Source organism: Panicum virgatum, chromosome 3N (assembly GCF_016808335.1).
Source record: "Panicum virgatum strain AP13 chromosome 3N, P.virgatum_v5, whole genome shotgun sequence".
NCBI classification, from domain to species: Eukaryota; Viridiplantae; Streptophyta; class Magnoliopsida; order Poales; family Poaceae; genus Panicum; species Panicum virgatum.
Window position 1 is genome coordinate 2,527,263 of NC_053147.1, and position 65,301 is coordinate 2,592,563.

At 47.9% G+C, this 65,301-nt stretch overlaps 8 protein-coding genes and 2 pseudogenes across 16 annotated transcripts; 3 read left to right on the plus strand and 7 right to left on the minus strand.

Moving 5' to 3' along the window:
- Nucleotides 1–1,238: 1,238 nt before the first annotated feature.
- On the minus strand, nucleotides 1,239–4,117 carry LOC120666947 (cell surface glycoprotein 1-like). The gene is made up of 2 exons (XM_039946942.1): nucleotides 3,836–4,117; nucleotides 1,239–2,731 (listed from the first exon to the last, which is right to left on the minus strand). Exons 1-2 carry the CDS (start codon nucleotides 3,945–3,947, stop codon nucleotides 1,239–1,241), a joined length of 1,605 nt encoding a protein of 534 aa, XP_039802876.1. The 5' UTR covers nucleotides 3,948–4,117.
- Nucleotides 4,118–4,171: 54 nt separating this feature from the next.
- On the plus strand, nucleotides 4,172–5,712 carry LOC120663669 (citrate-binding protein-like). Its single transcript, XM_039942554.1, has 2 exons — nucleotides 4,172–5,129; nucleotides 5,248–5,712. The coding sequence occupies exons 1-2, from the start codon at nucleotides 4,854–4,856 to the stop codon at nucleotides 5,632–5,634; spliced, it is 663 nt and encodes a 220-aa protein (XP_039798488.1). The 5' UTR covers nucleotides 4,172–4,853; the 3' UTR covers nucleotides 5,635–5,712.
- LOC120663668 (exocyst complex component EXO70B1-like) lies at nucleotides 5,671–8,333 on the minus strand. The gene has a single exon (XM_039942553.1). It carries the CDS (start codon nucleotides 7,981–7,983, stop codon nucleotides 5,971–5,973), a length of 2,013 nt encoding a protein of 670 aa, XP_039798487.1. The 5' UTR covers nucleotides 7,984–8,333; the 3' UTR covers nucleotides 5,671–5,970.
- A 1,141-nt stretch (nucleotides 8,334–9,474) lies between these two features.
- LOC120663671 (probable mediator of RNA polymerase II transcription subunit 26c) lies at nucleotides 9,475–12,442 on the minus strand. Of its 2 annotated transcripts, none has more exons than XM_039942556.1 (9): nucleotides 11,800–12,442; nucleotides 11,618–11,686; nucleotides 11,415–11,497; nucleotides 11,254–11,300; nucleotides 11,076–11,128; nucleotides 10,759–10,798; nucleotides 10,510–10,652; nucleotides 10,048–10,144; nucleotides 9,475–9,819 (listed from the first exon to the last, which is right to left on the minus strand). In XM_039942556.1, exons 1-9 carry the CDS (start codon nucleotides 12,154–12,156, stop codon nucleotides 9,701–9,703), a joined length of 1,008 nt encoding a protein of 335 aa, XP_039798490.1. In that variant the 5' UTR covers nucleotides 12,157–12,442; the 3' UTR covers nucleotides 9,475–9,700. The 2 variants fall into 2 exon arrangements, with proteins under 2 accessions (XP_039798490.1, XP_039798489.1); XM_039942555.1 differs by having other exon boundaries at nucleotides 11,227–11,300; nucleotides 11,800–12,439.
- Nucleotides 12,443–13,818: 1,376 nt separating this feature from the next.
- Nucleotides 13,819–19,178, plus strand: LOC120663672. 8 transcript variants are annotated; one of them, XM_039942563.1, is made up of 5 exons: nucleotides 13,819–14,783; nucleotides 16,888–17,097; nucleotides 17,335–17,560; nucleotides 17,642–17,766; nucleotides 17,939–19,178. In XM_039942563.1, exons 3-5 carry the CDS (start codon nucleotides 17,346–17,348, stop codon nucleotides 18,655–18,657), a joined length of 1,059 nt encoding a protein of 352 aa, XP_039798497.1. In that variant the 5' UTR covers nucleotides 13,819–14,783; nucleotides 16,888–17,097; nucleotides 17,335–17,345; the 3' UTR covers nucleotides 18,658–19,178. The 8 variants fall into 8 exon arrangements, with proteins under 8 accessions (XP_039798497.1, XP_039798494.1, XP_039798495.1 ...); XM_039942564.1 differs by lacking the exon at nucleotides 13,819–14,783 and adding an exon at nucleotides 15,287–16,503; XM_039942560.1 differs by lacking the exon at nucleotides 16,888–17,097 and having other exon boundaries at nucleotides 13,829–14,783.
- Nucleotides 19,179–20,286: 1,108 nt separating this feature from the next.
- On the minus strand, nucleotides 20,287–24,904 carry LOC120663674 (V-type proton ATPase subunit C-like). Its single transcript, XM_039942565.1, has 11 exons — nucleotides 24,684–24,904; nucleotides 24,520–24,588; nucleotides 24,274–24,401; nucleotides 24,067–24,166; nucleotides 23,757–23,824; nucleotides 23,398–23,539; nucleotides 23,028–23,144; nucleotides 22,814–22,939; nucleotides 20,945–21,028; nucleotides 20,783–20,862; nucleotides 20,287–20,696 (listed from the first exon to the last, which is right to left on the minus strand). Exons 1-11 carry the CDS (start codon nucleotides 24,804–24,806, stop codon nucleotides 20,600–20,602), a joined length of 1,134 nt encoding a protein of 377 aa, XP_039798499.1. The 5' UTR covers nucleotides 24,807–24,904; the 3' UTR covers nucleotides 20,287–20,599.
- Nucleotides 24,905–25,303: 399 nt separating this feature from the next.
- Nucleotides 25,304–25,874, minus strand: LOC120666953 (annotated as a pseudogene).
- Nucleotides 25,875–26,854: 980 nt separating this feature from the next.
- LOC120666954 (citrate-binding protein-like) lies at nucleotides 26,855–27,717 on the plus strand. Its single transcript, XM_039946946.1, has 2 exons — nucleotides 26,855–27,187; nucleotides 27,316–27,717. Exons 1-2 carry the CDS (start codon nucleotides 26,855–26,857, stop codon nucleotides 27,715–27,717), a joined length of 735 nt encoding a protein of 244 aa, XP_039802880.1.
- A 35-nt stretch (nucleotides 27,718–27,752) lies between these two features.
- Nucleotides 27,753–44,411, minus strand: LOC120666956 (annotated as a pseudogene).
- On the minus strand, nucleotides 42,731–43,926 carry LOC120663714 (BTB/POZ domain-containing protein At3g50780-like). Its single transcript, XM_039942608.1, has 2 exons — nucleotides 43,400–43,926; nucleotides 42,731–43,289 (listed from the first exon to the last, which is right to left on the minus strand). The coding sequence occupies exons 1-2, from the start codon at nucleotides 43,466–43,468 to the stop codon at nucleotides 42,957–42,959; spliced, it is 402 nt and encodes a 133-aa protein (XP_039798542.1). The 5' UTR covers nucleotides 43,469–43,926; the 3' UTR covers nucleotides 42,731–42,956.
- Nucleotides 44,412–65,301: the final 20,890 nt, after the last annotated feature.

A 65,301-nucleotide genomic window follows, 5' to 3' on the forward strand; every position in this document is an offset into this window, starting at 1 on the left:
TCGCCGCTGCTAATCAAGCCAGTAAATTGGCAAAGGAGTGCTTCTCTATTAGAGTAACTCTTATCAATGTTCATACACGATGTTTACGTGACTTATTCTTTTTCGAAATGCCATAGAATTGTGAAATTCATTCTTTTTTGAAAGACAATAATCAAGTTTATGGCTCCTTGTTTCATTAGTCGTATAACTCCATTAAGCAAGGATGAATGATACAGAGTTATGAAGAAAGTTATAAACGAGGACAAAGAATAAATAGGGGAAGATTATAAAAGGAGGAGGAAACGAAATGGCAATTCCAATTCCACGATCGGGCATTAGTTTCCAAACCACCAATCGATGGCGCGATTTGCGTCTTGTATGGGACCCACATATATATTTTATCTGCAGTGAAACGATATGCCTTATTTCCCGAAGTCTTTATTTTTTTTTCTGAATACTACGTTGTAAGCTTACTTAGTGGTAAATTTCTTTTTTACCTTGGGGCATAGGCACTAGGAAAACTAATGTAGCTTCGCCCCAGGTGTAGTTTTTATTTTTCTGAATGCTACGCTGTAAGCTTACTTAGTGGTAAATTTCTTTTTTTACCTTGGTGCATACTAATGTAACTTCGCCCCACGGAGGCAGCTGGGCGTCCCTGGGCACCTGATTTTTATTTTCCCCCGCCATCCTGCTGCTCGGTCACGTAACTACGAGTGGGAATCGCGGAGCCGGAGCGCAGATCGCGCGTGGCATATGGCGGCGGTTAACGCAGGTGATGTTGGGAAGCTGCAAAACCTGCAGGACAAGTCGGCTTTCTTCCAGGTTCAGAAACAGGCAGCTCAAGTTCTTGAGTTCTTTCGGGAGCTGAGATGGGCTCAGGGCTCTGCTTCAACCTCATGCTCCAACACACAAATGACAAATTGCAGCGATCAGTGAAGGGTCCCCTTCGCCTGCATACGATTGTGGATGTAATTACCAGCAACACACAAAGTCGAGGAACAAAGAAACGTGGCAGACATCAACAGATGCTTAGAGCATCTCCAAGAACTGTTGTATTTTGTGTGAGTTGGCTAAAAAAAAGAAAAAGAAAACAAAAAAACTCATATCCAATAGAAACTCTATCTACCTCGTCTTCTATCCTCATTTTCTATCCAGAGGGTGCCGCTGGACATCTTTGCCTAGTGCTGAGCGCTAGCCGTCCCTTTTTGGATTTTGATGAAGCTGTTGGATTGCATCCCTTTTTCGCTAACTATTTTGTTTTACATAATAGTTATATCAGAATAGCCATCTATAGATACAAGAGCTCTTGGAGATGCTCTTACAATTTGAAAATTAGCTACACTAGCTATATCAATCACACGAAAATTCCGTTGCATCCTACCATACCAGGCGTCAATGACTGAAGGGACACCCAAGCTACTCCACACAACACCCGCCCCGGCTCCCCCGCGCTGCTGCGGCCGCCGCCGCCTCGCCGTGGCCACAGCGAGCGCGAGCAGGATCAGCGCGGGGGCGACCACCATGCCCAGCCGGAGCCCGCGGCGCCTCCCTCGCCGCGGCCACCGCCCTCCTCTCCTGCCGCGCCTCCTCCTGCCGTCGCCGCCAGCACCTCCCGGCTCGTCGTCCCCGTCAGAACTGCCATCCTCGCTGCCAGATTCGCTGTCTGGAGGAGACACCGGCGGTGGGCTCGGTTCTTTTGGTGGCTCGACCGCCGGCGGCTCTTGCACCGGTTCCTGCACTGGTTCTTCGGCCGGCGTCTCTTCCACCGCGGGTTCCTCGGCAGGCGGCTCTTGAACCGGTTCTTCGGCCGGCAGCTCTTGCACGGGTTCTTCCGCAGGCAGCTCAGCCTGTGGCGGCGGCTCTTCCACCTGTTCTTCCGCGGGCGGCTCCTGCGCTGGTTCTTCGGCCGGTGGCTTTGGCTCCTCGGGTTCCTGCACGACGGCCGGCTCGGGCTTAGACTCCACGTCGCACGGGATGTCCACCGGCGGGTTCGGCACGTCGGCCGGCGGCTCGGGCTCGCGGTGCGGCGGCCCGAGCACCTCGATCGGCGTCTCCACCAGCGGCTCCGGCTCCGCCGGCTCGAACACGATGTCGCACTCGATGTCGACCACCCGCGGCTTGCCCTCGACCTCGACCGCCGTCTCCACGGGCACGTCGCGGTCCTCCTCCACCTCCACCGGCGCCTCCACCGGGACGTCCCGATCCTCCTCCACCTCCACGGACGTCTCCACCGGCACAGGAGTCTCCACCGCCACGTCCATGACCACGGGCACGTCGCGCGGCGGCGGCTCAGGCTCAGGCTCGTCCTCCTCCGACTCGACGTCGACCCAATCCTCATGCTCCAGCTCGAGGCTCGACGCCTCGTCGCCGAGCTCCAGCTCCATCTCGACGCCGACGTCGTCGCTCTCGCTTCCCGCGTGGGACCCGGACGACGACTCGCACTCGCCGCCGGAGCTCTCGACGTCGAGCCGCGCCTCCTCGTCCCCGCCGTCGTCCGGCGTGCCGGGCCGCATCTTGGGCATGATGACGACGAGCAGCCCGTCGTCCTCCTCGAAGCCGACGGAGATCCGGCCCACGTCCACGCCGGGCGGCACGTCGAACGCGCGGCGGAACCCGCCGACCACCTGCCGGTGTGCCACCCGCACCCTCCCCGCCTCCGCCTCCACCGCGAACGCATCTTTCCTCGCGCATGTGACGGCGACCTCCGCTCCGTCCGCGCCGACGCGGACCTCGACCTCATCCTTCGCGTAGCCTGCACGCGCGCGCAACAGCCGCCGTTCACCATTTCTAGCGCACGCCAAGTGAAACGGGTAGTAGAGAGAGTCTATGTTGCCCGGATACGCGGATACGGATACCAGTACGCGATACGGGGATACTCCGATACGTCATTTTTTCAAAAACAAGGATACGAGGATACGCCAATATATATAAAAAATAAAAACAAATAAAAGTTTTAGGAACTAGAATGTGAGAAAATAGAAGTTCCAGGGACTATAATGCATCATAAACTCATATATTCATATGTTCTATAATTATTAGAAAAGGAAAGTGGCAAATGAAAAAAGAACCAATCTTATCTTTTCTGTTCGTCTGTTCCACGAATGGATGTCGGTCGTCTTCTTCCCCAACCTCCGGCACTCTCTCTCTCTTTCTCTGTGTAGCGGCCAACTCCGGCGGCCGCGGCTCCTCTCCCTCTCCGGAGGCCGCGGCTCATCCTCTCCCTCCCAAGCGACCGCGGGCCGTCCAGAGGAGCGCTCCGGTGGCCGTGGCGGCCCGCCAGCGGCGAGCTCCAGCAGCGCAGCACCACTCTAAATAGTGTTTTAACAGATGTGCGGGGCTCTGTCTGGACAAGCCGCGCAGCTGCTGGAGCAGTAGGAGGCACGGACGGGTGGGCGGGCGGAGGTGACGACAAGGGAGCGACAAGCGATGGGGAAGGAGCAGGAGGAGGCACGGGTGGGTGGCCGGGCGGCAGTGACGGCAAGTGAGCGATGAGCAGCAGGGAAGGAGCAGAAGGAGGCGTGGGCGGGTGGCCGAGCGGCGGTGACAGCAAGGGAGCTGTGCGAGGCTGCTGCGGGCCTGCGGCTGTGCGAGTGGGGATGAGAGGTGGCACAGCTGAACGGAGGACCTTTATACGAAGCGATTGAGTGGTGTTGTTAGGATTTGAAGGTATCGGACAGGTATCCAAAGGTATCATACGAATATCTGATTTATTTTTATTATTTGAAAATACCTAAATAGTTTGATACTTACGGAATACGTATCCGGGAGTATCCGTGGAGTACAAGTATCCGATACGGTATTCGATACCGGTACGTGAGTTTTGCGAAATATCTGTGTATCATAGGAGAGAGTATACCAGGGAGGTGGGCAAGGACGAGGAAGGCGGCACCGGTCTCGGAGGTGGCGAAGGCGAAGTCCTCTCCGGGCACGGGCGGGCAGGCGACTTGCACGGCGAGGTCGAGGTCCATGTCCGCGGCGCCCGCCTGGCATGTAGCGGCAGCAGGAACGATGATCTGCCATGCGTGCGGGTGTATTCTTGTGGCTTAAACCTCTCGTATCGCGTCTGGACCAAAAATGTGAGCGCGTCTTGAGCCTGGATTTGGGCTGGGCGGCGGGGTGCCTTTGGTAGCACGGATGCGGCGGATGCATTTCTCTCCGGGGTGGGTTTGGAAGAGATGCTCCGGCCGCCGGTGGAAAGGAGATGGGAGAATTGGTCGAATTGATTTTAGTTCCAAAAAATATTTGGTACTTATCATGTTGAATTTTCGGACACGGACATTAAATACAGTCGAAAAAATAACTAATTACATAGTTTAACTAATTAGAACAAAACGAATCTTCTAAAACTAATTAATCCATAATTAGACATTACTTACCAAATAACAACGAAATGTACTCAGTGTCCAAATTCAAACTTTTTCACCAACTAAACACCGAAATATAAGGATTGTTCGAAATTAAATTCCGTTTGGCACGACTTGTACTTCCTCGTTTGTCACGGCTTGGCTGCAAATCAGCAAATCTTTGCAGGCGGCAGGTGAACAGACAAAATGAACCGGCGCACGTCATTGCAGGCTACTCTGAATATTCAGAAACTGCCACGGTAAAACAGAGAACCGAGACATTTCAAATTTTCAATGCATCGCCGCGTTGGAATCATCTGAAATGGCCTATGCTATTAGGCAAAGATATTGTCATTTGCTTGTTAACTACTGTATTAGTCAAATCAGAAGAGCAATCATGCATAACTGAAAACTACCAGTAGCTCCCAAGCCGGCCACACATTGGAATTATCAGAAGAGCCTCTTCGGACTAACTAGCAGAGCATTGGCACCCAAACACTGAACACCCAAACAAGCCATTGGCACGAGCAAATGGCCAGCTGCTTCTTGCCACGGCTTTTGCTGGCGTTCATTGTGTTGGCCTCGTCGCGCCGCTGCCGGAGCTCCGCCACTGCTGCCGACCCGACCCTCGGCTTCGCCGCCCTCGAGCTCACCGAGGACCGGTTCAAGCTGCACAAGCCGTACGACCTGCCGCCGGAGCAGCGGTACGAGTTCCGCGACGGCGTGCGGCGGATGTGGGTGTTCTGCGACGACAAGCCCTTGAGCCCCGGGAGCCCCACCAAGCCGCGCTCCGAGATCCTCCTAAATGTAAGCCACCAAGATCATCAACGCTAATTACATCGTGATTTACTACTCCTAAACCTGTTCGATGATCTGCCGTGAGCTGCTAATCATTTACCCTTTTTTTTCTCTCTCTTTCGTGCAGGCGAGGTACGCAGCCGGGGTGTGGCAGTTCGAGGGCTACGGCTTCGTGCCGGCGGGCACGTCGGGGGTGTCGGTGATGCAGGTGTTCGGCGCGTCGGGGCGCAACACGACGCTGATGCTGCACGTCTACGGCGGCCGGCTCATGTACTACCACGACGAGGCGCGGGTCGTCGACGGCGACATCTACGACCGGTGGTTCCGGCTGAACGTCGTCCACGACGTCGACGCCGGGATGCTCACGGTGTTCATCGACGGCGAGGAGAGGCTCGCCGTCGCGGGCCACGGCGGGTACCGGCACTACTTCAAGTTCGGGGTGTACACTCAGACGGACCCCTCGCGCTACATGGAGTCGCGGTGGAGGGATGTCAAGGTATACACCAAGATTTGAAAGAGATCTAAATAACCAATGGAAGAGCAAGTTTGAATCATGTCATGAGGCAATTAGTACATGTTGGATCATCGGATACACATTACACAGAAGGAAGGATAATACTATAATCTAGCTGCCCTGACTCCTGAGAAATGCAACAAGTACAATTACTGCTTAGTACATACATCACCTGTTGATCAAATTAACATTTTTAACCAATAAGATCGGAGACCAAAAGATCAAGATCAAAACAAGAAAAAAAAAGCAATACATTGCTCAAATCGAGAGAATTGATTAGCGCGCGCCATGGATGGTGTCAAGCTATAGCAGTATTAGTGTACGTATTATATATCGTCATGTCCTCCTCCTGACCATGGAGGTGGCGTTGCCGTCGAAGAGCTCGTCGATGATGGTCTCGACGTCCTCGGCGCTGAGCTTGACGTACTTCTCCGTCTGCCTGCCGGCGCTGAAGTGCTGCGAGAAGCGGCCGAGGAAGGAGCGGTAGGCCGGCACGACGACGGCGGCGATGGAGACGCGCAGCTCCGACTGCAGCTGCTCGTCGCTGACGACCCAGGCGCCCTGCGTCCGGTGGATCTCGTCCATGGCGGCGTTGAACTGCTTGAACCGCTCCTTGAGCACCGGCTTCTGCACGTGCCCCTTCACGGTGAGCACGCCGTCGTCGCGGAGCAGCCCCAGCACGCGGCTCCACGTCTCCCGCTGGTAGTTCTTGTGGTACTGCCGCAGGTTCGTCGACTGCTTCCGCGCCCACGCCTCGCCGAGCATCGCGTTGATCTCCGACGAGCCGCGGATCTTCTGCAGCATGTACCGCCCGTTGTTCATCAGGAAGATGTTGCTCAGCGACGGGTCCTTGTACAGCCGCGACTTGGCCTCCAGGTTGCTGTGCAGCAGCTCCATCACCTCCATCAGCTGCGCCGAGAACGGGTTGTCCTCGCCGCCGCCGCCGCGCCGGTGCTCCCGGAACACCTGCTCCAGCGTGCTGTTGTACTCGCACGCGTACTTGAGGTAGTTCATCACGTACCGGGTCAGCGGGTGCACGGCGCCGCCCGGGACCGGCTGCTTCCCGGCGTCGGCGCGGATCGAGCCCTCCAGCTCGTGGAAGATGGCGGCGGCGGACTCGCTGAGGCGGGACCGCATGGAGGCGATCTCGGCCTTGAGCTCCGCCAGGGCCGAGCTGCTGCGCTCGGCGGCAGGCTCGTCGGCGGAGAGGAAGGCCTCGATGACCGGGGACGCGTCGCGGACGGCCTCGTACATGTCGAGCACCTTGAAGAGCTTCTCGGCGGCGCGCTTGGTCATGGCCACGGCCTCCGCGAAGCTGAGCATGTGCAGCATCACGCAGCGCGCGAGGTCGGCGAAGATGCCGCGCCCCGCGGCGGCGTGGCGCCCGGAGAAGACGCGGGTGCAGAGGTCGTGCTCCGTGGAGAGGCCGACGTTGATGGCGTGCCGGAACGCCTTGGTCCACGTCACGATCTCCGCCTCCAGCGCCTCCCACGCCATCTTCACCACGTCGTCGATGTTGGACTTCTCGTACCCGAGCCCCTGCAGCGCCGCGTCGAACGCGTTCCGCCGCGCCACCAGGAACATCTGCGTGCACTCCGTGGAGTACCCGGCGGCGACCATGGCGTCGGCCATGGCCCGGAGCCGATCCACCGTCTCCGGTGGGTAAGGCGGCGCGGCCTCCTTCCCGGCGCCCGCGCTGGCGTGGTCCGACGGCGGCAGCGGGAGGACGCACCGGTCGGACTCGTGCGCGCCCTGCTCGTTCCCCGCGCACGGGTCGCCGCCGAGCAGCGCGTGGAACTCGTCCTCGAGGAACGCCATGGCCCGGTGGAGCACGCCGGTGACCCGGTGCACGGCGGCGGTGTGCTTGCCGCCGCCCTCCGGGCTCTTGCCGAGCGCGGACGCGAGCGCCGCGATGCGCGTGATGGCGGCGAGCAGCGGCGACGGCTCGCCGCTGGCCTCCACCGCCCACTTGTCCTCGGCCCCCTCCGACCGCGCGATCAGCAGCTCGACGGCGGACGCGAACTTGTCCAGCGTCGCCTCGGTGACGGTCACCGGCGCGTCCCCGTCGTGCCCCGCGATGAACGCGTCAATCTCCACCGACAAGGCGGCAAGATCCGGGTCGCCCCCGCCGCCGTTTCCTCCTGGCGCGCCATCGCCTTCCTCCTGCTCGTCCTCCTCCTTGATGGCCTGCTCCCTCTCCCTGGCGCCGCCGTGGTGCAGGTCCCTCTTGTCGCGGACGGCGCCGAGGGAGAAGTTGCGGTCGACCTCCCGGGACCTGCCGCCGTCGTCACGGGTGGTGGCCTGCGAGAAGCTGCTGGACTTGTAGGGCGCCTGGCTCCGGCTGTCCATCTCCGGTGGGTGGCCGGCCGGGGGGAGGGGCGGGGAATGGGCAGCGGCGAGATCACTGGGTGTTTGTTCGCACGGATGGCTGAGGCGGCATGCAGCAGAGCGATCGAGAGGGAGGCGGTGAGCGAGGTGGTGGCAAGAGAGAGAAAGCCGCCGGGCTGGGCGGGAGTTGAGGCGCGCCACGCTTGAAAGGGGCCTCTCTGTCTTACCCCGTTTTAGCTGGCCGGCAACGAGAGGTGCAGAGGTATCCGTGCTCCATCAGCATGTGCTGAGTTTTTTTTTTCTCGACTACTTGTCGTAGTAGATGTAGATATGAATGATCCAAATCCTTAGAACGAATTTAGGCCAACCAGATTTATTTAGGTGAAATTCGAGGGAACTGCTGCTAATGGTCGGCCGATTGAAAAAAAAATCATATGAGATCTAGGAGTTCCTAGAGCAATCCATCACCATCTCTTGATGATGGGACAGAGCATAGAGGTGTAGCTGTTGTTGTCGATTATCACGTGGGGCTTGTGTAAGTTTTTTTCTTTTCGCAAGTTTTACCTTAGCTCCTAGGTCCTTGCTACGAGGAACTTGCCACTTTTTTTTCCACCTTTGCACAGGTGATACCTCCTAACTTCTAATTACTTCACAAGAAAAGTTAGCATTGACCGTAGCAGAACTTTTGCCCGAAAACAGCAAAATGGTTCAAGCCCTGTTTAGATCCCAAAACACAAAATTTTTGTACTAAATGTAGTCGAAAAATAAATCACATTATACCAATGGATTGTAAATCACGAGACGAATCTAATGAGCCTAATTAGGACGTGATTAGACACTAAATCACTACAGTAAACATGCTCTAATGATGAATTAGTTAGGCTCATTAGATTCGTCTCGTAGTTTACAGACGAGATCTGTAATTAGTTATATGATTAGTCTACATTTAATACTTCAAATGTTGAAGATTCTCTTCCAAAAATGCAAAATGACCTAAACAAGCCCTCAGTCCAAGAAGACGGTGCACGGAAGCAACAAAGATCCTTGTTCTTTTTCCTTTTTCTGACAGATGAATCTAGCATAGCAACGGCGGCCAGCAAGGTGGTGCTGCAGAACTGAACCAATCATCTGATCTGAAAGTGGCGAGGAAATGGCTCCCACTTGCCCACGACGGGGACAGTACAGCACACACGAATGTCGCCTCGCCTCTAGTCTCCCCAAACCCACGGGAGATGTGCTCCAAAGCTGATTTGACCAAGAACTTCAGCTCTTGCCACTGGAGCCATCTCCTTGCCAATCATTTGGGGGTGTACAAGATAGAAAGCACGACTCCTTGATCATTGTATGCTCATGTTATTTATTTATTTATTTATTTATTTATATTTATTTTGCTTGGATAAAAGAAAAGCCAATCAACGTGCACGATTGAATTCAGCTACACGACCATGCACCCATTCTGCATTGCACGAACTTGTGCTTAGCCGGCCGTCCCATGGGGGAAAAAACAAACACTTCACGGACGGCACAAGAACGACATTTTGATTTCCTTCAGTCTTATGAGAAGCAAAAAGCGTAGCGTCATGTTGCTCGACAGTATCACAGACGTAGAGTGATTGGATCGCAAGGGTACAAATAAAACAGAAAAAAAAAAGAACTCCCCTTCAAATTTCGCTTTCGACTAGCATAGAATACAAATTTGTGAGTCCGCTGTATGTAGGATGGTCGTTGCACATGAAGATCACCGGTGCCTTGCCGGGAGTCCGCCTCCGCCACCGCTCTTGCGGAGGACGTTGTTCCTGTTCTTCGGCTTTGGTATGTCGTGGATATCCATCACTTGAATGGTCCTCTGCTTTTTCGCTGAGAAAAGATGAGAAACAACGAGTGCAGAACAATGTTAAAAGCATAGGCATAAATATCACTTCTTTTGCTACTCAATATCATAGTGTTACTCTGACAGTATAACATGGCATTTTTCGTAGTACTAAATGACAAATCAGACTAAGGATTACATATATTGAATACTATTTAAGTCCCTAAGCCTATAAATCAACGGTAAACATGCTAAGTATGTTGCTGAAGTATTACCATTTTGCGCTTCCTGGTAATTTTCCTGAAGCCTCTTCCTGGCTGAATCTAGCTTCTCAGAGTCCAAAAGAGTATCCTTTTGCTCCCTAATTGTCCTCTGCAGAGAGTATTTATGAACATCACATGAAAGTCTAGGCACTTCTTTTGTCAAACATAGCTCAGAAAAGATAAAGTTTCATCATGATTAACATCTTTTTCACTACTTTGTGTGACACTATCAATGTGCAGTGACAATGAGTGGTGGATGGTGAGGCATAATTAGTCAAAAGATGATAACTCCACGCTGATATTGCATGGCCTTATTTCCTTTTCCTTTTTTTAGGGGGCTTCCAATTGACCATTTTTTTTTTCTAGCCAACTTGTTCTACTCTAAATAGAAGCAAGTGCATAGCTCCTATGGTAAGAGCTAATGAAAAATTCAGATATAAGAAAATAGAGAGGAATGCATGGTGAAAGATGTACAGCTGGAACTGATGATGAAGTAGTAGAATAGTTGTTGTTGCTGTTCTGCTTGGTGTTATGATATGCAGGTGCAGGGCTTGTTCTCCGTTTCTCCATTGACTCCACCACATTGTGATTGCTAAATCTCTCTGAGCTCAAACCATCTAAGTTCCAAAAATAGGGTCCATTAAATTAAACGAGTTGGTCACACAAAATATGAGATCTGTTTAAACCCCTTAGGGAATTGATATTGGTCATATGGGAACTCACTCTGTCTCTGTGGGCTGGGGGAATACTTGAAGTCTGAAGCCTGCAATTGCACAGTATCCACAAACAAAATTCATACCACAAGCTGCATAGACAGAATTTTAAAAGTATATAGGAGCATATTGATATGAACCAATTTATGTTTCTGTTAGCCTTTTTAGCTGTTACTAAGACTTGAGAGCTAAGTATGGTCAACTATGCATTAGATTCCCTGTTTGTTTGGTATATTAAGAAGAGAATTGAGCTAGGAACATTTTAGCACAATATCGAGCACTGGTCAAACTTCTCAGACAACATTGGATTATGAAAGAACAAGTTACCTGACTGTTCTGATGATACTTGGGTTGGACTTTATCAGGCGAGTCACCATCGCCTGCCACCATGGATCAAAGATATCAAAATTACCACCAAACACAAATTGAATCCAAAAACTTTGGAGCTAAACATAATGCATGGTATGCACGGCCATACTTATGATCGAGCCACCACCATCACCACCTGAGTTGTGCAGCCGTACCCAGTCATCAACTATCTCTTTCCATTTCCTTCAGGTTCAGGTTCAAAAAAAGGGCACCAGCACAAAACAATCAAACCAATGTCAGAAAGTACTTCCTGGTCCAATAGGACATAGACCTATCAGCAGTCAGCTTGTTCTTCACCTGACGAGCAGCTTCACCAGCTGCCGCACTTCACCAGATGGATGCTTGCGTAGGCCATTGACATGCCGGCCGATGTCCGTCTCCTGCAGAAAACAGAATAGCAAACCTTCCAATCCTTGAGCTTCTGCCTCAAAAAGCATCCATCCAAACTATTCCTTCCTTTCGCAAGTCCAACAAAAGGGAAGCTAAAAAGTAAGTTTGACCTGGAGAGCCTTGTAGGTGATATCCATGTCTGCCAGGCTCTGCAGCAGGCTCACCGTCTCGTCCTCCGACTGTGACGCGACCACAAAACAGAGGTACAGATTGCAACGAAGCAGTGAGCCCTTTTCTCCTTTTGTCAGCAAAATTGTATTGTCAAATCGGTAAAAACGGGATCATTGAGGACCTGGTCGGGGTCCTCCAGGAAGTCCCTGATCGCCAGGATCTTGCTCTCCACGCCGGCGTCAGCCTCGTCGTCGTCGAAGCCGTCCGCGTCGACCTCCTCGTCCGGCGAGGCCGGGAACGCCGACGCAACGGCAGCAGTCTCAGCCGCCTTCGTCGGCTGCACCTGCGCCGGCGGGCCATCGCAGTTGCGGCATCGGCCACCAGCGTAGAGCCGCTCGACGATGCTGTCGCGGCGCGCGCGCAGCTCGTCCGGGCTGTCCCGCGCCGCCACGGCGAGCGCGGCGTCCACGAGGTCCCACACGTCGCCGCCGCCCCCGAACGCGGCCAGCGCACGGCGGAGGCGCCCGTCGGAGCCCATACCGGCGGCGGTTACGGGGATCGGATCCTCGACGGCAGCAACAAGATCCGGTAACGCGACCGACGGAATCCTCAGGGCCAAACGTTAGGCCGCCGAACCCCTCGGCGCCTTCGCCTTCGGCGGGGGCGCAGCCATGCCGGAACGGAGGATCGGAGGGGGTGAGGCAGCGATCCGGAGTGGGAGGGCGAGGCCGCGGCTGGGGAATCGGACGGGACGGCCGGGTGGATCCGATAAGCGAGCTTCCGGACCCATTAACGGTGCGGTGGTGATGGTGGGTGAATGTTGGTTGGCACGGTGCGAGATAGGGGCCGAAAATTCCCAGGGTACATTCCCTTGTTCCCGCGGACAGATGCCGGTCGGTTTTCTGTTTTTCGTGTTGAATTTTTAGCATTTCTGCTTAAAATTTGGCGAAACAATGTCAAATTGCCACATATAGAATTACAGAAGATAGATAGAAGAGCTTATATGATGCATCTTTTGAGGAAAGTGCACCCACTACTCCTAACATATACTGTAGTAGAAAGCAGAAAAATTCCCCGTAAATGAAAGGAAAAAAATGTTATCACACAAAGTTCACCGTTTTAAAAAATGCAAAAGTCTTCCATTTACTTAAACATGCAATTTAGATTGGTGAAGGGAAAATCATTTAAGACCCAACCACTGCCCACGCAATGATTTAGTTGATTCAAGTCCGCATTCATTTTATAAAGAGATGGTGGGATATCTTTTCGCCGCTCTTTGCAATAAAGATTTTATATAGTTGTGAATTCGCATTATAGTATATTTTTCATACAAATATGACAATTTTGGCTTGTTTACACCTAAGAAGAGAAACAATCCTCATGTGAATCCTTAGTTGGAGTTTCAGACTTAGTCGTCATCTTTTGAGTCCACATGAATCCTCCTTTCCTTTATTTTTCCCCTATTTCTTGCTAGAGGGGCACCCGTCCTGTTTGGTGCACTTGATGGGCTGGTTTGGAGTTACCGTAGCTACAGTACCCGATAGTATGTTGCCCGTCGGTTGTTAATCATATATAATAGCAAATCGCTACAGTATCAGCCGCTATATAGTACTTGCTTTCTCACAAAATCAGCTGAAAGTCTGGAACAGTAGTCCAGCCCAGCCATTCAGTTCAACCGAACAGGCTGACCATCATTCAGTTACTGAAACCAGCTGGTTGATGGACTCTGACATCCTCAGATCCACTGTATCGATTCATTAGCGTTAATAGTGAATAGGTATGTGGACAAACAGCTGATTACGACAAGCTTGCTGATTTAGCAGGTCTTGGTGAAGACCATGACGTCCCTCCACCTGGCTCCGTGCGGTGCGACGAACGCGTTTGCGTGTACACCCCCGAACTTGAAGTAGTGCGTAGGAGCAAGAGAAGTAGCATAGACACTTGAAGGTTGCTGCGAGTAGTATAGACACTCAAGGGTTGCCACGAGGAGTAGCATATACACTCGATGTAATGACATTGATGTCTACTTCCGCTATTAATTATTTTCCATAGAAAAGGTTTCCCATTTTATTTTAGGCAAAATAACACAAAACTTCCACTATTAATTATCTTTATATTCCCACAACATAAAAAAAGAACACCCGGCGATCCATTATCATCCATTATATCCACCTATTGTCATCCTCCACCTCGCTAGCAGCGCTCACACCGCTAACCCGCTCTAGTCCACCAGATCCACCTCCGCCGCCGTCCTCCCCTTCACTAGCTGGTGGCGCCTGCACCCCGTCGGCATCCCGCATCTCGCTGGCAGCGCTCGCACCCTTAACCAGTCCTAGTCCACCAGATCCACCCCCTTGGCGGCGCCCCCACCCCCATCCTCCACCTTGTTGGCGGCGCCCACACGTCCTCCGGCATCTCGCACCTCAGCGGCGGCGCTCGGACCCCTAACCCTGCCTAGTCCACCAGATCTACCCCCACCGCACCCCCGCTGCCATCCTCCGCTTCACTAGCTGGCGGCGCTCGCACCCAGCCGCCATCCTCCACCTCACTGGCAGCGTCCTGCACCCGTCAGCATCCCACGCCTTGTTGGTGGCGCTCGAACACTCGCCGGCATCCCGCACGGCCGCACCTCGTTTGCAGTGCCTCACCTCGTCGGAATCCTGCGCCTCGGTGGCGGAGCCCGCACCCCCATCAGCATCCCGTGCCTCAGTGGCAGCCACCCACACCCCCGCCGACATCCCAGGCCTCGGTGGCGGACCCGCACCTCACCGCCATCCTCCGCCTTGCTGGCGGCGCCTTCGACACGAGTGAAAATTGTCTTCTCCCCTCTACTCCCCTCTCTTCCCTCTCCTACTCAATCTAGATCTGAGGAGACCACACCGCAAACCTCATCATCTTCTTCATCTCCGGCAAGCGCCCTTACCCCCACCCTCCTATCCATCTTCGGGGATGTACGTCACCGAAGCTACCTCGGCCGCTCACCACCACGCGAACCTGGATCTTGAGAGGATGTCACCGTGATGCTCCCACCCTAACACCGCCCACCCGTTGTCCTACTACCGTTCGGCTAGCGGTGTCATCGTCGTCTTGCCTCACTGCTCGCCGCCCGCCTTCACCGTCGGGCCGGCCGCCATTCCGGAGCTGCCACTAGAGCTGGCAACACAAGTAACCCCAAACCCCAAGTAGTCCTTAATTATTTTATTCTATTTGTTACTTCATTTGAAATATTTTCGAGTAATTTATGAGTTTGACAGTCTGCTCTTTCCCTAAACAAGGGCTCTGGCGATCAGCTAAAATGAATGCCCTCTTGATTTAGAGTTAGGATTGTTATTTGCTCATTTGTTCATATATGTCAAGTGCATAGAAGATACATATTGTGGCGTGAATGTACGAGGCTGCTGCTAGCGTGCCACTCTCGAGAGGTTCCAGACTTGGGGCATATAGTGGCATATATATTTGGCTTGGACCAAGGCAGCGCGCCCACACACACGCACCACACCCCACACATGCACACACGCAACATAACACCACACGCACGCACACAACACAATACAGCACCACACACACACCACACGCGCGTGGCACGCACGCACGCAACACACAACACCACACGCACGCACGCACACAACACCACACGCACGCACGCGCGCACGCACACACACACACCACACGCGTGCGGCACACACACGCAACACACAACACCACACGCACGCACGCACACAACACCAGACACAAACACACAAACACACACCACGCGCGCGACACGCACGCACACACACAACATAAGGCAAGACACGCTGCGAGATCCAATAATTCTTGTGACCTCGGCTTCTTAGCATGTCTTCTCCGATGAGATGTTCGGGTTAGGGTTTAGGGCTCGGTTAGGCTTTTAGGGTTGGGAGTTGGAAGGAATTTATGGCTGCCGGATTTAAAGGGATGGCTGGGGGTGGCGGCCGAACCAGCGGGCGGTGGTGTGTTGTGGGTACTGGGTAGTTCAGTGAGGCGGCACGCACCATGGTGGTGGAGGAAGGTGGTTGGGTAGGGTAGTAGCCTAGTAGGTAGCCGAGGAGGCTGACTGAAGTGTTTACAGGAGGAAGGCAGGCTACCAGGTGTCGGCGACGGGTGCAGTGGTATGGCAAGGGGCGGCGAGGCATCACCAGCCGTTGGAGTTTTGGAGAGGTGGGTGCAAGTGGGGGAAGGGGCAGTATAATGGGGCCTACAACGCTGAGGAAGGCACTAGAGACCAGGCGGGTGGTGGTGGGAAGGTTCGACGGGAGGTTCGATAGCTTGAGCGGAAGATGAGATGTTGTGGTCGATAGATCACGTGAGGAAGTGGGAAGGTTCGACGGGAGGTTCGATAGCTTGCGCGGAAGATGAGATGTTGTGGTCAATAGATCACGCGAGGAAGAGATTACGGGCGGTCGAGTGGAATTGCGTGTATGGGCTAGGGCTCTCCGTGTACTCCTAACACGAGGGGCCTTTTCCTTCGGTTGTTTCCCCCAAACATTTTGTTACTGTATGTGTGGGCAGGCCAATACTCTTTGAGCAATCAATTGATGATGTGTTTGTCAGCCAATCATCCAGTATTTTTTTTCTTTTACACCAAATCAGCACTAGTCACTTTCCACTAGTCAGCCAACAATACTTTTATCTCACAACAAATCAGCACCAGCCACCAGCCATATCCAGCCGAATAGAGTGTATATTAGCAAATATGAGAAGTTGGCCAAACAATTTGATATTTTAGTTTGGGGTTTGTCTAAAGGATGATAACTTGATAATAAATAATATTTTTGCAATTTTATGTAGGGCAGTGTGTGTCTCAGACACTTCAAGGGATCTAGTATGCTTTCTATTATCTCCAATGATTTGTATTAAATACATGGTATGACAACAAAAATGAATATACAATTACTAGGCTCATCTGCTTTTTAGTGCTTTGAACTATGAATTATCACTTTGTCTAGAAAAACCACGGCTACACCTAGTTCTATTTCCTTAATTCTAGCTCTATGATATGTTTGTCGGGGAAAACCCATGATTTGAACTATTGAAAATATATCACAAACCACATCAAGCATGCTATCTTCTCTCGCTTATTTATGTTGACTTCGCTTAATTATCTTTTAAATGGATTTCTAGAGAGAAGTAGCAATCATCATTTTCTTATTATGATTTATCACTATGACTTCGCTTAATTATCTTTTAAATGGATTTCAAGAGAGAAGTAGCAATCATCATTTTCTTATTATGATTTATCACTATGTAGATACTGTATGGACAAGGTTGAGCTTCCTAGACCTATGATCGTGTGCTGCTTGGGTTACAAACTAGGAGATGTTGACATCTCAAAACCCATGCGTCGTTCAGCTCGCAAAGCAATGAAAAAGCATAGAATAACTGACACTGAAAATTACGCAGAAGGTGTTGTAGAAACTTCAGATTTCAACAATCTGAAGTTTGTAGGACCAATTTGGAGGTATGTTAATTACTCTTTTACTTCTAATAAGAATCAAACAGTGGTACTCCTTTGTATAAAATATGCATGATGCACTACAGGAATCAGTATTTTTGTCATGTGTTATATTTTTGCTGTGTGTGCACATGACAAAGAGGTTATTTGTCGTGTGTCCGATAGAAAGCACATGGCAAACTACTGAGCACACGGCAAATAGTCGGATTCCGGTAGTGATGTTTTCTGTTTCTTTGTCAACAGTGGAGCCTTTTATGAACAGTGAAGTATTCAAGGTAAACAAATTTAAGATAGAAGCATACTTGTCAAGCAAAGCATGTCACAAAGTGGAGAAATTTTCAAGATCGTCATTGCCACAAGTCGTTGTAGTAGAGAAGGCTCCTCGGTTGGAAGTCTGGCCAAAGATATGGAAGCCTTCAGGACCTACAAGTGCTTGTATTGGATTGTATTTCTTCCCACCTAGTTTGAGGTGTGTTTGCCATTATTTCATTGTTACCTTTTCTTATGCTTGATGTGATTACGAAGTACTAATATTTTCAATGCACTCAAGGTCAAATGAAATATCAAACGAATTGGTGAAGGAAATAATCGAGAGCGATGGTGCCCTGAAAGCTACTGTTGGTATCGTTGATCTATTGATATTCCCCTCTATTCTATTGCCAGAACAAAATCAATGTAAGTATTCTGTTGTAAAATTCCTTTTTTCTTCTGATATCCTGCACACACACACACACACACAGTTGTTATGTAATCTGTCTACTTTAAAAGCTCTCCTAGTGCACGAGTACATCGCAGTATTTTGCTCACTATATTTGCCTGTTGCTGATGAAATTCTCTTATTCTTCAGTGTACCAGGGCAAACACTACCTCTGGGGGGTGTTCAAGAAAAGGAAAGGCATTTCTGACGAAGGTGTTATAGCTGCAGAACAAGATGGTTCAGCGTGTGCCGCAGAGGAAGGGCAACTACAAGAACAGCATCTTTCGAGCCAGCAAGAAGTTGAAGTGCAACCTGAGTCCCCAGGCCAAGAAACTTCTGCTGTGAAGCTTGTTGGGAATGAACCGCTGATGGAGTACAACCCTGAGGCAGAAAAGGAGGCTGTGACAATTTCCATGACAGGAGGTGTTACCTGGCCTGGCAGCAGTTTGCCCCATGAAAAGCCGGACACTCCAACAGCGGGATCAAACACCTCTGTAGCGCATCCTGAAGAAGTGAACATGCAGCAAGAAGAAGGCTTCACCTCTTCACACAAGCTGAATGCCTCAACCATTGCCGACCCATCTGTTGAGGAGGATGGCCGTGGACAATCCAGCTCTGTCACTGTCTCAGAACCTCCCAGCATAAAACTGTTTGGGGTGACCATTGCCCGGACGCCGAGAGCTCAGCAGCAGCTGATCCTAGAGATGCCTAGTGAGGCCTCGATGGTATTGTCAGTGCCAGAAGAGTTGGTGACCGCAAATTCTAACACAGGAAACAGTGCTGGAGTAGGAGCTGGACTGAACCCTGGCACGGATCGCCTGCATCTGCCCGAGCGTCCTGAAGCCTTCGGTCTGAGGCCCCGGTGGTGAGCCTGGGCCGCCTCAGCCAGATGTGGTTGCTTCTGACGCCGGCCTGGAGCTGTTCCCCGTCCAGCAGGAGCAGATGGGATTGGCCGCGCCTGGGAACGAAGCCAGCGACATGGATGTGGATCTCGAACTGAGCCTTGCCGTGCCGCCGTCGTGCGTTTTGCAGCTGCAGCTGTGAAGCTTTGCTCCGGAAGGTTTGGACGTTGGTGCGAATCGCATTGTAGTGTGTTTGTCGTCCATGGATGACAGATGATGACTGCTTTAGTTACAGCCGGTGTCTTTTAAACTTCAATTGAGTTGGTGATGTCGTCTGCGAGAAGATTTGCATTGCGTCTGAGACTGAGTTCCTTCGTAGAGACGTCGAGCATGACGGATGAAGATGTTCTGTGGATTGTGGTTGATGTTTTGATTTGTTTTTTTGCTTTTTGGCAATGCAAACCAGAACTGAAGTTATTTATGTTTTGACGAGACTGCATCAAGTGAAATGGAACGCTGTTTGTGCCCTGTCCAAGATGGACAGGATCTATTAGTAGCTTCAAGATGTGAAAAAATTCCAACGAATTCGAACAAAACTGCCAGGTCGATTACAGGTTGCGTAGGCGTACAGAAACATAGAGGCAGAACACGGCGGCGGTAGCAGCCGCTACGCACAGCAGTAGCACGCCGGCGACGATCCCTATTCCGGCCGCCTTCACCACACGGCGGCGACCTCCTCGGCGCGGCCTGTGGCGGCTCGTGACGCGCGCTCCGGGGTCTCTCATCACCACTTTGCTCCCGAGCAGCACGGAGTTGGTGACCCCCTGCACGTTGTTGTTCACGTAGATGTTGACGCAGCGCCCGCCGCCGCAGCTGCAGCAACGGTGCCCTCCGCCCGACGCCGCCGGCGCGCGGTGCGCCACGGACATGGTCGCCCCCGTGCTGGTGCAGCCCTCAGCGGCCAGGCGGCCACCCCAGCTCGGGGAGGCGCCGGCGTCCCCAGCTCCAATGCCCATCCTCAAGGAAGCAAGCAGCGAAGAGAAACGGCAAGCCCAACCACGGCGTGTCACCGGCCAGCATCTCGACGACACTGCACCCTGCTTCTCTTATAGGACCGGACGGCCGGAGAGCGTTGCTTTGTGCGTAATGCTATGGGGCGAAGTAAAGCATATACAACAGAATCCATGGCCAGAATTAGCGTGCCTTGAAGCTGGACTGCAGGCAAGGGATCTAGCGTTAGGCACTGGCGCACGGCAACATCTTCCAGCATCCATTCATAAACGGAGCAGAACTCCATATGGGCTGTCAAGAAGAGCTAGCTCCGTATTATTCATGGCCCCTCTTTTTCAAAAGAATGCAAATTCCTTATTTATAGTATCTGGAATTCTTAATTCCTTTTAAATTACAAAGATTATTCCCCTTGTGCATTTGCACTTTGCTCGATTGGCAATTTGGCATACATTTTATTGGTGCTTTTGGATTTTAACCGTCTTGGGTTTGAATGATTGATTCGGGAATTCTTGAAATTCCCTTCGCGTTCAAAATCATTCTTGAAATTCTTGGAAAGGGCAAATGGGCAACCAAACAAGGATAAGCATGAACGGGAACTTTGGGAAGAAATCTGCCAGGAGAGCCTCAATGGCTAAAAGCCAAATCTCAGTGATCACCGATCTGAATTTATTTGACACGGCTTTATTACAGTAAATCCAGTAGCCCAATGTTACAAAAACAAGTATCCACAGAAGCTTTACAAGGTGATGGATCTCTTCTTCAGCCACAACATATTTAAGTTTTCTCAAAAGCTACATTATTGATCGGCAGATCTCTCCAACATAAATTACAGGACCAGAGAAGAGCGACAAATCAAGAAAGAATTGGCGTATCACAAGTAATATACATGAACCATTCGTTTGTTTCGATTACTCAAGGTAATATCTGCTTCAAAATATTGGCAGGCCACATACTGGGCTTAGACAAAGTTTATGGTGAAGGAGACGTAAGGATGGACCTCTGATTCACCTCCCAGACCAGCAATGCTTACATCATCTTCAGATTTCCAGTAAATACTGCAATTCAAATGTTGCATTAGTAAAAAACAATAGCAAGATGTCACTTAGCAATGCAATGACCACAACTAAAAACACTGAATTACCTATGGACATTGCCACAAAGCTCCTCTAAGATGCTCCTTACTTTCTTCTCATTCTTTGTAGATGGTGCAAGAACAGCAGACTGATGCAAAGAGATAAGATTAGACAAGACAGAAAATATAGAGTTGACCATCAAAAAGAGTAATGACAGCAGAGCAAATTACCAGGAATGATGGTGGCAGACCATATCTAAGAATGCTCTCTACAAATACACACACCGCACAGAAGTGCATCCAGGAACTGAATACCTGCACAGAAATAAGTACAATTGAGCAAACAAGATACTCTTCTCTATCTCCATTCAAGTGGCTGCCTTTTACATTGGATCCCCAAGCTTATCACAACCTTTTAGGGGGTTTGCTCATCAAAACAGACAAGAAAAGAAAAGGCAAAATAGACACTTTGGTCCTTCAACTTTGCTCCAAGGATCAATTTGGTCCCTCAATTTTCAAAAAGACTAATTTGGTCCCTCAACTTTTGGTTTTAGGTCAAATTTGTCCCTGTACTAATGTAATGCTCCATAATACCATGAGACTAATGCTAAAAAGTCATCATTACTCTTGGCTATTTCCTCTCCTTCACAATTTGCATATTTAGCAGTGGTGTAACAACATGTGCATGATATTCTCATGTGATCTAGACTAATTAAATACGAAAGAGCATTTCAACAAATACGAGAGACATCAAATCAGCTGACAAAATAATAGATCTATTGTGACCTATTATTGATTAATTACAACTATACAATAATGGAAATTGAGTATGAGAAGGAGCTAAGGGTAAAAATGACTTTTCACATCTATCTCATGATATTATGGAGCATCATATCAATAAAGGGACAAGTTTGGCCTAAAAACAAAAGTTGAGGGACCAAATTGGTCTTTTTGAAAGTTGAGGGGCCAACTTGATCCTTGGAGCAAAGTTGAAGGATCAAAGTGGCTATTTTGCCAAAAGAAAACAAGGGACAGTCATCATTTAACCGGGCTTGGAATCTACAGGCGGATTTGTTGCTGGGCAAGCAAGATAAGCACACAAAACAAACTAAAATAAATATAGCAAATTGTTTAACCACAACAACAAAACAATCCCAATACTTCCGTCATGTTTACTGAAGCAACCAGGGCCAGCCCTGGGGCAGGGCAGGCAGGGCGGCAACCCCAGGCCCCAAATCCCAGGAGCCCCCTAGCCAGATGTGCATGTACCAACGAGGCCTGCTAAAAACCACTGCCCACCACCCAGCGTGAATTGCCCAGCCCAATTTATGTGATTGAAGCCATCTCATTAACCAATCAGCCACATCGTCCACCCATTCCCCTCCCCTTCCCTCATCTCGAAACGCATGCCATGCCTGATCCGCAGCGTCATGCAGCCACTTTCATATTGATTTCTTCTCTTCAGGCCCAGCCTAATGCCACTATCCAGGAGGTGCTCTCCTCTGATGGAACCCAAGGGCCTCAACATGACCAGGCTGCATCTGAGTTTCAGAGATGTGGAGATGCTATGCTATGCCCCAAGCCTAACCTAGAAGGCGAAGCCAGTGTTTTTGAAACAAGATACATGGTTAGTGTTGAAATGGAAATAATCAATATTACTGAATGCTTGTGCCATATTCCGTGCAACATAATAATGAAAAAACACACAAATTAATAGCTCTAATTAACAAAGGTGATGCATCGCAATCTGACAATAACTTGTGCCCAATGAGTTACCACCATATGAATTCCTCCCTAAATAACAAAGTTGTGGCAGTGAGATTTTAACAACAGCAATCAAAAGAATTCCAGCATGCATCAAAGTCAGGACTCACAACTGATATCCTTATTTAAAACTTAAATAGAAGTAACCTGTCGATTATAATGCAAATGAAGAAAATAATAACATAAATCATTAACATAATGGCTTTCCATATTAAACATGGACTAAAATTCCAATTCACTTCTGATACTCAAGCGAAAACATAACTAGTTGCATTTTTAAGGAAAGAAATACTGTTATTCATAAGACCACTGGAATATGTCGGAAAAGATAAGTACCTCGCTGTAGCTGGCATAACACCATTGCAGAAGAGAGGTCCTCATAGCTTCCTGATCTTGCAGCAGCTTCTCCATCTCCTGCTTCCGACTTTCTTGGGCTTCAGGACTGTACTCAAAATCACGGACCTGGAATGATATGACATGAACGACAGAAGACGATGGGTTGCCGGAAGCCAGATTAATGTAAAACATAAGACGTTCAAGGAAATCTTACCTGGAAACCCTTCTCGCGAGCATGGACCTTAAAGTTGTCAACAACCTTAGCAAAAAGTGTTACAGTGTAGAGTGCATACTCATTGTCTTCATAGAGCTTCTTAGATGACCTTGGCACCTATAAAATTATCGGTTAGCTCAAAATGAAAGAGCTGCTAAATGTTAAATTTGAATATAAGGAATGAAATAAGGGATACAAATTTAAACAGCTTGACAGCTTTTTAAAGAAAGTCAGATCCTCCTAATGGCAGATTAAAACACATTCAATTGCTCTTATAATTGAAAGTCAGAACAAAAATGTAACAATTTGGGAGTTTCTAAAACAGGCTGAAAAACACCTTAAATGAAGCGCGGACAAAAGTTAACATTACCACAAATGTGTCCAGTGACTCGTAGCTTGCCAACCAGTCTTTCTGGGAGTACTTTGGAACAATAGCAAGAAGTGTTACAAGATGTTCTGAGGTGATCATATCCTCTGGTTTTACCAGATTTGAAAGATCACGAACTGCTAAGCTGTCAGTCACACAAGAAAAGTCAAATTAATCAATGCATATTAAGCAACACATAATCTCATTCTGCTTTCCTATTTGCTTTACTTTAAACAACAAAGGAATTGAATGATGTCCTTTTTATAAGGAAATTGAATGATGGTTGGATCACAATGAAATAAAATAAGCATCAGGCATTTCCTCTAAATATCTAGTCACAAAAGTATGGCAGCTCAGTTTACCTTCCACTTTGCTTTCTGTTGATTGCACTAAGCTGGCTCCTTACATTGTTATATTCCGCTGCTCGAACCTGGAAAATAAAATTTATCAGTCAATTGTAAACCGAGCTCCTTTGAATTTTAAATATTTTAGTATGCAAAACTACGCAAGTCAGCAGCGTATCCAATAGCATGCTAAATAAATGCAGTACCCACAAGTCTCGCCGATTAATGATTGTATGTGATGTTGGTGAATCTTCATTGAACATTCTGACCCGGCATCAGATTTAACCATTTAAAAACAGATGTGCAGACTTGTGGGGGAGAAACAAACCTTCATGTCATCCTCAATCTTGGCGACCTGCGTCTGGATGCTGCCGACGATCTCCTTGAGCGGCGACATTGTGGGGTACTTGCCCTCATCCCACACGAACCTGCACGCGCAACCCAAACAAGCTTTTGAGCTACATGTTGAACAAAACATCCATCCGATTGGCGGGCTGGGCAGTATAGCAGCCTAGCAGGTAGCAGCAGAGCAGACCTGGTGAGGTAGGTGTCAACGGGGACGCCATCGACGGTGAGGGCCCCGCTCTCGACCCCTCCGGCACGCTCGAGGTCCTCGATCTGCCTCCGGATCTTGTGCGACACGCCCTCGACGAACACGTTGGACTGCGGAGGGGGAGGTGAGGCAAGACAGAGTCACATCGAATCGAAGCCTAGACTCCCCTATTGCTCGGCGAAGCAGCGGCAGAGATGGGGATGGGATCGAAGGGGCAGGGGTACCCACCTTGACAAGGTCGTCGCTGAGGGCGAGGAGGGAGTCGAGGGTGCCGACGCGGAGATCCGGGACGTTGAACTGCGCGGGGCGGGGGTAGAAGGTCAGGCAAGGCGAGCTTTCCAGACGATTCCGGCGAGGGGTTGAGAGAGAGAGAGAGGGGAGAGGTGGGTTACCCGGTATAGCGGGGTGTCGAAGGAGTGGCGGGAGACGCTGTCCTGCAGGCGTGACCAGAGCGAGCTCGCGGTGGCGCCGGGGGACTGCACGGGCAGGGAGACGATCCAGTAACGGGTTGCCATCGCCGCCACCGCCGTCGAGCAGGTCGCGAGTGTGTGGGGGCGCCTTGATCTGATCTGTCCGGGATCTCGTCTCGGTGAGGAGGGAAGGGGGGGATCAATCGGAGCGCCCCGCCGGGAGGAAGGAAACGTCGACGAGCCGGGCCGGGCTGGGCTCGGCCGGGTCTTTGACAACCGTGTCTGAACGAAGACGACTGACACATCCATCATTTGGTCCATTCCGGCCTGCCGGGCCATAAACACGTGGGTTGGGCTTCAAATTTCTCTTGGGCCTCTGCTTCGTCTTGATCCGGTGGGCTTTCGTTGACAGTGGACTGGACCCAAGATTTAGAGTGATGGTCCTCTAGGCTGGGCTGGGATAGGCTGGGCCGGGCCTTTTGCAGGTTCCAAGCCTTCGCACAATCCACACACAATGACAACAATTGCAGCTATGACATGTTTTATTTACCAAGGTCATCATTTATGGGTTGACTAGTTAATCAAGGCTAGGATCTAGTTAATTAAGGCTTGGCGTAGACGGTGACGTTCCTCCAGCGTGACTCGACGCACGGGGACACGTCGTGGTGCTGCACGTACACCCCGAACTTGAAGTAGTGCGACGCGCTCGGCGCCACGGCGACGGCCAGCCTCGGTGTGCTGCCGCCGTCGACGTACACGGCCACCGTCGACGCGCCGACGTCGTGCACCACGTTGAGCCGGAACCACCGGTCGTAGATGCCGTCCTCCACGGCCTCCCCGCTGTAGTACCGCAGCGTGCCGTCGCAGACGTGCAGCATCAGCGTGGTGGCGCGCGCGCCGGCGTCCTCGTTGTGGATCTGACTTCGGTCCGGGGGTTGGTGGTGGTGGCGTTGTTGAAGGGCTTGTCGCCGGCGTACACCCAGAAGGTGCGCACGCCGGTGCAGGCGTCGTAGCGGGTAGCTGCTCCACCGGCACGTCGTAGGGGCTCTGCACGGCGAAGTCGCTCTCCGGGAGCTCCACCTTCGCGAACCCGGCGGTGAGGTCGTCGCAGCTGCCGGTGGCCACGGCGACCGCCACCAGGCACAGGACTACCAGTACTCGTATTATCCCCATGGTGCCTGCCGGCGAGGGGAAAGGGACGGCCGCTGGAGCAGAGGGAGTACCGAGGAAGAGGAAGCGATGGAGAATGGGAGTAAGGTTGTTTTGATTCGATGGATCGGTGGTCCTGATCAGATCAGTGCGTGAGCTAGGTCATGTCATTTTGCTTTTACTGCCTTTGGAACCTCCTGCTGTTTCGTTTTGAAGCCGCCCGGCTGTTTGGTTACTGAATAATACTCTTATTGATGATGTACGCACGCATGTCTTTGTGTTGTCAGCAGGGTGTGTAATAATGCGGCGCCGGCTAAAGAAAGGGACATCAACGGTTGAGTTCCACAGGGACAATGGCACCGGCTGAAAATGATCTCAAGTACTGTCCCTTGTTTCGTTCTCTAGAGGCTAGCTAGGTAAAACTCGAGGAGCACTACAAGTCTATACAACAAAGCAGGGACAGCACATCAACCACTTCTTCATACAGACCAATGGTAATGAGGGAGCAAGGTGAGCAATTTTGTAACTTCGTAATTGCCAAGATGTGATAATAATTAGGCTAGATTTCGTTGGCATTACCGCATTACCAGATCTTTGCAGGTATCACCAGCTATAGTTTTCCAAGGCCAGCATTTGCTGTTTCATGTTCTTAGCTAGTGACCAAACAGCCACAAACGCATAAGTACTTAGAAGGGAAAAATACTAATCAGAAAGAAGTAGGGTCGTTGTGCATCAGTATCGAAGGCGTACAATTTTGATCACGTAGCTGCGAATGGTTGCCGTCCCTGTAATGCGCCATCAAACCATTCATTCAATATTATTGAGCCAAACACAACATTCGATTGGCTCGAGGCCAACAGTACTACTCCCAAAGACAAGGTGACAATCCGCCGTTCTTGGACATCGCCACCCAAGTCCCTGCTAATCACACATATAACCGTGCACAAACTCGACTACGGCCAGGAGCCGTACGTCCAATCACACCGTCGATCCTCTCATCGACCATGGCCTCCTCCTGCCCCCGCACCCTCGCCGGCGGCGGCGCTGTAGTGCCCGCGGCGGCGCTGCTACTAGGAGTACTACTAGTCCTACGCGTGGTCGCGCCGTCGGCTGCTGCCGTGGCCGTCGCCGGCGGCTGCGACAACCTCACCGCCGGGTTCGTCCAGGTGGAGCTCCCGGAGGGCAACTTCGTGGTGCAGAGCCCCTACGACGTGCCGGAGAACCAGCGCTACAGCTACGACGTCGCCACCGGAGTGCGCACCTTCTGGGTCTACGCCGACGACAAGCCCTTCAACACCGTCACCGCCACCAATCCTCGCACCGAAGTCCGCCTCACCGTAAGGATACACCTGCTATGCCGTCACACACAAACTTGCTTCTCTTTAATTAGCTATAGCTAGCTAGTTTCGATTCAAATTCGTTTTAAAAATGGCAGTTTCAATTCAAATTCCGACAACATTTGCAGGGCCATGACTACTCGTCGGGGGTGTGGCAGTTCCAGGGCTACGGCTACGTGCCGTCGGGGACGTCGGGCACGTCGGTGATGCAGATCCACAACGAGGACGCCGGCGCGCGCGCCACCACGCTGATGCTGCACGTCTACAACGGCACGCTGCGGCACTACAGCGGGGCGGCGGTGGAGGACAACATCTACGACCGGTGGTTCCGGCTCAACGTGGTGCACGACGTCGGCGCGTCCACGGTGGCCGTGTACGTCGACGGCGGCGGCGCGCCGAGGCTGGTCGTGAACGTGACGCCGAGCGCGTTGCACTACTTCAAGTTCGGGGTGTATGTGCAGCACTACAACGTGTCCCCGCGCGTGGAGTCACGCTGGAGGAACATCACCGTCTACACCAAACCCAACTAGTTGTAGCATGCTGGGCACGCAGCTCAATGGGGTTGTCACGCCGGCCAGGGGTTTGAGCCGATGTACGCGGGGGAAGCCCATGGAGTCCTGTCGATCTTGAAGACGAGGAAGAGGTCCATAGCAGCAGGGCGCGCGCCCTGCAACAGGTGCAGTGCAGGCAACACCTGAAGATGATATAGTGCACAGTATGACAGAAAAAAAATCAAATAAACGAAAAGATCAGTGGCTGATTCTCCAGACAGTGTGTTTGTAATTTATAATTTGTAATGCATACTGTACTGTATCCCTGATGGTCTGGTTTCTTGTTTGTATTTTTATATAACAATACTGATGTAATGCCAAATGGAATATAATTTTGTTAAAGTTTATGAAACAGATGAAATGCATGGTAAAATCTAACAACAATACGCCCAAATTCCAACAGTGTCATTGCATATCCCAACCTAATTAAGTTAAACATAGCTCGTGCTGTACAATAAACTACACCTTAGGGATAAATCAACACTCTTCGCTCGTATAATCTGAATCACTATCATCCTCACTGCTCTCGTAAAGCCGATCCTCTTCTAGCCTACCAATCCGTTCTGCCATGCCACGACTTCCACTAATGATAGCGGTGTTGGTGTAGTATTGTGGCATCAGTGCTGGATCGAAATACTCATCGAAGGGATCCTTTTTGCAAACCATGCTCTCAAAATCCTCCTCGCACCCATGAAAGTTCTTTCCGATCGGATGTATGATTCTAATTCCCACATAATCACAGTACAGGCACCGAACCCGCTCTGTCAACATACAAAGTATGAAATTAAGAGCATCAGAGTTATATTGCAGCATAACAAATTATTTAAGTTACGCTGAAAAAATCACAAAAATAAAGTGTTCTAATGTTTTAAATATTCAGTTACAATCACGCACGAAGATTTGATTTTACACTTATGAAATTTTCTGTGCTTTCTTAAATAAGTATATGCTTTACTGGCCTTAATTACTTCAAGTATGCAAACTTCACAGCAACATTAGCATGCATAAATAATGACACGGTAATGTGTGTGTGTGGATTACGAAAAAGGACATCCATACTTATCTAAGAAATGGGGATGGAGATGAACTTAAACAATCTTGATGTGGGATGGTTAGAAGACCATACCTGAGCAAGGTGGCGGTATACAAACAGGGCAGCACAATGGCTGAGCTTCATCTTTGTCTTCATCATCATTGCTAAATTCAGCAAAAAAATAGCACTGGAACTTCATTTTCATGAGTACAAATGTATCTTGGAGTCGCTAAGAAATTAACATGAGAGCGACAAAAATTTTCAGGAGGACAGGCGCCACTTTCTGGACAGTAAACAGGACCTGACACTTGATCGTTCACGCTACATATAGCATGAAGCTCGTAGGTTGATTCCTGTACATGCACTACTGGATTCAGGGGCTTTGCCGAGTGCCAGCTACACTCGGCAAAGGCATGTTTACACTCGACGAAGTCTCGGCAAAGACCACTCGGCAATACCCCTGACGGCAACGGAGGCTTTGCCGAGTGCCTCTTTTCGGGCACTCGGCAAAGCTGCCACGTGGCACGACCGTTGGCGGCTGCTTTGCCGAGTGCCAGGAGTTTAGCACTCGGCAAAGTTCTTTTTCTGCCGACCTTGTAAAGGCCACTTTGCCAAGTGTTTTGGCTTATGCACTCGACAAAGTGGCCAAATCACTACTACAAAACAGGTCTTTGTTACAGGCCATTTGTCCCGGCAGCCTTTGGGCCCGGGACAATAGGTGACTTTTGTCCCGGGTCCAACGGTTAGCCGGGCCAGCGGGGGGACAGGGGTCTTTTCTCCCGGTTGGAGCCACCAATCGGAATAAAAGGGTGGCCTTTTATCCCGGTTGGTGGCTCCAACCGGGACAAAAACCTCGCGGGCCTTTTGTCCCGGTTGGAGCCACCAACCGGGATAAAAGCCACCCTTTTGTCCCGGTTGGTGTCTCCAACTGGGACAAAACTCCTTGGCCCCCTTATCCCCTTTCCTCTCCCCCCGCCCGAGCCATTCAGCTCACTTGTTCTTGCTGTTCTTGGTTTGGGAGAGGGGAGTTCTTGCTCATTTCTTCACCACATTTGTGAAGATCTTTGATTCTCCCGTCCATTCATCGGCACTAAAGGTTTGGAGCTTGTTTTTCTCTTCTTCCTTGGCTTGTATAGCTCATTTCATACTTTAGAAATAGAGAAAATGTGTAGCTAGCTCATTTCTTGGACATTTAGATTGTGTATGTAGGTGTGATTTTCTTTTAGATTTAGATGAGTATGTGGATAGTAGAAATTTTTAGAATGAGTGTAGACACTTCATGCGATGTACTTGTATATATGACCATATTGTAGATAGTTGATTTTTGTATTCATGAATGAATTAATGAAATGAGTATATTAGAATTTTTTGTATTATGAATGAATTATTTTGACACTCTAGTGTTGCATTCGTTCATGCTCACACTCTAGTGATGGATTATTTGTATATTTTTTATATGATTTCATTGTTATTTGCAAGAGTTATTAATCTGATCATTGTAATTGTAATAGTAAATAATATTTGCATTGTAATGGTAAGAATTTATAATTTTGTGGAAAATAAAGGTATTTTTCAGTAAAATATGGCTTCATCAGCTGGAGAGAGTGGCGCCGGTGGGGGTGATCGTTGTCCTTCTGGAGAGAAGGGCACAACTCGAGTAGGTCGTCGGTCCAAAAAACCTAGTGTTTTTCATAGGGCAGCGCTCCGTTATTTGGAAAAAGAATATAGAGAATGCATGGCAAGGGGCGATGAATCTCCGTTTGATCTTGAGGATTTATTGCGGCGTTACGGTTCGTCACCACCAAACTCGGAGGTTTCAGCTCCGCCATCTTCTTCTGCGCCAGCAAGAAATCCGTTAGAGCATTCTGCGTTCTAACGTAAGGATGGTTGAAAACCTATGTATTGTTGTCCGAATTTTTAAGTTTCATGTTGAGTACTCCTTTGTTAAGTTCTGTAATGGATTAAGTACTCCATTTAATTAATCAAGATGTATGATGGATATTACAGATCTTTTAATTATTCATGTTATGTTACATTTAGTTTAATTTAGGTTTGATATATTTTATTTATTCGATACGTGTAAAGAATTAAAATCGATTTCTTTAAAATGCAGATGGACTGGCAATGGATGTACAATGCTGACCGACGTTCGAAAGAATTCATTGATGGCCTGCATTATTTTTTGACTATGGCTGAGGCAAACAAGTAGAATGGTTTTATGTGCTGCCCGTGTGTTCATTACAACAATAATAAGGATTACTCATCTTCAAGAATCCTACATAGCCACATTTTCGCAAATGGTTTCATGGAGAAGTATGTCTGTTGGACGAAGCACGGAGATCAAGGGGTTACCATGAAAGACAATGAAGAAGAAGATTTTGACGACCACTTTCCCGGGAATGCTGGAATCAGTGCATTCGATGACGATATTCCCATGGAAGAGCCCGAAGTAGATGTAGCAGAAAATGATCCCAGCGACGATCCGAGGCCGGCATTGCATAATGTGCAGGCAGACTGTGAGAGTGAAACAGAGAGGTTGAAGTTCCAGAAGTTGTTAGAGGACCACCGTAAGTTGTTGCCCATGTGGAAGAAGAAATCTATATTTTGGGAGCTACCATATTGGGAAGTCTTAGATGTTCGTCATGCAATTGATGTGATGCACCTCACGAAGAATTTTTGTGTCAACCTGATAGCATTCTTGGGAGTGTACGGAAAGACAAAAGATACAGTAGAAGCATGTCAAGAATTGCAATGTATGGAAGAACGAGATGCCTTACATCCACAACAGCGAGATAATGGACGACAATACTTAAGTCCTGCCTGCTATACTCTTAGCAAGGAAGAGAAAGAAAACATGTTTGACTGCTTGAGCAGTATAAAGGTTCCATCTGGATACTCATCCAATATAAAAGGAATCTTAAATTTGGCAGAGAAGAAATTTACAAATCTCAAGTCCCATGACTGTCATGTGCTTATGACCGAACTTCTTCCGGTTGTGCTGTGGGGGATTCTGCCTGATAACGTCTGGTTAAACATCGTGAAGCTATGTGCCTTCCTCAACGCAGTTTCTCAGAAGATAATTGACCCGGAGAATTTGATAAAGCTGCAAAATGATGTGGTGCAATGTCTTGTTGGCTTTGAGCTGATATTTCCATCATCATTCTTCAACATCATGACACATCTTCTAGTGCACCTTGTGAAAGAGATTGATATCCTCAGACCAGTATTTCTACACAACATGTTCCCATTCGAAAGGTTCATGGGAGTACTTAAGAAATGTGTTCGTAATCGAGCTCGTCCAGAAGGAAGCATCGCCAGTGCCTACGGAACTGAGGAGGTCATTGACTTTTGTGTTGACTTTATTGATGACCTTAAACCGATTGGAGTCCCTGAATCGCGATATGAGGGGAGACTAACTGGAAAGGGTACATTAGGAAAGAAATCTTATATCTGCACAGATGATTTCTCATTCAAGTAAGCGCATTATACGGTTCTTCAACAATCATCCTTGTTTGACCCATATATCGAGGAACACAAGAAAATTCTGCTCTCCAAATTCCCGGAAAAGTTTGAGGCATGGATTACATGTGAGCACATGAACACTTTCTGCAGCTGGTTGCGGAAGCATCTAATGCATAACATGGATATAAGTGAACAACTGTTCTTATTGGCTAGGGGGACCATCTTGGAATATCTTAGCATACCAAGGGTATGAGATAAATGAAAACACATTTTATACGATAGCCCAAGATAAAAAGAGTACCAACCAAAACAGCGGTGTTCGTATGGATGCCACGGACAATAATGGAAAAAGGACACATATTACGGTTACATTGAAGAGATATGAGAGCTAGATTACGGTCCCAATTTTAAGGTGCCTCTATTTCGTTGCCAATGGGTTAAGCTATCTGGAGGAGGGGTAATAAAAGATGAGTATGGGATGACAATAGTTGATCTCAACAATCTTGGGTATAGAGACGAGTCATTTGTCCTAGCCCAGGATGTCGCTCAGGTTTTCTACATTAAGGACATGTCCAGCAAGCCAAAGAAAGGGATAAACAAGCAAAATGATGAGCCTAAGCGACACATAGTTCTATCAGGAAAGAGAACCATCATTGGAGTGGAGGACAAGACAGACTTGTCAGAAGAATATAATAATTTTGTTGTCATTCCACCGTTCGAAGTAAATGCTGATCCATGCATCCCGCTAGCCAATGATGATGCTCCATACTTGCGCCGTGATCATAATCAAGGGACATTTGTGAAGAGAAAGTATGTTACCGCTAATCCTTCATGTACTTGAATTATTTTATATTATTGTATTAAAAAGTAATCGCAATTCGAATACTTTTATTATATATGTACTGTACAATTATACTTTATGTGTTATATATATATATATCATTTTTTATATTTTTCACTTAATTACCAGACTCAATTATAATTTTCATTCAATAATGGATTGCTCAACTAATTTTATTTATTTCATGAAATTACATTCACATTAACACACTATACTGTCTCACTAACACACACAATCTCACTAACACACACTATCTCTCAAACTCACACACTACTCATTAATATCATGAAATTGCTTAATTTTATGTAAAATTCACTTTTTAAACGTTAATATCGTGATAGAATCCACTTTCTGTCGAAAAGCAACAATTTAAAAAATTTGTTCACCTAATATATTTTTGCATGGTCAAAATAACAAATATGAATTCAAAAAAATTAGATATTTCGTTGACCCAATCACTTGAATGAAAATTAATTATTTTTATTGCGTGTATCAAGTTTATATAGAGATAAGAAATTTTGTTCCATAATTTTTGGAATCAAAATTTATTAACTGAATTAACAAATGAAAGCCTATTTTAAAAGAGAAGTAAAAAGAAACAAAAATAAACATAAAATTTGGCGGGAATGAGGGAAAACGGGCCCCTTTTGTCCCGGGTGGTAGATCCACCCGGGACTAAAGGTGGGCCGCGGGCCGGGAATTTTTCCGGCCCGCCCAAAAACACCTTTTGTCCCGGGTGGAGCCATGACCCGGGACAAAAGACCCTTTTTTCTCCCGGGTCGTGGCTTCACTCGGGACAAAAGCCCCCCATATATTTGCTTCCTCCTTCGCCCTTCCCCTAAACACTTGGTTTCTTGATCTACGCCTGGTGCCGCCGCCGTCCCCTGCTCCCCCCACCGCGCGAGCCCAACATCCCCGAGCACCGCCGCCGTCGACGTCGCCGCCCAGAGCCCCGCCGCGCGAGCCCAACGTCCCCGAGCGCCGTCGTCCCTGCGAGCGCCGCCGCCGTCGATGTCCGCCATCCCGGCCCCCGCCGCGCGAGCCCAACGTCCCCGAGCGCCGCCGCCGTCGATGTTTAGAGTTCATGTTATTTAGAGTGAAATCATAATTTGTTGTTTAGAGTGAAATCATAATTTGTTGTGTAAATTAAGGTATATTTACAAATTTTTAAATGTATGAATGTGTCTGTATGTATGTATGTGTAAAGTGAGTTTAATTTTTTTTAAATATTTCATGTATATTTCTTGAATTACTTAGAGAATTTTTCTCGACTTCATCCATCGATCGTTACTTAGTGAAAAAACCGTCTAGAATATTTCATATATAGATGATTTCAAGTTTATTTCTTGAATTAATTAGAGAATATTACTCGACCTCGTTCATCGATCGGTACTTAGTTAAAAAACTATCTAGAATATTTCACGGTCGATACTTAGTGAAATTATACATAGAATATTTCGTGTATATTTTTTGAATTACTTAGAGAATATTTCTCGACCTCATCCATCGATCGGTACTTAGTGAAATTATCGATAGATTATTTCTTTTATATTTCTTGAATTACTTAGAGAATATTTCTCGACCTCATCCATCGATCGGTACTTAGTGAAAAAACCGTCTAGAATATTTCATATATAGAATATTTCAAGTTTATTTCTTGAATTACTTAGAGAATATTACTCGACCTCATCCATCGATCGGTACTTAGTCAAATGCTCGCAAATATGCGGATTATTTAGAGAATTTTTTAAGGGTTTTATTTGTATTCATATTTTAGTTACGATGGACCCGCGACACACAGACGCGGAAGACGAACAGTTCCTATTGAATATGATTGCCGAAGGTCAAGGAGATGTCCCTGAACAAGCTGATGATGACAGCAATACCGACATATATTTGAATATGTCTGGTGATGGAATTGAGCCACCATCTATTCAGGATGACGCTGCTGGTGAACAAAGTGCTAATGTACATATCACAACTATACTTATTTGCAGGGGGAGAAGATATTCCAAAGGCCGATGTGGTCATCAAATGGACGTATGAGCTGGGCAAATCTCTTGTACCCCCGAAGTAGTGTCCGTGCTTCCAACGCAAATGTATAAGCTGCACCAGCACTACATGCGTGCGATGGCCGATTGCATCTTCATGCAGGGCGCAAATATTAAAGATGACGATTTCTTATGGGGGGAGGTCATTATATGGATAAACTGGAAAAAAATTTACCAACTATTCCATCAGGAGGACCTCGACATCTCTATGGTTGGCTTGTGGGTTCTGTAAGTATTTTACTCTCCCTACATATTGTTTTGCATGATCTCAACATACTGATTCCTTGATTTATTCGGTCTCATGTAGAATGGAGATACAAACTTGCAGGAGAAAGGAATACTCTCATCTCGGCTTCATCGACCCAATTACTTGTAATTGGAGGATTCTACGCGACACTTCTGATGAGTTATTCCAAAACTTGTTCAAGTACATAAGCATTCATCACAACAAGCAAATGATATTGTTTCCTTACAACTTTGCGTGAGTGATTCCTTCCGTCTAACTCTTTCTATTCTGTAATCGAATTGTTTAAACCTTAACTACCAAGAACTACCTCCGTATAATCTTGCAGTGAACACTGGGTCCTAATTGTCATAATTCCCGAGAAGATGATGAAAAAGTAATTCTACCACTACTCCGTCGATGACCGATAATTTGAATCATTTTGTTATCTGATTATAATTGTTCTAATCATGCACAGGATTTGGAAATAATTCGCTAAAAATCATCCAGACAAATTTGACAAGGAATTAAAGATCAAGACAGATTTTGCGGTACGCACTTAGATGATTCGTTGCACGATTTATTAGTTTTATTATATATTCATGTAAATACCTGATAATTTCTTCTCTCTTAAAGTGTATGAGGTCGAGTTTATCAGATCGGGAGGTCTACTCTAGGCACACACTATGGAAGGCCTTGGAGTCAAAGGTGTTAGGTGCAACTAGCAGTTAAGTAGTCGTATAATTATAGTTTTCTAAATTATATCTCCAAAATTAAATCCAACTACACCGGTGTTCTTTATGATAAAATTTTCAAAATAAAATCATACTTGATAATTTTTTATATGGAATATTTTTTAAATTCAGAATAATTTTTTTAAGCTGGAATAATTGTTCCAGCAATATAAAAATTATTTTACCTTATGTGATGGTTTAACTGTCAGTCACACGTTTAACTTCTAATATTTACATTTCTAGAAAGAACTGCCTATCTGATCTAATCTTATTTGGGCTTCATTTGCAAATTTATAGGGAATTAAGGGGGTTATATGTAAATAATTGAGTATTATTTTTCAAAAGAACCCCTCATTTTTGGATCGCAATTATTTGAAGGGGCAAATTTAAACTGCAATATGCCTTTGAATCATGATAGTCGCGATCTAAATTAGAAAGATGCATCCGTACGCGGCGGCAGATTCAGCAATTGGCGCTGCTGCCTCCGCAGCCGTCTGGTTAATAGGCCAGCTCCGATCTGAGATGGAGCGCGCTCGCCTCGAAAGCTCGCCGCGAGGATTCCAGCACGGCGGCGGAGGACGTCATGTCATACAGGGTGCCGTGACCCGGAGCATGGTGTGCTTCTCCTCAAAGTCACGAAGGCCGCGGCGACAGACGGCGGATGTGGAACCAGGGCGTCTAGTTATGATTATGACGAATGGCAACTTGCTGGGAAGAAGAAACCAAATCCGTCGAACGACAACTGGGATCCTAGGACTAGGATGCAGAACTCGACAAGCCAATATCACAGTTCTGAACTCCAGGACTCCAGTTACAAGTTGTTGGAGACATGCAGCCACCAGGACTGAATCAACAAGGGCAAGGCCATTGTTTTCTGGGTCAAGTAAGTGTTTCTTTTCTGAATCTGCACACTGGTGGAAGGTAATTATTAGTGCTCAATCCAATACCATACCGTTTAGGCTGGCATTTAAGATTCATATCCTAAGGCCATCTCAATATCTTTTTCTTCATTGCATACTACTAGTAGGGTGCCCGTGCGGCACACACGTGTTTGAAGAATAATATTGTAAACATATTTTTTTAAAACTAATTATATGGTCAAATTAAGCAATGAGATTTTAGTAGTGGCTAAAAATAAACAAATATAAAATTATGATATGTACTTTTCCTCACGAAATTATGAAAAACATATTACTACAAACCAGGGTCATATGTACTTTTCCTCACGAAATTATCATTTCTATGGAGCCACGCATCACTATCATCGGAGGCAACACCAATATCACTTATATCACTAAAACTGATACTGGACATCATGTTTTCATCATGAACAGAAGCTGGAATCACTGGAGACAGATATATATACTCTGAGTAAAATATAAAAATACACTACTACAGATATTCAGGCCTTAAAAAATAGTATTACTACATGGCAAACTATCTCTAGGATGATTATCAGTTTAAGCAAGTGTTGCTTCAGTTTAAGCAGGCGTTGGGGCCAAGCAATGTTCACGCTCCGCATCCATTTTCATAAATGTATCTAATTTGACATGATTATAATTCTGAACTAGTAGGGTGCACGTGCGGCACGCACGTGTTTGAAGAATAATATTGTAAAAATATTTTTTTAAAAACTAATTATATGGTCAAATTAAGCAATGAGATTTTAGTAGTGGCTAAAAATAAACAAATACAAAATATAAAATTATCATATGTACTTTTCCTCACGAAATTATGAAAAACATATTACTACAAACTAGGGTCATATGTACTTTTCCTCACGAAATTATCATTTCTATGGAGCCACGCATCACTATCATCGGAGGCAACACCAATATCATTTATATCACTAAAACTGATACTGGACATCATGTTTTCATCATGAACAGAAGCTGGTATCACTGGAGAAAGATATATATACTCTGAGTAAAATATAAAAATACACTACTACAGATATTCAGGCCTTAAAAAATAGTATTACCACATGGCAAACTATCTCTAGGATAATTATCAGTTTGAGCAAGTGTTGCTTCAGTTGTTATGACAACGGAAGCAGGTGTTGGGGCCAAGCAACGTTCACGCTCCGCATCCATTTTCATAAATGTATCTAATTTGACACGATTATAATTCTGAATGTCAAAGTCTAAATTTTGTGTTTTACCTTTCCAACGTTTATAATTCTCTCTCGCCATTGCACGCTTCCTCTCCTTCTCCTCCTCAGGTAAACTGACATATTTCTGACGCCTCATCTGACGCGGTTGTTCAATAGGATCAATATTCTTTTCACCTGCATCGAAAGTAAAATAATGAGTACAAGTAAAACCAATCATATATAGCCACATATGCATATTACCGTACCAATTTGATAAGTATTGAATCGTCCATGTTTTTCTGTTTTCGTTTGGTTAGTAACATTAGCAAGGGGAGTCGATCGATCCATCTTGTTAACATGAGATGAACTACTTGGCGAAACTACGACAACAAGCATCTTGAATAATTATTGATGGAAGAATAATAATATAGCAAAGATATAGCCAATTTACGTTAATGCACTCACCTGGATTTTTTTTGCTGTACAGTGGGATATTTGAGTTTTGGATGAAAATGTAAAGAAAAGACCCCTTCTGTCCCTAGATACGATGATCCCTGTGATAAAGACAATTACTTTGCTATGTAAGCAAAAGTATGTAAACATCTATTCTCACAAACCTGATGTTGTATGTTAAAATTGGATAAGTAATTAAAATATTCAAAAATCTGGATATTGCATATGCAAATCAGCACTATAGGAATCACTGACTATGCAGAAAGAAAGTACCTCTTGCATACTATAATTATAGAATCCTAGAGATCCAAGACAAATTAATATTGAAAGAGTAATCTAAGGGGAACTGAATCTGCAGGTTTGCAAATCATACTTGACTGTGGCTTGCCAACTCTGCTATAACCCGCTCCTGATGGATGATTGGATGCTGCCGTAAACGCCCAGCCATCTCAATGCCAGCGATCAATATGGCGTCTGTCTACTGTCTAGCATTGTGTCGTTGCACCCTTCACATGCCACACCTGCACGCATCCTGCATCCATGCATGCCGGGGTGCCATGAAGACAACAGTTAGGGATTGCAAGAAAAAAAAGTTGATTTTGATCTCTACATCTTGGATGGAAATGCAAATGAAAAGGGCAACAACAAGCAACCAACCTGAGAGAGGACGCGAGGGAATAAATCTTTATCAATTGGAAACAGGAGATCGGGGAGGAGGCCTTTGGGCAATCAGGGAGATGACTGCACATCGATCGCAGGCTCGCGACAAGGTCGGCGTCCAGGTGCTATGGCACTTGGCAGGTAGGACACGGCGAGGACCCCGAGGAAGTCGCGGCGGCGGCGACGGCGAGGCCGGAGGACCCCGCGGGGCGCGGCGCGCCGGCCATCGGCCATCGGCTTCAGCACGGTGACGGCGACGGCGGCGGCAAGGGCGAAGAGGACCCTGAGGCGTCGCAGCGGCGGCGGTGGGTTCTCCAGTCCCTGAGCAGGTGCGCAGCGTACGCCCTATGCGCGGAATAATTTCCTTATTTTCTTGTCCGTTGATTGCTTGAATGGAAAGAAAAAATTAATGGGGCTGGGAATTGGGAACTAAAGAAGGAAATAATTTTGGGTATAGGTGGGCGGGTAAGCAAAAGGATTGGTGAAAAAAGTTGTGTTAAAAAGGCAGAACCATTTTAGAAATGTCCGTTTTCATCAACATCTCAAAACTTTTGCATTCACCGGCCTGACAAGTGGACCCGGCTGTGAGGGGTATGGGGAAATATTTGAAGTGAATGTGATTTTCAATTGTTTAGGATTCTTATAGTATAGATAAGCAAAGAAATCAAGCATTCATTTACCTGGATATGCATATTGATTGTTATTAATTAATTGATACTAAATCACACAGCAACATGGATACGAATCCAATTGTAGATAGTATAGACGACACACAGACGAAACCTGATTCATGTATTTAAGTGACGCCCCGTCTCCTGATCTTGCATTGGCCTTGGCCGCAGGAGCCCCAAAACGTAGCATTGTGAAGAAAAAAAACAAACCACCACCGGTCGAATCCAAAAGCACAGCTACCGCGCAAGCCTATCGTCATGACGGCGTGCAGCCTCCTCGTCCTCGCCGCCGCCGCCGTGGCTTGCGCCGTCGTCGTCTCGCCAGCGGCCGCGGGGCCCTACCTCTGCCCGTGGCGAACGGTAGCTCACGTCGACGACCCGTTCATCCAGAGCCTCGGCAAGTGGGCGGTGGAGCAGAGTGGCGCCGGGCTCGCCTTCGACAAGGTGGAGAGCGCCAGGGCGCAGGGTGTCGGCGAGTGCACCAGCATGACCCGCAACTACGACCTCGTTATCGACGCGTCGAACCGCGCCGGCGCCGGGGACGACAAGTACAGGGCGGGGGTGTTCGTGACGTACATGACCCAGCCGCAAAAACTTCTCTTCTTTGAGCGCATCCATGCGTAGTTATTTTTGCCTTTAAACCATGATGAATTTGGGGCGAATCTATAGTTGTATCGTTGTTTTTTCGTACGTTCTAAATACTTGCAATAATAATAGCAAAAGTTCAAATAAACCCCCTTCTAATTGCTGATATGATAGCCATCCGTCATGGGATCCCCGCTGATCTCGAAGTCACCATCCATCATGAACTCCAGATCCTGAAGAGCCACACTATTTCTAGGCTGATCAAAGCTATCAGCGTAAAGGCAATCCTCCTCAAGAACTCCAATCTCGTTCGCTACGAGACGGCTGTGTAGAATGGTTGAAACAACAATGCAGGATTCAGTTCCTCGTCGCAGGGGTCTTCTCCGCAAACCATCTTCTCCAACTCCACCTGGCGCCCATGGAACTCTTCCTCGATCGGGTGCACGATCCTAATCCCCACAAAATCGCAGTAGAGGGCTAGAGGCAGCGGATCCGATCTGCCAACATGCAACCTAATTAACATAATTAACAAGACATCTCGTAGATTAATTGCACACTGAACTTGTGATGAAAAAAAAATCATGGAAACGCAGGCAGCAGCAAACGATCCTGGTTAGAACTAGGGTTTTGAATTTCGTTTGTCAAAAAATTTCGGACATGGCCGAAATCACCGAATTTCGCGAAATTTCGGCCGAAATTCATTTTTAGACTATTTTTAAAAATACTTTTAAATATATTTAAATTATTATTTTCGAAATTTTCAAATTTCGGAGGGAGGCGAAATCAGCAAATTTTGCGAAATTTCGCCAAAAATGTTGAACACTGGTTAGAACATGTACCTGAGCATGGTGGCGGCGCCATGACCGGGCAGCACATGGAATGTGTTCCACCTTCGTCTTCGTCGTCGTTGCTCAGTTCAGCAAAGAAAAGCACCGGAGCTGCACCACCTCTGAGGGTTGCCAAGAAATTGACATGGGAGCGACAGCATTTGTGGGGAGCAAATCTGGAATCATCCGGACAGAAGACAGGCCCAGACACCTCATCATTCACACCACATATGACATGGAGCTCGTACATGGGTGCGTGAGAGCTCAATGCCGCCACGACCTTCTTGGAGATTCTTGTGTGCCTACGCCGATACGCTTCAAGCGGGAACGGGGGAAGCGGCTGCGGCTCGCTGCAGGAGGGTTTGGGAGACAGCAACCTGGCCAGCTCGTGAACATCTTCGGAGGAGAGCTGGCTGCTACACTGCAGCAGTGATAGGCCCTGCAGACCCCAGCCTCTGCTTACACCACGTGAGAATGTTCACCTGAGCATCCGGGTAGGGGTGACACGCAGCGATGGCAGCAGCCTTGAAGGCTTCCTCCACTCCGGTGACCTCGCGTCTGAGCCTCGGCCTTGTGTTCCTCCCACACTTCTCTGCTTCCATGTTCTGGAGCTGGAAGCAGCGTCGCCGGCATCGAGGTCTGGGTCGGCAAGCAGCAGGCTGGCATCGGTGTCGAGCAGGCAGCGCGTGGCGTGGTGGAAGTCTAGGTGGTTGTAGCGGGTGCAGAGGAAGGAGATGAGGCCGTACATGGAGCGGGCCGAGGCTCCGCGTGCTGACCATGTCTAGCTCCAGCTCATGGGTCCGTGGGAACTCGTCCTCGTACCAGATGGTGTTGACGATGATGTTGGAGACGGGGTCGAGCGGGCCGTAGCAGTGGCCGGCCCTGAGCAGGCTGCGGTGGAAGCGGGAGCGCAGCTCGCCGGCCGGCAGCCGGGCGAGTGCCTGCAGGTACAAGGAATGGACCGTGTCCAAGAGCGCTCGCGTCATGCTGGTGTTCTGGTACGGCACGCTGCGGGGGTGAGGGCGACGGCGACGAGTCGTCGCGAGCTAATGCCACGCCCTCAGCAGCTCTCCGAGGCGGTTGCCGGCCGGCGGCGGCATCGGTCCGTCGAGCAGCTTGGCGAGATTGTGGAGGCTGGAGGAAGGTGACCGCTGGCGCACCTTGGCGACGAGGCGCACGGCCTCGTCCAGGTGGCTGGAGAAGGTCAGCCACGCGCTGACGAGGCCGTCCGGGTCGTGGTGCCGGGCGGCGAGCGCGGCGCACCTGAGGGCCATCCTGAGCGCCTTCTCGGTGGCTGTGCGGGTGGCGACGAGGAGGTCGGCGTCGGCGAGGAGCACACTACTACAATAAGAGCGTTTAAAGGGGCGGCTAAAAAGTTATTTTTAGAAACGGGTACAGCACCCGCTTTTATTTTCTGCAGCTAAAAATACTATTTGTAGGAGTGGGTACATCACCCATCTCTAAAAATTCATTTTTAGAGACGGGTCATACCCTCATCTGCCCCTGAAAATCTATTTCTAATGGCGGGTGAGGACATGACCTGCCTTAGAAAGAAATGGATTTTTTAGAACGGGTCACGGGGTCACCTACCACTGCAAATTGAATAAAAAACAAAAAAAAATGAGCGGCAACAGGTGCTGTGGGGCGCCGGCGCCGCTGTGCGCCGCGGCCCCGCGCTGTCGCCGTGCGCCGAGCCGCTGCTGTGCACCAGCGCCCCGCAACGCTGCACGCCCGCGGGCCACGCCGAGCAGATTCTTAGATGAAATCCTCCTTAGCAGGGGAATAACTCCATAGTCCTTGCTCTGAAGACGCCGTATCGATGCGACGACGTTGTCTTCTTCCTCGCCGACCCAAGGGACGGCTTCCAAGTACTCCAGGCATGACTTGACGCATCCATGGAAGCCAAGCACCTCGGCAACCTGCGAAATGGTCGAGATTCCTTCCAATGGGGTGAAGATTGCAGAAACGATAAAAGACGCTGCGATGGATTTGCAAAGCTATAATGGTTTTGGGAGCTGGTCTTCGTCACCTTCATGATGCGGAGGACGCGGGGGAGGCTCTGCTTGAGCAGCCGGTGCTTGGCCTCGTCGCAGTACATGAGGCCGACAGTCTCGACGTAGATCTCCGCGTCGTCGCAGTCGTGGATCTCCACGCACGGCGCCGGCGGGCCGTGGCCGCTGGCGAGCCACGCCGCGAAGAAGCCGGCGCAGTCGCTGGTCTCCGGCCGCCCGAACCCGACACAGATCTTGTGCTGCGGCTCCTGCTGCCCCCGCCGTGCGTTGCGCCGCCGAGGCAGCGCTGCAGAGGCTGGGGAGGAGAAATGCGGTGCGTGTGGCCGGGAGTGGAAGAGATGGAAGAGGACCAAGAGAGAGAGGTGGTGCGTGTGGTGTTGGTGCTGTCTTTTTTTTTAAAGATAAGGTGTGTACATGCTGCTCCTTGAAAATAATGCTCTATTTTTAGAGGCGGGTAATGACGTCACCCGCCCCTACAAATAATATTTGTAGAGATGAGTGACGCCATTATCCGTCTTTGAAAATGGTGGCCCCTAAAGATGAATTTTCAAGGACGGGTCTAATGCTACAATAGCGCCACTCCTTTTCTAGGAACATGAAATATTTAGATCCGCCCCTGAAAAAAAAAGACGGTCATTGCTACAAATCGTGGTAGTGACAAGTAGCGCTTGGTCTCGGAGTCGGCAAGGTACGGAAAGAATCGTGTGAGGAAGGTCACCATGCCGACCATGGACCGGCGCTCCAGGTCCTCGAGCTCCGCTCCTTCGAGGACCCCGGCTGCTGGGCTGCACCGCGGGCAGGGGCCGAGGGTGTTGACGACGATGTTGGAGGCAGGGTCGAGCAGGCTGAAGCAGAAGCCGCCGGCTAGGATGCGCATCGCCAGCGGGCACCTCGCCTTCCTGCTCACCGTGAGGCGCTCGAGCGCCTTGCAGTAGGCGTTGTGGATCGCGGCCAGGAGACACGATCTGTGGTTGGCCCTTTCCTGGGGCGGCGCGGGCACCTCGCCTTCCTGCTCACCGTGAGGCCTCCGTCGAGCGATTCGCCTCCTCGCCCTCGCTCCGGAATGGATTAATAGGACAAATCTATAAAACCTATATATGTGATCCCCACTACAAGTCATTAACTATGATTTATCTGTAACCACATTAAGCCACATCATCAATTTTGTTTCAGCCGTCTGATCTTAAGCACACAATTAGATCATGGCCATACGATCTGCCTAGCAATAATGAGAAGTGGAAAGTGCCTCCCCCACTAAACTAACAATTATGCATCCACCACTAAACTAGCACTCATGAGCAGTAGGAACACTCATGAGCAGTAGGAATTAACTGTCTCCACCACTAAATCTTAAAGGTCCGTCCATTTATCTTCTTTTCATTCACTGGAGTGTATATATTTATTCTCCCAGGCAGGCCACTTCAACTCGGTAACTCCCTTCGCATTTCTCTTCTTAGATGATCTCTTCCTCCCGATAAAAAGGCAACGGCTGCGACAACACCAGCTGCCGCCGGAGGCCCCTGGGGCAAGGACCGGCGCGGAGACTGCCCCTACTGCTGCTGGGAAGACCAGTAACAGTGATGGCCTCCTGCTGTTGCATGCACCGTCCACAAATTAACTAATTTACTCAGCTGTTTTGTGTCGGCACACGCCGCTCTCCTGGGTAGCACGACTACGCGAGCAAGGGCCCGCGACGGCGACAAGGCGCTGCCGCTGGGCAGCAGTGAGTGTGGCGGTGGCGGTGGCGCTGGACTGGTGGAGAAAGCCGGTGGTCGATGGTTGCTGCTCGAGGCAGGACGACCGAGGTGGGACGGACCTGGGAAGCCTGGCCTTGGTGGAGACGTGCAACGCAGCATCTGTTCTGCTCGAGTAACCCAAAGCAGTAGAGTGCTTCGATGCTTGAGCACAAAATATTTGTAATCCAAAACATGACTCACATAGTTTTAATGTAATATGTACATATGTATCATTTATATCAAATTATTTTCATCCAAGCACTACATATTTGGTTGATTCACAGAGTTTTACAAATCTTAATTTCATCACTTTCTTGCTCTACCAGTACTAATATATTTCTCGATCTATATGTATCTTTACTCAACTAATGTTGTTTCTCTCTATTTGTTAGCAGATGGTGACATGTAGCTATTAATATACATATAATTTTATTTATTTATACCTTCATTATATATATATATATATATATATATATATATATATATATATATATATATTGTCGGTCGAAACCCACCGGTGAGCAGCGACAGGCAACACGAAGAGCCGGGAGGTCGCCGGGGCGCTGGCAGTCACTGCTCCCTCGTCGACGGCCCGCAATTCCGTCACGCGCCCGGAGATTCCGTAGAAAGCCGGGCGTGCCACCTGACCTATACCCGATCAGGAGGGTGCGAACGTGCTCCAAACAATTTTCTGCGTACAAAGACACGTGTAAACATAAGTCCGAGCCGTTGTCGGCTCCCCGGGACGACTCTTGTATCGGCTTCAAAGAGTCGATCGAGTCCCGGTGTCAGATTGGATCTGTTTGCATCCGAATGTTGTTGAATAAAGCAAATAACTATAAAACTGCTTCAATTAAATCTAATTAATCTAATCCACGACGGCAAAAAGCTTCACTGTTAGATCGGAACATCCTACACGTGATTGGGCCTAATAAACGTAGCAGATAGCTAAACTATAACCCAAAACATAGGCCTAAGAACTAGCAAGAGCCGATTCCCGGAACAATCCCTATCAAGGCTAAAATAAAGCATCTAATACGCCACCGGATCATCCAACCCGTTTGCAAGGCCTAATCTAACAGATATTACGCCAACTCTTAAGGGTAAGAGCAAACCACAACAGATCAGATCTACTAAATATAAAAGAAGCAGTGTGTTGCCTTCACGCAGCTAACTCTATGCAACGAGAGTTAGTATAAGATGATAACATGATTGCGTAAAGACAACATGATATTAGTAGACAATTAGCAATAAAAGCACAACAAATCTACTAAAAGCCATGCTACGAACATCAGGATAACTAGCATTACTCGCCATAAAAAACATTTCAGTACGAGTAATACCAAGGTAAAAGCAAGAACAACGCTGCCCTGATCGCAAGAAGCGATCAGGGCAACATAGCGCTTACTTAGATGAAACCCTAGGATTAGGGGTGGCGATGCGCCGAGATTGTTGTTTGTGAGACGTGATGACGCGCTTCTTATGAATAACATAGGGTACATATTTATAGTCCGGAGACTTGGGAAACAATCTAAACTAATCTTGTCCCGATCGGACTCTATCTCTAATCTTGAACTAAATCTAAGGATACATGACCCATGTGGCCCAGATGATCACGCAGGAGCCGATTTACAAGCCTTCTTAATCTTCTGCTTTGAGCCCATCTTGCTTTCGGCCCAATTTATGACGATAACTATATATATATACATTAATGTGAATTTTGTTATTTTATTTGATTAGTAAAAGGTCTATTTTATAATATGAATGGGTTGTTAGATGTTGACGCATATGTACCGCTACCAAGATTACATCTCTAAACCACGATTATCACTATGTGTCAAAGCAACATTTTATCTATTTTTATATGAATAGTAGTTCTATTTTATAAATTTCATTTATATGTTCATTAGCTCTATGATAAGTTTCTTTTATTCATCATATTTTCGGCAAATTCGAACTAAGTACTATATTGCATATTCTCCTTACTCTTGTATTTAAAAATATTTTATATTATTTAGTTATAATTTATCAAAAAGTTTCCTTAAATCCCGCAGCAACGCGCGGAAAAATCACCTAATAATAAATAGGTTCGCCTGCCGGCTGCTTCGTATCTGATTCGAATCTGCCCTGCATACCCTGGTTTGAATCGGTAACGAATTTTAAAGTAGAATAATCCATACGCGTCCATCCTCGCATTCATCAGAGCATGTATGATTTTTTGAACTGCATAATGTACATTAGAAAAAACGCATATGCTTCTCGTTAAAGCTGAGTGTACAATTTTTTATTGGACCCGGCTGACATACGTACAGCCGCTCCATTTTGGGAAAGGGGTTCAACGCTGGGATTGCTTTTTCTAGCAAAATTTTCAGATGTCCCTCTCTAGTTCTACACGCACGCAAAAAAAAAAGGTTCGCTGGCCCAGGCGGACCCACCACCTCTCTCCACGACTCATCCACAAACCATAAGGAAAAGCTCCGGTTAAGGTTGAAGCGAACAAGGCATAAATAGCGAGATGGTATGACGATAGGTTCCAAAGATCAGAAATATGGTAAATGATCTCCCACGAGGGAAGGGCCCGATCGGATGCGTGAGCCGATTATCCATGACTTAAATGGGTTGCTTCATGGCAGATGCGTGGAGGTGGTTCGCGCGAGCTCGCTTCTCCGTGGTGAGCTCGCTCGAGTCGTCGATGAAGAGGAAGGCGGTGGAGGTGGTTCGGGCCGCTGGCGGTGGGCACGGCAGGGGTGGAGATGAGTGGGGAGGTGGTATGATGCTGACTTGGATCTCTTTTAAAAATGGAAAATTCAGGTTTTTGCTAGTATGTTGGTTAGCTTTCAGTTTTTGAAGCTTTATAATTTTTACCTACCCTCCAACTCTCTCTTTTTAGCTAGTATTATACCTAGTCTCTTGGAGATGCTCTAACTGATTATTGTGAAATATCAATGATATTGTTAGAACTTCTCCACAATCACGCAAATATTGATATGTAACTAATTCGTATATGATGCGGTGCATACATATAAAATTATGAAGCGTGATTGATTGAACCAACAGTAATTTTATGTGCAGAGCATACATTTGTTTGACGTATTTTTGTCATGATAAATTCAAATGTCATGGGTTAAGCTCAAGTGTTTTACCAAGAAGCAAGAAGCTTGCATGGGCTAGCTTCCCGTACGAGCATGGTTCCAAAATACACTTCCTCGTATATTTTATTTACCAAGTGCTGCTACACGCATGATAAGCTGCCAACCAATAGCTATCCATACAGTCCAGTACGGATTAGCCGGAAGCTTCGAGAAGCTCCTCATCACGTGGCACTTTGATTGGTTGGTGACGAATCTAAGTATATCTCGTGCGGCTTACTCGGAAGGATTGCAACAGAATTGTAGCGGCACACGACGCGCAGCCTGCTGCTCACCATAACCTAATCCCTGCCTATATAAAGTCCCCAGGGGCTCACGCCGGAGGTCTTCTTTTTCTCCACGAGAGCAGCCAGGGGAAGGAGCCGGGGGCCAAGGCGTGCCTCCAGCCGGAGCCCGGAGATGCTGACGCCGACGCCGTGCACCTCCTGCTCGCCTTGACGAGTGGAGAAGCCAAGAAGGCGGGCGTGCTCGTCCATCGCCGTCGAAGTCAAACATGCGGCGGCCGCACTAGAGTTGAGAGATCGCCGGCCGTCGTCGAGCTCGTCGTCCATCATCAGATCGCCTGCCGCCATCAAGCTCGCCGTCTCAGACCACCGGCGACTTCCTTGGTGAGATTCTTATTGTTGTTTAAGTGATCTCTGTTTTCACCATGGCCGGAGCACGGAGCAGCCGCCACTGGCACCCGAGACGAATTTCTCACGGAGGAGCGGGAGTTCGACCATTAGGACCCTGCTCGAGCAGCGCCGCCTTGCCTCTTGTCATCCACATCTACCTAGGCTTGTTGAACACGCAGATGAGATTGCTGTGGTCAGATCCATCTACTTCATCGATCAAGAATCCATCTACAAGACGACGCAAGAAGAGTAGAAACAGAGGAGAGATAAAGAGATCACACCTGCACCTTCGTGTGCTGATCATCCTCGTCCAAGTCTACACCACCGGCGATGACCTCGTTATCGTCTTCCTCGTCATCTGCACCACGCCGCCGGCGGCAGCCGTCGTCCTCGTCATCATCGAGGCTCGTTGGCCGAGCCGCTTCTATCAAGGAGCCCATGCCCAAACAGACGGCGTCTCCAACACCATCACCATGGCCAGGCTAACGCATGGAGAAGCCAGGAGACGTCTTCATTCTTGACGTCCATGTACTCGCTCTGGTCGCCGGCGGTCTTCACCTTCGGCACCGTCGAGCCGGCCGGCCATCAAGACTCCATCCTCAATGGGAAACAAGGCAGCAGCGTGGCGCCTCCTGCTCGTTATCAACGTCCACAGCCTCACCTTGGCCCGGCCGCTGGCGGAACAGCAACACCCCTCGTGGCAACCTCACTTGCGTCTCTGTCTTCCTCGTCGAGCCCACGGGTCTGCACCATGCCGGTGATGACCTCGCCTTCGTCTTCCTCGTCATGCTTGCAGACCCGCACCACGCCGGCGATGACCCCTCCATCATCTTCATCTTCCTCGTCGTTTGCACCAAGCCGGCGGCGACACTCATCCAGGATCACCGTCCACCATCGGCAAGGAGACGGAGTCGGCAAGCGAAGACGCCGAAGTGCAACTCGGCGACGAGGCCGGCGCTTCATGTTCAAGCCCGGCACCGACCCGACGCCGTTACCGCGAAGACGCCGAAGTGCGGCCCGGCAACGAGGCCGGCACGCCACGTTCAAGCCCGGCACCAATCCGACGTCGCCACCGCTGTGAAGATCCCGAAGCGCGGCGCGACGACGGCGGCGCTGCACATCCAAGCCGGCGCCTGTTGGGATTAGTCTCACATTGGTTGTGGGGGGAGAGTTGAACCAACATAAAAGTGGGGGGAGTCTCTCACCTCTTGGGCTAGTTTTTGGGGTGTAGCAGGATTTCCCTCGGGTATGTGCCCGGTTGGGCTGACTCTCCTAGTTTTGGGCCGACAATTGGTATCAGAGCTGGGTCCGAAATCTCCTGTGCCCGTGCACACTCGGGTGGTGTAGGCTCGAAGCCCAGTGGACCCGTGGGTGTGAGGCCCGTGTGTGCTCGTGTGTCGAGCCGGTCAGTGGTGGACCGCGGGTGTGAGTGGTGTGATTCTGGGAGCTCGTGTGCGTGAGCAATAATCTTGACGGTGTGCGTGGGTTGAGTTAGTTGTTGCATGCATGTGTGTGTCACGTGCAGGTATAGGGAGATCGTGTGTGTGCAGGGAGCTGTAGAACGCACGGTCTTGGTTAGTTAGAGGAGTTGTGTGCGTGGTGTGATTCTGGGAGGAGTCCGTGTCGTCCGGTGGCGAGCACATCCTACGGATCACGCGCGAAGGGCCGGACGTGGGAGGATGGCTCCACGGATCCCTGGCCTATTTGTAGCCCCAGAACTCCTTGGTGATTCTTGACGGTTCCGTTTTGAATAGATGTAGGCCAAGATACAGGGGCAGTGGCTCCGTGGCGTTCGTCGCCAGAAATTCCTGTGTGCTCCAGCTACTGTTCTTCTTCTACCTCGCGTTCGTGTCGTGAGCAAGAGAGATAGACAGCTGTGAGGGTCCTGGATTCCAACAATTGGTATCAGAGTTGGGTCCGAAATCTCCTGTGCCCGTGCACACTCGGGTGGTGTAGGCTCGAAGCCCAGTGGACCCGTGGGTGTGAGGCCCGTGTGTGCTCGTGTGTCGAGCCGGTCAGTGGTGGACCGCGGGTGTGAGGCCCATATGTGCTCGTGTGTGGAGCCGGTCTCTGGTGGACTGTGGTGTGGGCCCGGTCAGTGCTAAGGGGCACCAATGTGTGACGGGAGAGATTGTTGGGATTAGTCCCACATTGATTGTGGGGGGAGAGTTGAACCAACATAAAAGTGGGGGGAGTCTCTCACCTCTTGGGCTAGCTTTTGGGGTGTAGCAGGATTTCCCTCGGGTGTGTGCCCGGTTGGGCCGACTCTCCTGATTTTGGGCCGACAGCGCCGAGGATAATGGCGCCACCGTGAAGGCGCCAAGATGAGAAGCAATGTCAAGGCGGCAGGTGATGGCGTAAAGACAGGCTGCCGCGAGGAGCCGTCGCCGACGTCGAGGAGCCGCGCCGAGACGGAGACATGTTCGCTGGCCAGGCGCCTGACGAGCATTTGCCCTGCATGCAAATTCATGCGTGGCTTACCACAAGCTTGCAGGTGCACGTGTGCTGTATGAGAAGCTAACAAGTTACAGTGGATGCACGAAGGAGTGCATGTGCCATAAAAGAAAATATAGAAAACAGGTGCATCTACTTATGGATGCCTTACCACTATGAAGCTCTCTGCGGACGGGATCTTCCTGCGGGACTTCATCACCTATGGATGCATAAGCTACCGGTGGCCCTTCTCGGCCGGGGCTTCTCTCCATCAAGCCCACGGGCAAAGGCCAGCATCCGTCATAGGCCTCCGTGCCAGGCCAGCGGTGCCCTCCACTGCAAGTCCACTTTGGCTCTGCACGAGCACGCAGACATGAGATGGCCTACAAGTTAAACATGGGGGCTGGCCCAGGCACCGGAGTCGAGGCATCACCGGCAATCATCGAACTCGCCGGCGGTCAACGACCACTTCGGCTCACCCGCCGACGTAGCGGCGGCACCCTTCACCGTCACAACAACCGATGCCGGCGACACTGACGTGAAGACGTTGAAGCGCGGCCTGCGATGAGGCCGGTGCTGTACATCAAACCTGCCGCCGAACCAGGATGACGACGGCGCGGCTACGAAGACGCCGAGATAAGAAGCGACGTCGAAACGGCGGACGATACTCGCGGGCTGTTGCAAGACGCCATCGTGCGCGCTGGTGATGCCAGGACGGCCATAGAGCTATGAACAACCATGGCGCCACTGCAAGGCTATCGGAGGTGCTAAAAAGTGTCTAGGCCCATCCATGTCAACAAGCACTAGGTGCTATGTACGAGCTATATACCACAAGCAAACAAAGAAGCAATGTCATGCTGCATGCACGGACGTGCGCGTGCCACAAGCCAACAAGCCGGTTATGAAGCCATTGCTTCACGACTACCTTGACCACGACCAAGCTTTGCCACGACGTCGACTCGGTCACAGTTTCACGTGACCACGCATCGCCGACGACTTATGAGGCCAGCGCTGGCCTCGAGCCGAATCTCCGCTGACGGCGCCGCCGCGAAGGTGACCGGGAGGACAAGACGGCGGATGACGCTGACGTCAGGCTGCCGCAAGAAGCTGCAGCGCCGACGACCCGAGGAGCCGTGTAGAGCCTGAGTAAGGGAGTACGTGCGCCACCTCAGCAAGCCATATTAACAAGTGCATCTACGCGACATCCGACACTGGCGAGGCGGACGACCCGGGCGAGCGGGTGGCGTTGATGTTCCAACCACGCCACACATGCTCATGGGTTGGCGACACTCCCTCCCTCTTCATCAACAACTTCTACCACCTCGACCGAGCTGCTGCGATATCCACTTGGTCTAGCTTCAAGTCTTCTCCAAGCATCGACATCCTACTACTACGACTACAACGCCGTTCGAGAGCGACGAGGCCGAATGACACGGGCGGGTGGCTGCGCTCAAGGTTAACCTAACCGGTGGGAACCGGTCCGGTTCCGGTTTCGGCTGGTACCCAACCGGCCAAAATTCAAATTTTAAATTTGAATTCAAAAAATGAAAAATTCCCAAAAAATTCCTAAAAATACTTCAAGGTGTGATGAATCTAATGGTGTCAAATTTTCTCAAAAAATCATTCATTTAGTATAGTTTGTGGGAATTTAAAGTTAAATCAAAAAAGAAAAAGAAAAAAAATGGGCCGGCCCATGAAGGCCCACCGATCAAACCGGCCGGTAAACCGGTCAAACCGGTCGGTAAACCGGTCAAACCGACCGGTAAACCGGTTGCACGGGAGCTTTTGAATTTCAAACCGGTCAAACCGACCGGTAAACCGGTCGGAACCGGTTGCATGGGAGTTTTTGAATTTATTTGAATTTGGATTTGAATTCAACCGGTTTCCACCGGTTACCGGCCTAACCGGTCCGGTAAACCGGTACCGGAGGGCGGCGGTTAGGCCGGTCCGGTCGGATTTTAAAACCCTGGCTGCGCTACACCGGCTCATGGACACGGACGAGGCCATGGATGACGCCGACGCCCACCTCTACACCACCACCATCATAATGCATGGAGAACGTGAAGCGAAGACTGAAGATGACGACCACATCAGCTTAATCGGAGGTTCTCCAGCAAGCTAGTCTTGCGGAGGTAATTAACCAGGAGCTTCTCGAGGCCCTGGGAACCAGAACACCACACCGCCCAAGTTAGATCTGCCCAACGGCGGCAGGCTATGGAGCGCACGCATATGTATGGGAACTGATATTTGTATTTTATAAAATATGAATAAAGCTTGTGTTCCCTACCTTTTGTTTCTTTTGTGTATTTTCTATATACACTGACACTCCCACATCTTTATTTTCCACGCAGAGAGAATCTTTTGTGATTTTTCTCTCAGAACAACATTTAAGCCTATAGGTGTATGTTTTATGCCAAAACTGAAGGAATGTCCCTCCTTGCTCTCATTGTTATGAAAATCACTTTTTTTTTTGCTAGTTCGCAGTTTTATTCATGTCCACTCTTTGCCATCTCAAGAGTGATAAAGGCTGGCATCATTAATGTTGCTGCAAACCACATGTTCTTCAATCTTCGATCAGTATGGAGTGGGCAACAGCTTGGCAGCAGCAGAAAAAGGGTACGAGTTGCCTAAATTCGCGTCTCCCTACTGGGTAGCAAACACACTTTTGTTCGAGCATCCGTAAAGTGCGACCATAGAGCACCTGCATATTGGGGAAGACGAGAGAGATACACTGACGAAGAAGCAGCGTGCAGCACGCTGACGTAGAAGTAGCATGCAACCCATAATCACGTCGAAATTCAGTTCTCCAGTTTCCTTGACAGCTTCGTACTACGGTACTGCCTGACTGCCAACCCAATAACAAGGTAAACTGCAGTGACCGACCATCTTGCGCTGCCGACCCAATAATAAGGCAAAGCAGGGTTGGGGATTGCCATCACGGTCCAATCTACAACTATATAAAACTCAAGGTTCTAAATAGCCGCTGTAGCCACCGCTATAGCCTGCTATAGCTTTTGGGAGATGAGAAAGATAGGATATCCATCTCTTAGCTTTAAATGACTAAATCCGCTAATAGCGGGTTATATCCCTCTATAGAAGCAAAATTAAGGGTTATTTAGCCAGGTAAATTATATAATTAATCTTTATTTATTATTAGTTTAATATTAAACTTCATCATTTACAAGATTTAGTATTTTGTCAACAAAGTAACGAGGGAATGAAGTCCAAGACGTACTTCAGTACATGAATTTTTCTCGATTTCATGTTTATATGCAAAATTACTCATAGATTTATGCATGATTTTGAAATTATGAGAAGCTTCTAGAAGATTAGAGAGTATGCATGAACCATGGTTACCATGCTTCTTGGTGAAATATGGAATACTCTAGAAATTAAATATTTGTATGGTTAGATAATTAAGTATGAGAAAAATTATAGAGTTAGATATTTGTAAAGAAGCGCGTAGAAGATGGACACATTATGGTAAAACCATATAAGCCATGAAGTCCTATAAGTATTGTAGTAGTGTTATGGTACAGTAGCCACATAAAGAGTGAATAAAGAGTCGAGTTCCCAACTTCCCATACCATACAGAGGTGAAGGTCTTATCAGTATAGTATGTGAATAAAGAGTCGAGTTCCCAACTTACCATATAGAGGTGAATGTCTTATTGGTATAGTGTGGGCATAGAGTTCACAGAAGAAGTGGTATCAAACTACCTTACTACAACTTCTCTGAAGTTGTTGCCAAGATTAGGGTCGCCGATTTCTCAACACATAGTATTTGCAGAACCACTAAATGGGTTAGCTAGGCTAGCTATAGCGTCTACAAACACCAACCGCTAAATGCTTTAACCCATTATTTTAAACACCGGTAAAACTGGAGCATCAAAAAATGAATGCGGAACATGAGTACAAAGAAAATTAGCTTCATCAACAGTGCACTTCATACTGTAATTTTAAAAAATGAAGACACGGGCAGTGGTGTTATCCAAGTGCAATCCAACAGTGGCAAAAGGCAGGCCAGTCAAGTGAAGACGAATATCAAAACTACTAAGTCAGGCGCGCTACAGGAATATCAAGACAATACGGAACATGAATACAAAAAAATTAGCTTCATCAACAGTGCACTTCATACTGTAACTCTGAAAAATGAAGACACGGGCAGTGGTGTTATCCAAGTGCAATCCAACAGTGGCAAAAGGCAGGCCGGTCAAGTGAAGACGAATATCAAAACTGCTAAGTCAGGCGCGCTACAGAAATATCAAGACAACGTTCACAGAAAGTATGCTTTATGCATGCATTACAAAGCAAACAATCCTCGAGTGTCAGCTTTGCGCAGTTGTGCCCCTACTTCTGAGTCTTGCTCGGCTGATTCTTTTGCTGCTTCTTCTGCTCGTATCAAGACAGTATGTATCAATACAGTATGTATACAGTTTAGTACCAGGCATAGTAAAGATAGCAAGACAATATGCCTACAAAACTACAGACTCATTCCATCAGACCTAGAAGTCATCGTCAACATATATAGATCTTCCAAACAAAAAGAGTCCTTGGCTGGCCAGCAAATCCATCAGCTCATGTCATGTATCTCACATGTGTATTTCAAGAACTAGACCCGTGTCAACAGACGTAGGTTGTTTGCATATATTTCAAAAGCATCATGATGCTCGAAACACCGCTCAGTCCTGACTTCTTTAAACCTAGACAAATGGAGCTCGGACTTTCCCATTCCCGTCCCGTAACTTGACGCCAAGTGGACTATACTGGCAGCAAAATTCTTCCAGGAGTTGAGCAAAAAAATACCACTTTCCCTGTTTCCTTCCAGCGCCAACTAGAAGAACTGCATGTGTCTCAGGAACTCCATCCTTTTCAAGAAACCTGGTATATGGTGGAGGCTTGTATGCTGTGCAATATTTCACCTTTTCAAGATTCTTCCCCCTCAATATTCCACCATCCGCCAAAGTTGTAGATATGAGCTCGTAGTCATCTTGCATTATTGTTGACACCTCTGAAACCTTGTAAAGAGTACCCATGTCCTATAGAAAAAAACAATTAATAATTTGAACAGACAGCTGCAAATGTCAAAGAAAAAATGTGAACTCTTGGCAGATTACCAAGGATTGCATTCCTTGTTCCTTGATAATCATATACATGTGGAACACTTTACTTAATCCATTCTCCTTGTGCTCCTGTCCTTCTTTCATAAGCTTCTTATACTTCTCAACCAGATCAATATGATCCATTTCTGGAACTGAATATGGATCCCTTTCTTGGAGAAGTTCTTTAACTCGTCTTGGGACTTCCAATTGCTTTGCATAAGCATATGCCACACACTCATCTGAAAAATAAGTATAAAAATTAATCAGTGGGAACAAATGGATCAGTTAAGGAAAATTGGCGATGCAAACAATTACCAGTCATTCCTTGATTCAAGGGAACACCAAAGAGCCCATGACCATTTGCTTTGATATCATCCATGCAGAATTCAAAGTCATCTTTAAACTGTTACCAAAAGATGACAGATTACATCAGAACCAAAAACAAATAACAATAAAAAGAAATAAGACAAATCACACCACATATAGAAATAGAAGCAATAATGCTCACCTCTTCTCCACAACCACATTTACAATGAAATTCCGGCACCTTAAAGAGCCGGCATCTCTTAGGGTCATTCTTATGACCATTGGCCTTACACCACCATGTGAGCTTATCGGGGGCATTCGGAGTACTACTAGACGGTTCCATGAACCTATAGATAATTCAAAAAAGTTACAAATCTTCACTCAGGTGCTGCACCTAAGCATCTTTGATTTATTCCAAAGCGTTGAAACAGAAGAGCCATTTTGTGCAGAAAATGTACATGCATTTTTGTATACGGGTAACTAATCAAGTCGCTGCTGACTGTCTAGCCAAAATGATAAGACAAGCACAAAGCAATGTCCTGATGATTGGCCTAGCAGACGATTTAACTCCTAAAGGTATAGTCATTCTTCGTCTCTATCTATATGCAATGATGTCTGGCCTTATCAATTTTGCTAAAAGTGAGGTGATTCTGATCCATGGGGATGAGAATAAAAGTCTGTTGTATGCTGATTTGTTCAACTGCCAGATTGGCCCATTTCCATAAAACACTTGGGTGTTCCAGTGAGCCCATGTAGATTGCAGGCCAAAGATTGGGCTCCTCTGGATGGGAAAAAATGGTGGTTTGGAAAGGTGGGACTATGTCTATTGCAGGGAGGGACATTAATTAACTCAAACCTCTCCTGTGCTTTTATATATCTTATGTCCATCTATTTCTTTCCTAAAACTGTTACTGCTAATCTAGACAAAGAATGACCTTCTGGCAGGGAGGAGGGGGGCATAAGAAAAAGGGAAAATTCGATTCGTGCCACCACAACTCCGTGAAATTGGGTGTCACGTTCAAAATCATGCCACTCAATGGCATGGATTTCAACATGAAATCCAACTTCAAGAAATTGTAGTGGCATGGATCAAAATGACCCGAAGAAAAACATATCATCTGGTAAGATGGAAGACCATTTGTACGTTAGTTTGTTGTGTAAATGGTGGAGATTAGACAATGAGGAGGGGATTTTGCGGGATCTAGTGAGGCCAAATACAGACTAAATGATTCACCCTTATGGGCTGACATTTTGAAGCTTAGGCACATTTATCTGAAAGGAGAGAGGTAGTGAAGAATGGAAAAATGACCCTCTTTTGGAAAGATGTGTGCTTAAAAAAATGTTAGAGTGCACAGCGGAATCCGACCCGGCCCGCTATACCCACGAGACGGCGCCCAACCAAGCCTCAGGTCCACCGGAGCCCAACCAACCAAAGCCTCAGGCCTAACTCAACCCAAAAGACTAGTCTGATGGGTGAGAACTGCCCCATCTTATATGTTGGGCTCCCCCACCATCAATTTTCAATGTGGGACTAAATCTAACAATGTCTCCCGTCACACATCGGGCCCAACTCTTTCATCACATACAATTCATGTGATCTCCCGGAAGACGTTCTCCAAGCCCCGAGTCCAACTCTCCAGCCACACACAACCCGTGCGACCATCCGGAGACGTTCACGGGCTCCCCCGTCACCATGTGACCCTGGAGATATTCCAGATTTTTCGACCTTTGGCTCTGATACCACTTGTTAGAGTGCGCAGCGAAATCCGGCCCGGCCCGCTATACCCACGAGCCGGCGCCCAACCAGGCCTCAGGTCCACCGGAGCCCAACCAACTAAGGCCTCAAGCCTAACTCAACCTGATTAGTGATGGACGAGCGACGCTGTTGTCCCGCTTAGGGTCTTTTTAGTGGTAGAGATCTCTCAAAGTGCTTAGCAATGGTAGGCACGAAATTATTTGTGGGTATGGTGGCCGATGGTCCTGCTAGGCATATATCTGAACAATGACTCTGTTTAGTGAAAACTTGATTGGTGCATCTGGTTTCTGATTCAAAATATTACATTTGTAGTAGTGCGAACTCTTCTTTCTAATTGCCCGTTAGTAACCTTGCTCAGCTTCTGTTGACTAGAATGTTGCAAGGATAGAAGCATCCTAGAGTTGGAGGCAGAAACATAAATTGAATAAGGTGAGGACGTCACGTTGAGTGAGCTGGAATTGTAGTATTACTCTCATATCATTATAAAAATACTGCTCTAAATTTTGAAAAATTTCTTTATATCTGTAAATGACTTCCTTGAACAATAGTTATGCCAAACCACTATAATGATAATGCTTTAACATTTGAACCCTGCTCTTGTGCTTACTTGGGTGTTGCAGGTGCAAAAATAAAGGTTTTGGGTGAGCTACAGTAAGAAACATCATGACTATTTTTTTAAAAGGACACCATGATTATATTGCTAGGCTGCTTGATGCCAGCAATTTAGTAAACATCGCAGTCAGTCTTTGTTGTGGGTGTCCTTATATAGTTCAAAAGTTTCATATTAGATTTCTTGAACCTCTTAGAAAAAAAAGTTATCTATGACAATTCTTTCATGTAAATGTATCTTATGGTTGATGCCATGGTAAATTCTTTCATGTAAATGTATCTTATGGTTGATGCCATGGTAACTTGTAACTGAAAGATGATGTTAATTTGATTCTTATGATCTGAGGACAGAGTTTCTTTTGTAGAACAAATTCAGATCTACGGTGAAATGCATTGAAAGTGCAGTTCTGCTTCGTTTTTACTTGTTCCTTGGCATTGTTCTTAATGGAACGACTTGTTTGAGCACTGATTACTCGAACATGAATAGGAGTACATTGAAAGTACATGTTTGTTGCAAGCAGCTTGTTTTGTTTCAGGAACATGTTTTCAATTGTTGAATATACTCTTCTAAAAGCACATTATAAATTGTCATGGATTTTAACGACTGGAAAGCTATATCATACCCATGATGTTATTCTAATGGTGTTATTCTAAAATTGCACGTGAGGCTCATAGGTTTAGTGGCGAATGTTTATCTTGGCAGATTCAATGAGGAATCACAATGAACATGAGACTCTTATGAAGAAAATATCACTTTAGAATTTTATGCCCGTAGCAACGCACGAGCATGAACCTAGTACAACAATATATTGGGAGAGCCAAAGTTCTCTTTTTATTTGAGGGGAGTTGGGATGAGATATTGGGACAACCCAATAATTATTGGGGAAAGGGAGAGGTATTGGGGAACTGCTGGAGCATATTTCTTTCGAATATCAATAATTTATTGGGAATAGGGAGAATGGTGGAGATGCTCTAATCACGGTAAATCGCGTTCGCTAGGCCTCGTCGCGTCTCTTGCGCTCGTTGGGCCAACGCCCGCCGCTGCCGCTTTTCCGCTCGTTCCTCGCTTTGGGCCAACTCCGCCGTCGTGCGGCACTATTTCTCGCGTTGGTCCAATGTGCCAATGCCGCCGCCGCGGCGCTCACCGCCTGTTGGAGCAACGCCAGTCGGTGCGTGGTGGACCTCCGCAGGTACCTCTCTCTCTTTCTCTCTCGACACCGTATATGAGGGAAGGTGTTGGGAGGCGTCAATGAGGAGGCATCGAGAGGCGCTAGTTGTGTCTATGGCCGGTATGCCCATAGGTGCCGTTCATGGCAATTTCTTTTCCGTAGTTATTTTTTCAATCAAGGGTATCATAGTAATTTCATAATTATAGAAATAATATTTTAAATAGTATAGTTAGAGTGTATGATTTCACCATCCCTTGCTAGCTCCTACTGCTCTTATTCTTTCGAGAGCTCTACACTTACCACCAACTTCACCCTCCCTAAAATAAAAATGCTCTGTGGGCAATGAAAAACGATTCTAGCCCTGGACCTGATGGTTTTGGTCCTAGTCCTGTGTTTTTCAAGTTCTTTTGGGATGTGGTCAGCCCATCCATTTTAGATCTTCTCAACGAGTTCTACGACCACTGCAGAGAATTAACAAATCCCATATTGTCCTTCTGCTTAAAAAGTAGGAGTTACTAGACCGGATCAATTTCGGTCCATTTCGCTTCAAAGCTGCCCTCTGAAAATGATAACCAAAGTTCTAACTACTAGATTACAACCTCTTATTTCTCAGCTTGTTCATCCTGATCAAACCGGTTTTTATTAAGGGCCGAGGTATCTTCGAAAATTTTATTTGTGCGGCTGAGCTCCTCCATGTCTCTGTTGTTGCTGTAAAGCTAGACTTCAAGAAAGCTTTCGACTCAATTGATTAATTGAGTGGGTTGCCCTCGACCATGTGCTAAATGCAAAGAATTTTCCAATTAAATGGAGGGAATGGATTGGTAATATCCTGACAACAGGACAAACGGCTGTGCGCCTAAACGGCTCTCCTGGCAAATGGATAAACTGTAAAAAGGGATTGCGGCAAAGGTGACCCTCTCTCCCCTTAACTTTTTATTGTTGTGGTTGATGCTCTTCAGCAGCTACTCACTAGTGCTGCTGCCAATGGCGTCTTTGAACATCCAATTAACCCTAATGCTCCTTGTCGCATACTCCATTATGCGGACGACATGCTAATCATTCTTAAAGCCGATGAAAATCAATTCCTTGCCTTGAAAGAAACTCTCCAAGTTTTTTCTACAGCCACCGGTCTACATATAAACTTTGAGAAAAGCACTTTTCTTCCCATCTGTGTTGATCCCAATCATGCTAGCCACCGTACCTCGCCTCCATTTTTGAATGCCCAAATTCCTCCTTCCTGCAGCCCTACCTTGGCTTACCCCTGCCAAAGGATGCTAGCCCAGTTGGTTAGTCACTCCAGCGGCACCCCTCAGGTCTTGAGTTCGACTCCCCGTGGGAGCGAATTTCAGGCTGAGGGTAAAAAAATCCGGCCCCGTGTGCCAAAGCACTGGTTGTGAGACGACCCAGGTCGGCCTGAGGACCCTTACATGGCCCAGGCAGGTAGTTCCCAGGAGTTGTCTCCCAGTGTCAGGGCGGGGCCAGGGTTCGTGGATTTTCTCGGTCGGGGAAGCCGAGGCTTCTTCTTAAGCTAATACCGGTGGTCTTTCCCCACCCGGCCGAGTTTTTTACCTTGGCTTACCCCTATCCACCACCAAGCTCTGCACCAGGGATTTCTTGCCCATGATCATTGCTTCTAATAAGTACCTAGCTGGATGGAGAGGACATCTCTTAAATGAAATGGGCAGGACAACTCTTGTTACATCTGTGCTTGCTTCGGCCTCGGTTTACCACATGAGCTCACTCCTCCTTTTCAAAGGAACGGTTGACTCCCTTGTTCAGAAACAACGGAAATTCTTATATGGACTGGGGAAAACAAGTGCCGAGGAAACCAGTGTAAAGTTGCTTGGGATGATGTTTCCCTTCCCAAAGAAAAATTGGGGACTAGGTGTTCCAAATTTAGCTAAGAAAAACAAGAGCCTCATCACCAGAAGCTCCTTTACAGATTTCGTTGTGCTCCATCTACGCCCTGGATTGACTGGCTTCGGAACGCTTATGGCTAGAATGAGAGTTTTGATTTCGGTGACAGCATCCCCATGATGACTCCTATTTGGAAAAACATCTATGACCAGCTTCCTTCCTTTAGAAGCAAGACAAAAGTTTTTGTTGGAAATGGACAAATGACAGCCTTCTAGGTAGATCTGTGGTTTGGATCTCAAACTTTGGCAGAAGAGTTCCCGGCCTTATTTTCACACGCAATTCGACCGAATGCTTCGGTCGCTCGGGTCCTCTAAGTTCCTGGCCTACTACTCTCTCGCTTCGGCCTCGCTTAACTACAGCAGCGACGCATGATTTACTTGAGCTCAATGCCTTGATGATGTCTGTTGAACTGGACGCCTCTACTACTGACAAACGTGTTCTCCGTAGCAATGGGAAAATACCGACATCAAGGGACCATTACCTACTCTCCATTGAAGCATACCTAGAGATGATCCCTTCGCTCCGACCATATGGCGGAATTTCTGCCCTCAGAAGTGCAAATTTTTCTTATTGTTACTAGAAATAGATTATATGGGAAGTATTGAAGGAGCGGAACGCCAGAGTTTTCAATTGACAGGAAACTTCGGCAACCATGTTGATGGAGAAAATTAAAGCAGAGGCTAATGTTTGGATAACAACAGGAGCTAAAGATTTGGGTTCGGTAATTGCGAGGTTGTAACTCCGATTGTACTCCTTCCAATTCTTCTATATCAATGAAATAGGCACAATCTCGTCATTCGTTCAAAAAAAAAAAAGAAATAGATTGAGTACAAAGTCCAGGCTCTTGCACTGTAATATGCAGAGGGATGGGCAATACCCGTTTTGTACAACAGAAGAAGACTTCTTCCGTCTCTTCGTCACTTGTCCTCGCAGTAGCAGCTTTTGGGCTTTCATCGGCTTCGACTTAGCGTCTCTCCCCACTGCTTTGGGCGCTGATCAGCTTTGGATAGTAAACCCCCTCCAAGAAAGTAACTCCAGAATTAGTAGGACGGTCCTCACTTGCGAAAGTTTTTCGGCGCTCAGATGAAACAAATCTGATAATTTCGAGGAGGTGTAGCGAGGACCTCTCTCTCTCTGGTTGAACAGGTGCTCTTCCTATGAAGATCGACTGAAGTTTGTAGCGTGGAGTAGTTATTTCCCTGTGTAATTAGCTTTAGCTCTAGTTAATGTTTCTGCTACACCCTCTCTTGCCAAAACCGCGAAACCAACTTCCAGATGGATCTTAATTAATGCGATAAAGTTCAGGCAACCTTAGAGGAATGTAAATTTTGTCTCCATAATGCCATAAAGTTCAGGCAGCCCTAGGATTGCCGTAGTTTTCTTAAAAAGAAAAAGAAAACAAACAATGCGGGCCTATTGTGTTTGATCTTGCCAAAACCGCGAAACCAACTTCCAGATGGATCTTAATTAATACGATAAAATTCAGGCAACCTTAGAGGAATGTAAATTTTCTCCATAATGCAATAAAGTTCAGGCAGTCCTAGGGTTGCCGTAGTTTTCCTTAAAAAAAAAGAAAACAAACAATGCGCGCCCATTTTGTTTGATCTTGCCAAAACCGCGAAACCAACTTCCAGATGGATCTTAATTAATGCGATAAAGTTCAGGCAGCCCTTGCCGTAGTTTTCCTCAAAAAAAAAAGAAAAGAAAAGAAACAATGCGTGCCTATTGTGTTTGATCTTGCCAAAAGCAAGACGCTGTTAAATTCTAAAATATTCGCTCTTATACAATCCAAAACCTAAGGTACTACTGGTGCTCCTATAATCACTAGGCTACACGCTCTTTCGTTTTTCTCTGTGTTATTATTTTCTTTAAACATACTACTACTGTATTGATTAGTATTTTATAGCTACCGTACAAATAAATTCGACTTTTTCCGCTCCAAACAAGGACCTCTTGAATGAGCTGCTGCGTGCCTACCTCTGAATGGGACGCATGATGGAGTCATGGACACGGTTGCTGATGAATTGCACTATTTCTGCACCAGCCATATGACGGCATGCAACCTTAAATAAGATGACTGTAATAAAATGGGTTTGAATGGACTGTATTGAATAAAATTTTTATCACGTGGTGCATTGTAAAACTCAGTGTGGATCTGTAGAACAGTGACAGGAATGGTGAGCTAGAAGCGATCTGCAACATTGCTACAGCCCACAGGCCCAATTCAATGCTTTTCAAAAGTTGCAAATGTGGCCCATCAGACCAGTTGAAACTTGGAAGCGATCAAATTAATCAATCTCGGCTTAAAAAAAAAATCAATCTCAACCTTTCAAGCAAGAGAACGGTGCAAACCAACCTCTTAAATTAGTTTGCACCTGGTTCGTTACCTTCAAACAAAAGGCGATCGAGAGTACGATGTAAATGTAACACCCATGTACACACACACACACACGCACACACACACACACACACACACACACACACACACACACACACACACACACACACACACACACACACACACACACACACACACACACACACACACACACACACACCAAGCAACCATCTTTATTCAACCGTCATGGAATACATACGGCTACGTAGACGTATAAATACATGGTGCACAATAATAAATTGATAACAAATAAGCTAATTACTGCTTAGTGTAGAGCGTGACGTTGGTCCACCGCGACTCCATGCAGCTGGACTGGTCGTGGTGCTGCATGTACACCCCGAATTTAAAGTAGTAGGACTCGCTGGGGATCACCCCTGGTGCTGAACCTCTCCTCGCCGTCGATGTACACGGCCACCGTCGACGCGCCGACGTCGTGGACGACGTTGAGCCGGAACCACCGGTTGTAGATGTCGGGCTCCACCGCCGCCCCGTTGTAGAAGCGCAGGACGCCGTCGTAGACGTGCAGCATCAGCACGGTAGCGTGCGCGGCGCCCTCCTCGTTGTGGATCTGCATCACCGGCACCCCCGTCTTCCCCGACGGCACGTAGCCGTAGCCCTCGAACTGCTACACCCCCGACGAGTAGTCGTGGCCCTGCAGGCAAAGAGAGATCGATCGAGCGTGGATACAATCAGATTGCTGGTGTGAGTGACGCCATGGCCGACAATAAATT

Excerpts from the sequence above, each read along its gene's own strand:
- LOC120663671 (XM_039942555.1), bottom strand. The coding sequence starts at position 12,156 with ATGGGCTCCGACGGGCGCCTCCGCCGTGCGCTGGCCGCGTTCGGGGGC. Across the intron at positions 10,653-10,758 it reads CCCCAGCCCACAGAGACAGA|ATGGTTTGAGCTCAGAGAGA; the intron begins GTGAGTTCCCAT and ends TTTGGAACTTAG. Across the intron at positions 9,820-10,047 it reads TTACCAGGAAGCGCAAAATG|CGAAAAAGCAGAGGACCATT; the intron begins GTAATACTTCAG and ends ATCTTTTCTCAG.
- LOC120663714 (XM_039942608.1), bottom strand. The coding sequence starts at position 43,468 with ATGTACTGCGACGAGGCCAAGCACCGGCTGCTCAAGCAGAGCCTCCCC. Across the intron at positions 43,290-43,399 it reads GCGTCCTCCGCATCATGAAG|GTTGCCGAGGTGCTTGGCTT; the intron begins GTGACGAAGACC and ends ACCATTTCGCAG.
- LOC120666947 (XM_039946942.1), bottom strand. The coding sequence starts at position 3,947 with ATGGACCTCGACCTCGCCGTGCAAGTCGCCTGCCCGCCCGTGCCCGGA. Across the intron at positions 2,732-3,835 it reads CGTCCTTGCCCACCTCCCTG|GCTACGCGAAGGATGAGGTC; the intron begins GTATACTCTCTC and ends GCGCGCGTGCAG.
- LOC120663672 (XM_039942557.1), top strand. The coding sequence starts at position 17,160 with ATGCATGATGCACTACAGGAATCAGTATTTTTGTCATGTGTTATATTT. Across the intron at positions 17,561-17,641 it reads TTCTTCCCACCTAGTTTGAG|GTCAAATGAAATATCAAACG; the intron begins GTGTGTTTGCCA and ends AATGCACTCAAG. Across the intron at positions 17,767-17,938 it reads ATTGCCAGAACAAAATCAAT|TGTACCAGGGCAAACACTAC; the intron begins GTAAGTATTCTG and ends CTTATTCTTCAG.
- LOC120663669 (XM_039942554.1), top strand. The coding sequence starts at position 4,854 with ATGGCCAGCTGCTTCTTGCCACGGCTTTTGCTGGCGTTCATTGTGTTG. Across the intron at positions 5,130-5,247 it reads GCTCCGAGATCCTCCTAAAT|GCGAGGTACGCAGCCGGGGT; the intron begins GTAAGCCACCAA and ends TCTTTCGTGCAG.
- LOC120663674 (XM_039942565.1), bottom strand. The coding sequence starts at position 24,806 with ATGGCAACCCGTTACTGGATCGTCTCCCTGCCCGTGCAGTCCCCCGGC. Across the intron at positions 24,589-24,683 it reads TCGACACCCCGCTATACCGG|TTCAACGTCCCGGATCTCCG; the intron begins GTAACCCACCTC and ends CGCCCCGCGCAG. Across the intron at positions 24,402-24,519 it reads TCAGCGACGACCTTGTCAAG|TCCAACGTGTTCGTCGAGGG; the intron begins GTGGGTACCCCT and ends CCCCCTCCGCAG.
- LOC120666954 (XM_039946946.1), top strand. The coding sequence starts at position 26,855 with ATGGCCTCCTCCTGCCCCCGCACCCTCGCCGGCGGCGGCGCTGTAGTG. Across the intron at positions 27,188-27,315 it reads GCACCGAAGTCCGCCTCACC|GGCCATGACTACTCGTCGGG; the intron begins GTAAGGATACAC and ends CAACATTTGCAG.
- LOC120663668 (XM_039942553.1), bottom strand. The coding sequence starts at position 7,983 with ATGGACAGCCGGAGCCAGGCGCCCTACAAGTCCAGCAGCTTCTCGCAG.